This window comes from Apium graveolens, chromosome 5 (genome assembly GCF_009905375.1).
Source record: "Apium graveolens cultivar Ventura chromosome 5, ASM990537v1, whole genome shotgun sequence".
NCBI classification, from domain to species: Eukaryota; Viridiplantae; Streptophyta; class Magnoliopsida; order Apiales; family Apiaceae; genus Apium; species Apium graveolens.
Window position 1 is genome coordinate 6185700 of NC_133651.1, and position 72089 is coordinate 6257788.

General features: G+C 35.4%; 2 protein-coding genes across 2 annotated transcripts; both read right to left on the reverse strand.

Annotated features, from left to right (window-relative positions):
- Positions 1-17951: 17951 nt before the first annotated feature.
- On the reverse strand, positions 17952-20795 carry LOC141662107 (subtilisin-like protease SBT1.7). The gene has a single exon (XM_074469155.1). It carries the CDS (start codon positions 20454-20456, stop codon positions 18153-18155), a length of 2304 nt encoding a protein of 767 aa, XP_074325256.1. The 5' UTR covers positions 20457-20795; the 3' UTR covers positions 17952-18152.
- A 13655-nt stretch (positions 20796-34450) lies between these two features.
- On the reverse strand, positions 34451-38536 carry LOC141662108 (protein CONSERVED IN THE GREEN LINEAGE AND DIATOMS 27, chloroplastic). The gene is made up of 7 exons (XM_074469156.1): positions 38186-38536; positions 37916-38068; positions 36865-36942; positions 36499-36594; positions 35225-35260; positions 34802-34974; positions 34451-34711 (listed from the first exon to the last, which is right to left on the reverse strand). The coding sequence occupies exons 1-7, from the start codon at positions 38405-38407 to the stop codon at positions 34549-34551; spliced, it is 921 nt and encodes a 306-aa protein (XP_074325257.1). The 5' UTR covers positions 38408-38536; the 3' UTR covers positions 34451-34548.
- Positions 38537-72089: the final 33553 nt, after the last annotated feature.

Here is a 72089-nt window from a genome sequence, read left to right on the forward strand (position 1 = left end):
AGGGGAGCTTTTTTGGAAAGAGAAAATATGATCATCCTTGAGACTGATAACCATGAGTCCATCAAAGAGTGGGAGGAATGGAAATGGTACACCATACCTGAAAGTAAGGGCTTGATTCAACAGTTTGAGCATAGGAAAGAAGACCCAAATCTGGTGTTGAAGGTCAATGTTTGCTCTGCTAGTGAGAACCAACTAACCTGTTATTTGGCTCATAATGGGGCTGAAATTAGGACTAGGTTGGTCCTCTTCATGAGGATGTTTGGTCGTGTAAGGTATTTTTGGATGTTGGATATAGGGCTTGGCCCATGCCATGGTGTCTTTGGTGCACTCACAGAGGACGAATACGATGACCTAATGATGGAGGCTAAAAAGGAGGATGACAATGAAGTTGTTGAAATTTCTGATGATGATGACTCTGGAGACGATGGGAAAGAAGGGTTGGAGGAAGCTGGGAATGACGTCCCCAAAGGGTGTTGTATGGTGCAAACTTCCCTGAAATGGGGGAAATGAAAGTCTGAGCAGTTTGACTTAGGGTTTCTGGTGGAGCAACAATTACTTTTCATATTAAGTTTTAGTTATTTTGTTGGGTGCTTCTCTGTTCATGTTTAATGTTCCAACATTGTTGATGTCCTATGTTTATCTATATTTGTTTTAGATATTTTTAAGTATGTTGGGTTTAGGCCTTGTAGTTGGGGTCAATGTGATATCCCGAATTTTTGGAAATATTATTATTATTATTATTATTATTATTATTATTATTATTATTATTTGAATGATTTATGTGATTATTTCAATTTGAAAGGAATAGAATTATGGATATCTTATTCCCTTTTCATGAGTTTGTATCTTTAAATGATTAATGTGCTAATTGGTAATTGTGTCGATCTTTGTCGGTGCGGTGAAAGTATGTAATTACTTTTACTATGTTTAAAACTTGTTTGAAAGCCGACCGTTTTATCGATATCGCTAAATTGATTCATTTTAAAATTTTGGGATTGAGCGGATATTTTATCCGCCTCAAATATTTTATTTGGTATTTTATCCGGGGTCACCCTAATATCGGATGAATTGTGAAAATACTCAAAATTAGCATTTCACGACTATTTTGTTACTTGTTAACTGAATAGTTATGTGTTTATTATTATTTAAAATATTGTTGGCCATGAATTAGCATGCAGTAAATTTATGTGTGGTCTCGTAAGGATTAGAGTATTTTTTTGATATTTGTTACGTGTTTAAAATACGTTTATATAAAATTATACGCAATTTGGACGCGTGTCATAGTGCGTTTATTATGTGATACCTGTTTTGTCTCGTTCTGCATGCATTTGCATATTTTATATGTGTTTTCGGGGTTTACTGTTAATTTAGAAAATATTTTGGTTTATTAAAAGTGATTGGACCGGGACTCAATCGGGATATCAAAGCCCACAAAATTTACAATATTATTTGTTAGATATGAATACAACACAGAGGTGGGGGGTGAATGTGTTTTGGCTTAAATGTTTACTTTTTGATCGACTTTAGGTTTAGCAGTTGGTTGTTATCAATGATTTTGTAGAACAGATGTTAAACATAAATAACAATGCAAATATGTAAAACAAAGATCTTCAAAACTCACTTAATTTTATATTAAAAATCAAGCAGTATTTTGCTACAAAATTTCTAAGTTCTTGGTTTAGAACTTAGCTTCTTTCTTGAGAGAGAATACAATTTCTAATCTTAATTCTTACTACTGACTAAGGACCAGTGTTAACTTTATAACTCAGTTAATTGCTGGTTTACACAGTGTGTAATAAGACATGCTATTAGCTTTTCTAAACTGTCACTTGTCATTTCTATTTATAGAAAAATAGATCTTCCATTTCTGGCTTAGCATATCTTTAGCATCTCGTGTTCACTTTAATCTTCCTGTTAACAAGACTAACCCCAAGTTTAACTGATTACTGAAGATAACTGTTCATTAATCTTCTACTCAGATCATATGTCCATCTGATTTGCTCCATACTATGATCAGAGATGCTAATGACATTGTTAGCTCCAGTAATCTTTGACATCATCTATTATATATTACAATCTCCCCCAACTTGTTCATTAAGAAATTATGCACAAGTTCTGATTGATGATGTCAAAACTTTAACTACATGCAGAAACCAATCTTCCCATCTGGTATTCTTTTAACGAGTTGCATTTAGATTTATTCAACATCCATTAGCTGTTTTGGCATTTAGATATATCTTCTCGCCCTTTTTGACATTATCTCTAGGAAGAAGGGTCCAGCTAGATGCACATTGTTCAAGTTGATGTCATTGTCCATTTGGAACACTGTCTGCAGCTTCAAGCTTCAGTGAGATTTATGGTGTTGAGTTTATCAAATTGAATAGAAATTTTATTTAGATCTGCAGAAAAAGTCTGTCAGTGATAAAAGTCCTAAGTTCTCTGTTCTTTTGAATAAGTAGTCTCACTACTTCTCACTGCACTAGTCTCATGACTTTTGAGAGTCAGAGTTCCCTCACAAGGATTACTAAATCCATACACTCATCTACCTCTCCTTTTTCCAGGAAGGATCATGCCTCTCTTATTCTCTGTTTTTCTCTCAATCTTTTCTCTTATTCTCACATGAAAGGCTCAAATGATGTTTGACCTACAGAAATAAGAGGTGGCTGAGAAGAGTTAACCTGTGATCATATGATTAGAGGAAGGCCATATAGGGTTAATCATACTCATTTCACCAGAAAAATGAGTGCATAAGCATCTATGACTGGGGTCATAGTTTGACTAACAGATTGCTCTATGGTTATGACAGTGTGTTGTCCTCCACTTGTAGTGGGAACCTCCAATTGAATTGGAGGGGATTTGACTGGGTTACTGCCATGTGCACCAGCCTCAAACCGTTGTGTGTCTTGCAACACACTGGCACTTGAATGTGCTAAGATTGCCCTTCTTATGACATTGTCATAGGCAATTGTTCTTCTAGCTTTGACTGGTAAGACAGCTTCTGCTAGAGTTATGAGGGGAGTTGTTCCTTCTTGAGGAACCTCCAATTGAATTGGAGAGGATTTAGATAGCTCCCCCTCAGGAGTACTACCCACAAACCTTTCAGTCTATGAAGATTGTTTTGCACATGAAGGTGCATTAGTGATATTCATGAAAAGCTGATAAATTTCCATGTTTGTGATACCAGATCCTTTTTCTCAAACAATCAGAGCAACTGAAGTACATTTTGGGGATTTTGTCCTTTTGTAAAACAGGTTCCTTTTGAGAGTTACCTGAGTGGGATTGTGTTTGAGTTTGTGTTTGTGTTGATGTGCCTGGGTAAACCGCAGTTTGGTTTTGAAATGTTTTAGCTGCAGTTTAACACACATAACTGTTGATTGAAACTTGAATCTCCTGTTATTGTCTAAGTGGATTGTGTTGAACCTGTAATGCATTGAACATATTTATCTGTTTTGATTAGGCATAACCATTGAGACATACAGTTGCAAGCATTATGACAGGAAAACTAATAATCAATTAATTTGTAAACACAAGGTAATCATGACATAAACAATCAAGCAACAAAAACAAATTGATAAAGAAGAAGATAATTTTATTAATATGAAACACATAGTACATTAAGATTCAGATACATCAAGTAAATCCTAATCCTAACTACTCTAATTTAGACTTCTTCTTCTCGGCCTCCAACCTCCTTGCCCTGCGCTGGTAAGCTCTGGACAAGGAGTGTGCAAGAGAGATGATTCTCTCCTGCAACTCTAAAGCAGCAAGGCATTGCTGCTCAGCCATCCTTGCACGTCTGTCCATCTCCAGAGAGACTTCCCCTTTCAAAGAAAAGAATGCTGATTTGATCATTCCACGAGAGTTCGTCAAAGACCTCAAGTGGAATATCAAAGGGGCTGCAAACAACCCCCTTGAGACGAACACGAAGTCCGATAGGATCAAAATAAACTAGGTCATCATCCAAATGATGGACCGGTTGGTAAACTCCATTTAAAATTCTGTAAAAGACTGGGGCATCCATTTGAGAAAGAGAGAGATGAACAAGAGGTGAGTTTGAAAGTGGATGTTTGTTGAGAATAAGAGTAGCGATAAATGATAAAGAGTAAAGCGTTTTAATTTATAGAGGGAGTAAAGATAGAAACCAAGAGACTCTTGAGTTGCCTGGATAATAAGAGTACTAATCACATAAGCATACTTGACAATTAGAAATGACTAGTTACTATTCCCCATGCAAGTACTCAAGAATATTAATTTACTTTAAAGAGTGACTATTCCCCATGCAAATAAGCACGTACTCCCTACACAAAAAGTAACTCATCCTATCAGCATTTAGTCAAATAAATTAACCACTATCAGCATACTCAAAATAACACAAATAATGTACTAGTCTACTAACATTGGACTAACCTATTTTCACGTAAACAAGAAATCATATAAGCATGTAAATGTGTCAATAAGTCAGAGAAATTAGAGACAAAGTATGTCAAAAGTATTTTTATGAACAGAATTTATGAATTAAATTTGTTCAGTTTTTCACTTTTTTTTGATCTGTTATTTATTAAGTTCATATACTGAAGATATGAAGTAATAAATATTCAGTTTACTTAGAATTTTGAAAAATTCCAAGTTCAAATTAATCGAGAAGTCTGGGTATTCATAGAAAAGTAAAATACTTATCGAGAAGTCAAATAAACGGTTGATAGTAAACTTATCGAGAAGTAATTTTGAATTTGAAAAAGGTACATTCGATAAGTCATTTTATTAATTCTTTTCGAGAACTAAGAAGTGATTTATCGAGAACTCTGATAAATGCCCAGTTTGTCCGAAAATGGACTAAAAATTATTCTAATTTATTTGAATTGAATCAAATTAAAATCAGAATAAATTTTCCAAAAGTATTTGTCTAAAATAATTCATTGAATTAAACTATTTTAGTTCTGAGTTATTGATAAGTCTCAAAATATCCTTGTCGAGAACTCTGTGAATTAACACTATTAGAGAACTCTACATGTTCTTATCGATAAGTCATAATAGAGCTTATCGAGAAGTCGTTCGAGAAGTCTGTAAATAGACTTATCGAGGACTCACTCCAGAACTCTAAAATGACTTGTCGATAAGTCATTTTGACTTATCTAGAACTCAGTTCTCTATACCTTTGTGTACTGTTATTCTGCCTTGTGTTAATTTTACACATTTAAGATATAAATTAACAACTAAGCAGTTTACTTAGAATTTGAAATATTCTAAGTTAATTTTTTTGAGTTTTTTAAAAAAAAAACTAAATATACAGAGATTCTGAAATATTTATAATTCATATTTCAGTTAATTTCCAATTAAATCAAACTAGGTTGATTTATTGGAAACTAATCTGCTGCAACACATTAGCTGAGTTCTTGCCTTAGGATGAAGAATTGAGCATTCCAATTTCACTCACAAGTCTAGTGAAGGTTGCTTCATCTAAAGGTTTAGTAAAAATGTCAGCCAATTGTTTCTCTGTTGGAACAGAAATGAGCTCAATGGTACCATCTGTATCATGTTCCCTGATAAAATGGTACTTAACATCAATGTGCTTTGTTCTAGAATGATTAACTGGATTAACTACTATAGATATGGCACTAGTATTGTCACACATAATAGGAATTTTGTGTAACACTAGACCATAGTCCATTAGTAATCCAAAGCACCTGAGCACAACAACTTCCAGCAGCTATATATTCAGCATCAGCTGTGGAAGTTGACACAAATTTTTGTTTCTTACTATACCAGGATACAAGTCTTTGACCAAGAAATTGACAGCTTCCACTAGTACTTTTCCTATCAACCCTGCATCCAGCAAAATCTACATCTGTGAATCCAACAGCTTCAAAACCAGTTCCCTTAGGATACCATAATCCCAAGTTTGGAGTTCCCTTTAAGTATCTGAAAATCCTTTTTACAGCCATCAAATGTGATTTCTTTGGATTGGCTTGAAATCTAGCACATAGACAATTAGCAAACATGATGTCTGGTCCACTAGCAGTCAAATAAAGCAATGATCCAATCATCCCTCTGTAGCTTGAAATATCTACACTTTTGCCTTTCTTGTCTTTATCCAACTTGGTTGCAGTAGACATTGGTGTAGATGCAGGTGAGCTATCCACCATACCAAATTTCTTCAATAAGTCATTCACATATTTGGTTTGGCTGATGAAAATACCATCACTTCTTTGACTAACTTGAAGTCCAAGAAAGTAACTCAATTCTCCCATCATGCTCATTTCATACTCACTCTGTATTAGCCTAGAGAATCTTTGACAAAGCTTTTCATTTGTAGATCCAAAGATGATATCATCCACATAGATTTGAACTAGGATCATATCTTCACCATGCTTCTTGTAGAAGAGAGTCTTATCAATAGTACCTCTGGTAAAACCATGTTTGAGTAGAAATTCTAACAGTGTGTCATACCAGGCTCTAGGTGCCTGTTTCAATCCATATAGAGCCTTTAGTAATTTGTAAACAAAGTTAGGAAATTCTAGATCTTCAAAGCCAGGTGGCTGTTGCACATAAACTTCTTCTTCTAGTTCATCATTAAGAAAAGCACTCTTGACATCCATTTGATACACCTTGAAATTTGAGTGTGCAGCAAATGCCAGAAAAATTCTTATTGCTTCTAGTCTTGCAACAGGAGCAAAAGTCTCATCATAGTCAATTCCCTCTTCTTGTGAGTAGCCTTTAGCAATCAGCCTTGCTTTGTTTCTAGTAACAATTCCATTTTCATCCATTTTATTCCTGTACACCCACTTGGTTCCAATTATGCTTCTGTTCTTTGGTGCAGGGACTAATTTCCAAACTTTGTTTCTCTCAAACTGATTCAGCTCCTCCTGCATAGCACATATCCAATCAGGATCCAATAGGGCTTCTTCAGTTTTCTAGGGCTCTACTTGAGATAGAAAACATGCATGTAGGCATTCATTAGCAGTTGCACTTCTAGTTCTCACACCAGCTGAGGGATCACCAATAATAGCTTCTACTGTATGACTCCTATCCCACTTTCTAGTGTGTGTCTGTTGACTAGTGCCTTCATCATTTTCTTCAGTATTACCTTGACTGTCATTTTCATTCTCTCCTTCTCCCCCTGAGTTTGTGCCACCAAATTCAGGTGTCTGAAGAGAGCTTTCATTCCCATGATTTTGTTCAGAGGTCTCTTCATTTATCATTTGTTGTGCCACAACTTCATCTTCCTCATCAGAATCACTATCAATGGTTAGATTCTCAAATGTAAGGGCTTCAGGATCATTTACATCAAGGCATTCCAAGCCTGGACACTTGTCATCATCAAAAGTCACATTTGTGCTTTCCATAATTTTCTTTTGATCAATCACATAAACTTTGTAGGCTGTTCTTTCCAATGAATATCCCAGAAAAATTGCTTCAAAAACTTTAGAGTCAAATTTTCTCACATATTCAGAGTTGTCTTTTAGAATATAACACTTGCTTCCAAACACATGTAGATGCTTCACTGTAGGCTTCCTATTAGACATGATTGAGTAAGGTGATTTTCCATGAGCTTTGTTGATGAGATATATGTTTTGAGTGTAGCATGCAGTATTAACAGCCTCTTCCCAAAAACTAGTTGGCAACTGAGCATCTTTTAGCAAGGTTCTAGCAGCTTCAACCAATGTTCTATTTTTTCTCTCAACTACTCCATTCTGTTGAGGTGTTCTAGCTGCTGAAAATTCTTGAACAATGCCTTTGCTTTTGCAGAATTCACGTAATGTTGAGTTTCTGAATTCTGTTCCATTATCACTCCTCAATCTTTTCACACTAACTTTTCCTTCAGCTTGCTTCTCAATTTTCTTGATGTGCTCAATTATAATGTTTGGAGTTTCATCTTTAGAGTACATGAACTCAACCCAAGTGTATCTTGAAAAATCATCAACCATGACAAGGGCATATTTGTTCCTTGAAATGGACAAGACATTTACTGGCCCAAACAAGTCCATGTGAATAAGTTGCAGATGTGCATTTATAGAATTCACAGATTTTGACTTGTGACTTGATCTTTTCATTTTTCCTTTATGAAAAGCTTCACAAACTTCCAGTTGAGCAAATTCTAGACTATGCATGTCTCTCACAAGCTCCTTCTTGACTAAGGTGTTGATTGCTTTGAAATTCAAGTGAGATAGCTTCTTATGCCACAATTTGCTTTGCTCTTCTGATGCCTTGGTGTAGAAACAACACAGTCCATCCTTATTTGTTGAGTCTAAGTCTGCAACAAATAAGCTTCCCTTTCTTACTCCTTTAAGAGCAATTTCACCAGTCTTTTTGCTAATAAAAGCACAATCTTTTTTATTGAAAATAACTTGAAAACCTCTGTCTACAAATTGACTAACACTTAGAAGATTTACTTCTAATCCAGCAACTAGTGCTACATCTTCAATGACAACATTTCCAGAAATAATCTTGCCATATCCCATTGTGAATCCTTTACTGTTGTCTCCAAAGGTCACCAAAGGGCCAGCCATCTCCTCAAATTATGATAGCAGGGCCTTATCACCTGTCATATGCCTGGAACATCCACTATCAATGATCCATATGACCTTCTTCCCTTTGCCCTGCACACAATGATGATTAAGTGTGTTTAGCTACCCAAGCTGTGTTGGGCACTTTCTTCTTGTTAACTGATTTTACAGAAGTAGGATGAGAATTTTCAGATAAAATGGAATTCATAGACTGTTGAGTATTTTCCCTTTCAGATATGAAACCAATTTTTGATTCTATGAGATCAATTCTCAATTTGTGGCAACTCTTCATCACTTTCATGTTGCAGGGAATGCAGTCAAACTTGTCACAGAATGAATAAGGATCATTAGCCTTAGCTTCATTGTACTTACAGACTCCTTCAGGTGGATTGCTAACAATCTTTTTACAAAGGTGAGTTAGGTGATTCATTGATCCACAATTCTCACACCTCTTTCTAGGAGCATCTGCACCATAAGCAAAATTATTGCTTTTGTTTATCCCAATCTTTCCTTTTCTATTCTTCTTTTTCTTTTTGACTTCTTCAACTTTAATCTCCTTCACAGGCTCCTTAGTTTCTTGATTGGCTTTTACTGTTTCAACAGAGATGGAAGACTGAGTTGTCTCATCATTTTTCTTTTCCTTGTCCTCATCAGCTATCTCCTGTTTGATGATCAACTCTTCTTCACTTAAGTTCACCTCACATGCCTTGAACAAAGGTGATTCAACTTTTTTTAAAATAATTGGAACATTCTCAGTTTCAGTTGATTTTCCTTTGTCACTGACAGACTTTTTTTTGTTGTTCAGACCCTCATAATCAAGACCAATGGCAATGTTTACACATGGCTTGTTCTTTTTATGATATTGGCCAATCAACTCAGAAGCATTTTTGAAAGATTTCAGCTTCACTTCATTCTTCTCCAGCCTTTCTCTCAATACTGCTTTAATTTCACTTGCACACTTTAATTTGTTCTTTAAGTATGCATTTTCTTGCTTAGCAGCATCAAGCTCAACCAGCAACAAATCAGTCTCTTGTTTTTCACTCTCAAGTTTTTCATTGATCTTTTTCAATCTGCTAACTTCCTCATTTGCAACAACCATGCTTGTATGAATGTGGAACATTTATGTGCTCATCTTTTCAACAGTTTCCTTATATTGACTCACATTTAAATCAATTGTGGTAAGAGTTGGTACCTGTGATTTAGATGATGAAGAATCTCCTTGCTCCAAGGCCATGAGTGCATAGTTTCCAACTTCTTCATCTTCATCATTATCTGAATCATCCCAGCTTTTGCCCTCAGCAATATAAGCTTTCACTTGTTGCTTCTTTAGAAGAGCATCATACTTTGCTTCCGATTCAAGATAGGCTCTGTCTTTCTTTGCCTTCTTGGGTTTCCTACATTCTGTAGCAAAATGGCTCAACTCATCACAGTTAAAGTACCTTATGTTTGATCTGTCAACAGATCCAGTTTTGTAGTCAGTTTTGCTATCAGGAGTGTACTTCCCTTTTCCTTTCCAGCTGTTGTCTTTGTTGAAGGACTGTCCTTTGCTCTTGAAAAATCTTGGTTTCTTCACTCTAATGTTAGAGAATTTTCTAGCCAAGTAAGCCATTGAATTGTCTAGCTCATCGAGCTCATCAAGAGTGTAGAACTCATCTTCTTCATCCACTTCCAGCATGACTTGCTCTTTAGTGTCATTGACTCTTTTCTCACTTGTAGAAATTTCTGGAGTTTGGGATCTTTGCTCATCATTAGAGGTCTGGCCATCATTCACAATCAGTGCACTTGAGCCATCCATTACATATCCTTGACCATCCCTTAATGATTTCTTTTAAATCATTTCAAGTTCATAAGTTTTCAGAACCCCATAGAGCACTTCCAGTGTGATTCTACTCAAATCCTTTCCTTCTCTGATTGCAGAGATCTTTTGTTCCAAATGATCAGGGAGAGTAAGCAAGAACTTCAAATTCACTTCTTCAACATCATAAAATTTATCATGAAGCTGCAAGTCATTTATCAGCTTATTAAACCTTTCAAACACATCAGTAATACCTTCCTTTGGTTTAGCCATAAAACTCTCATACTGAGAAATCAATATACTTCTTTGATTTGACCTAACCTCCTTAGTTCCTTCACAGAGTATCTCAATCTTTTCCCAGATCTGTTTAGCAGTGTCACAGTTGACAATGTTATTATACATTACATTGTCAAGTGACTTAATTAATATCAGTTGCAAAGCACTGTCTAGGGAAACTTTCTCTCTTTCAAAATCAGTATACTCAGAGGCATCTTTGGGAGCAAAATGAGCTGGAATAACCATGTCTCCATCTGTGGTTTCCTCAACTCTAACCATAGGAGTGAAGGGCCCATTCTTGAGGATCTGAATGTAAAGGTGATTGGCCATTCTTATAAATAGCAACATTTTCTTTTTCCATAAAGTGTAGTTGGCCTTATTAAAGGGAGGAATCTTGATACTACTGATTTTATGTGTATTCATTTTTCCAAGATCTAATCTGTTTACTTTCAGATTTTGCTCTGATACCACTTGTTAGATATGAATACAACACAGAGGGGGGGTGAATGTGTTTTGGCTTAAATGTTTACTTTTTGATCGACTTTGGGTTTAGCAGTTGGTTGTTATCAATGATTTTGTAGAACATATGTTAAACATAAATAACAATGTAAATATGTAAAACAAAGATCTTCAAAACTCACTTAATTTTATATTAAAAATCAAGCAGTGTTTTGCTACAAAATTTCTAAGTTCTTGGTTTAGAACTTAGCTTCTTTCTTGAGAGAGAATACAATTTCTAATCTTAATTCTTACTACTGACTAAGAACCAGTGTTAACTTTATAACTCAGTTAACTGCTGGTTTACACAGTGTGTAATAAGACATGCTATTAGTTTTTCTAAACTGTCACTTGTCATTTCTATTTATAGAAAAACAGATCTTCCATTTCTGGCTTAGCATATCTTTAGCATCCCGTGTTCACTTTAATCTTCCTTTGTCAGTTAATCTTTACCATTAATCTTGCACATCTCTCAAGCTGCTTTTTGTAGACTTGTCAATTCAGCTGTGTGAATTGTTTGTTGTGCAACCTTGGATATTGAACTGTTCTGCAATTCTGTACTTAGAGTAATTTCTTCACTTTGAGATCTCCAATTAAGCTGTAGAGAACTCGACATCTCGATAGGCATCTTGGCTTGTCGATATCTCTGAAACTTCATTGTTGACTTGACTTATCGACAACCCTGAGTTCTCTAGTGAATTTTGGTTTATCGATAACTCAGAGTTCTCTAATGGACTTTGGCTTATCGATAACTCAGAGTTCTCTAATGAATGTATAATTGTCGATATCTCTGAGTTCTCGAATGGGTATCTGACTTATCGATATCTCCAATAGCATTTCCTGAGTTCTCGATAGACAATTCCTGAGTTCTCGATAGGTCTTTCTGAGTTCTCGAATGACTTCTCTATAACACTAATTCTGTGACTTGTAGAGATCTTGACTTAGAATGTTTTTCACCAAACAGAATTATTCAACTCCAAGCTTCTTCATAATTCTTCTGAGGCATGACCTTCTTGATCTTCTTCTAGATAGAATTTTTAGGCTTGACACTGTTTAGGGAAAAATACTCCAGTCTGCTCCATTTACATTTTACAGACATTAAGTGTTACAAATATAAATTACAGATTAAGGTTACAATACAACTAATCTTAGGGTTATCAATATGACTTAGTCTTGTTATGATACAGGCATGTCTTGCACAACATTATTTTTGTAAAATCAAAGATCTTTCGAATATTCATTATTTTCACATTTTTGGAATATTCGTAATTTTTGGGGAATTTTGATATAAATATTGTATTTATATAAAAATAATATTTTAAAATTATTCCCCGTAAATTATTGTTTTCGGGCTAGTTGTTTTAATTACGAGGTCCAAACATCGATTTTGATTTAGCGGATATTATTCCCTATTAGTATAAATAGCCTAATTCTGATTTTCTATTTTTATAAAAATTGTAATTTTTTCAAATAATATAAAAAAGAATCAAATAATGTTTTATGTTGATGAATCCATTCTTGAACTTCATCTTGTGATTCCCGGAGAATTACTTGTTGTGCAAAAAATGCATGTACTATAACAAGACTAAGTCAATCTGACAACCCTAAGATTCAGTTGTATTGGTAATTAAATTTGTATTCTGTATTATATTACTTGAGTCTGTAAAATGGTTAAAAGATTAGACTGGAGTATTTTCTTGTATACAGTTCAAGCCTAAGGAATAAACTCTGTAAGAAGATCAAGATAGATCATGCCTCAGAGAAACGATACAGAAGCTTGAAGTTGAATAAATCTGTTTTATGGAAAATATTCTAAGTCAAGATATCGACAAGTCACATATCAAGTCATATAGAGAAGTCATTCGAGAACTCCAGAATGACTTATCGAGAAGTCCAAATTGGCCTATAGAGAAGTCCCAGAGATATCGACAAGTCAAAGGAAGATACGAAGATTGAAGATATCGACAAGTCATCTTGCATATAGAGAACTCAGAGATATCGACAAGTCAAACTTAAGATATGAAGATTGGAGATATCGACAAGTCGATTTTCTCACTAGAGATCTCAGAGATATTGACAAGTCAAAATACTTATAGAGATCTCAGAGATATTGACAAGTCAATTCTACATGCAGAGTTTTGGAGAACTCGACAAGCCAAATTCACTTATAGAGAACTCAGAGACCTCGACAAGTCAAAAACACTTATAGAGAACTAAGATATCTCGATAAGCCATTATACTTATCGAGATGTCAGTTCTCTATACACCAAACTGGAGATCTCGACATGCTTTTCAAAGTACAGGATAGTAAATGTTTTACATATAGAGAACTAAGATATTTCGATAAGCCATTATACCTATTCTACTTTCAGGATAGTAAATGTTTTACATATCAAAATGATTGATTCTGATTATGCAAGTATTCCTCCATTATTCTAGTTTCAGAATAGTTAAATATTTTATTTATTAAAATGGTTACCTCTGATCGATATTGTGGTAATTAAAATATACTGTTATTTTGATACAACATATCATTGTGATACCGGTTGAGAAATTCTTCTAGTAATTATTCTGCTAAAATCCATTACTGTTTTTAAATAGTGATTCCTTGGTTGTTTGTTGGACAGTGAGATACAATGTTTGATTATTAAAGTTGATTTTGTGGCTATTCCTGGTAAATATGAATAGTAGTTTATTGTTGTATAAGAATTCCATTTATACAAAAAAATTATATTCTATACCGGATGGTTGCGTAGGAGGTCGTGGCGCCGGTCCATGTGAATATACTACGATATAACGTAATATATAAGATTATTATTATAGGCCAATGTGTTGCCTTTTTGGGTACCCCTATTTTTTTGGATATACTTCGGCATTCCGGTGTTGCTTCGCGACTGATCACCGGAGGCAGCACAACGTCTTGAGGATTTCAATCTAATTTATTGATAATCTGATCCGAAAGGATTTTTTTTTTCATCAACAAATTTATAGTATGAGTGGAGGATTTATCGTAAATTGTTGTTACGTGGTTTACATCAAAAACTGATATTGATATTTAATTTTTTGTTAATATCAAAATTGGATGTTGTGAGCAACAAAAATTAGTATTGATATCTAATTTGACGTTGACTTCAAAATTAGTATTGATATCAGGGTGGAAGTTTTGAATGAAGTTGATATAAGGTTATGATTCAGTCAAATAATCACTATTTGATATGGTTGTTTACGATATCCCCGTAAACCTTGTTTTACAAATTCTGATTTTTAATGAGATTCAACTATTGGTGAAGCATTTTTGCTCAAATATATCAAAATGGTGTTAAATACAGTTGAGTAAACAAATATTGATTTCCTTAACAAAATTTTCCGATTTAACAATTATTGTTATAAATGTTTTGCTCCATTACAAGTGTTGTTTCATATCAAAATATTATAAATATCTTATACTGATCCTGCTGAGCATTTTTTTCGCTCATACTTGCCTGTTTTAAATCTAACCTTCAAGTGAGGAATAACTGACGCTGTCTAATCGCGTAATTCGAGAAGACAGAGAAATATGCAATTGTGAAAATGACTGGTCCAAGATTTGCAGAACTAGTGTAAGTTCTATTATGTAAAGTTGTTTATATGTATATTATATTTGTGTCATCGTATAATTGTTTCTAGTATACTTTTTTTCGAAGTTATACTAGTGAGTTAATTATTGAGTTTGAAATTTGTTGAAAAGAGTTTTAAAATAGAAGAAAAGAAAATTTTATTTATATAATTTGAAAATTCTTGTTTCTAGAACTGTAATCTAAAAAGATCTTGCAGTAATTTGGGGTCGGAAAACATAAATTTTATTTGCTAAGCAGTTGTTGGCATTTATTTATTGATTAAACAAGTGATTTTACATCGAAGTTTCATTGTAACGACCAAATCCTGTGACTCCGGATTTGGGGGCGTGCAGTCAATGTTATGATTGATTGTGTGGATTGGTCCCTTCAAAAGTTGTAAGAGCTTATTAATATATTTTCTATTTACCAAAAAAAATATCATGTTCTAACAGAAGCTAATTATGTTTTAGTGTTTCACTTGACCTTTTTATATTTTCAAATGTCCAACAAAAATCAGAACTCATAACCAAACTTTGGAAACAAAACAAGCCCAAGCCTAACTAGAAGTAGAACCCCTAACAAACATGTTTGATATCATAGAAATGTCCCGACTAACAACAGTCATTCAATTTTAGGGGCCCAATTCACACATCGTCCAATTATTAATTATACGATCATTCTCTGTTCTTTGTTCTTATGCGCACGTGGGAAACTTTTTGTACGCTATTCACAACAGAATTAACGAGCACCGACTGTAAGAGCATTAGAGCAAGGCAGCAAGCTGTGTCAAGCTGTGTCTACTGGCAATATTAGTTTATCAGGTTGAATTTTCTATATTCTTTTACATTTTTTTAAATTGTAGGAACCCAGCTGACGCTCGGGTGCGCACCGGATGAATCCACGCAAACTTATTTGAAGATATTTGGCGAGAATAGTAGAGAAAATAGAATAACTTTGCTATATACTATTTTTTAAATGTCTGCCCCACATCGAGTACTTTTTCATCATCTGTTGTCTTTTTAAGTCACTTAAAACTAATACTAATTGGCTGGGCTCAGTAACGTGGGCTTGTAACTCAAGTGGGAGTCCTAAGATGGTTGGTAGATTGAGCCGTATTTTTCTGGGACTGTCTTTGTCCATCTTATTGATGGAGTGTGCCCTTAGAAGACAAAGAGTTGTAATTCTCTTTCTGAGATGGATAGCAGGGGGAGTGCATGGGGGATCTGGCCCAATTCGACCACCATCTTTTAAGTTTTGGGCTACCTTCAAATTTAATGCAGCTTGTCCCTACCAGTTTTAAGTTTGGATTACCTTCAAAATTACTGCAACTTGCCTCTACCCGTGACTGGTTCCTTAATATGTTTTGTCAATTTTTCGGAATCAAGCATATATAATCTGTTATCACATGGTTAAGGGTTTTAATGCGACTGGTTTCTTAACATGCTTTGTCAATTTTTTAGAATCAAGCATATATAATATGTTGTCACATGGGTAAGTTAAGTGTCCGGACTAGTCGATTTTTCGGAATCAGCATAATCTGTTGTCACATGGGTGAGTTAGGAGTGCGGGACTAGTCGATTTTTCGGAATCATGCATATATAATCTGCCGTCACCTGTGCGAGTTAGGATTTAGGACTAGTCGATTTTTCGGAATCAAGCTTAGATAATCTGCTGTCACCTATATTGGATTGGTTGAACTTTAACCATGGGGGATCTGGCCCAATTCGACCACCATCTTTTAAGTTTTGGGCTACCTTCAAATTTAATGCAGCTTGCCCCTACCAGTTTTAAGTTTGGATTACCTTCAAAATTACTGCAACTTGCCTCTACCCGTGACTGGTTCCTTAATATGTTTTGTCAATTTTTCGGAATCAAGCATATATAATCTGTTATCACATGGTTAAGGGTTTTAATGCGACTGGTTTCTTAACATGCTTTGTCAATTTTTTAGAATCAAGCATATATAATATGTTGTCACATGGGTAAGTTAAGTGTCCGGACTAGTCGATTTTTCGGAATCAGCATAATCTGTTGTCACATGGGTGAGTTAGGAGTGCGGGACTAGTCGATTTTTCGGAATCATGCATATATAATCTGCCGTCACCTGTGCGAGTTAGGATTTAGGACTAGTCGATTTTTCGGAATCAAGCTTAGATAATCTGCTGTCACCTATATTGGATTGGTTGAACTTTAACCAACGAACTTTAATATATCATTTTCGAAAATAACTATGCATAGCAAATGTAAGAACTAAAAGGAAAATTTAGCTTTGGCAAGTATCTCACTTGTGCCCCCTGAATTGATTTTACTACCTACTTTGAAAAGCATAGTGAAACTTTAGCAACTCTAGATACAATAAAACTCGGTGTTATGAATCTTTCTTATCATCCGAGGCAGGACATAACTCACGGATGATTTAGATATTAATCTATTGTTAAAAGTCCTTGTTAATTTGATATGCTTATTGCACCAAACAGGAGATGGCTCTAATCATAATTGAAGGTAATTAGAATTTATGAGAAGGAGCAGCATCTTGAGATAGGTAGCCTGGTAATCTTCATTCATTATTGGATCTTTATGTCGGGCTTTGCTGAGCAAGCCTAAACTCCACATTAGTATTATATTGTCCGTTTTGGGCCGATCCCGCACGGATTTGTTTTTGGACACATCCCAAAAGACCTCATTTATCTGACCGCTTAAATTTTAGCAAACCGCCCCTCCCACGAACGATGTGGGACAACTCCTGACACTTTCTTCATGAATCGATATCTTGATGAATGTTGCTTATGCCCGAAATGTACTAGTGCAATACATCAAACTTTTTTCTGATTTTTAATTGGCACGACATAATACTGTAACTTTCATAACAAATTCAGTTATCTGATCTGGAAAACCAATTTGAATCACTGATTGTTTTCTTTGTTGCAGCTTGTTGTGTCCCTGGACTCTATGCATGCACCTTATTCGTCGCTGATGAAAAATTTGTAAGTGGAAATTTGGATATCTGAAGAAAATTTTTTGAGCTTTTTTTACTTGTTCTTTCATTTTCGAGGAACCTCTTTAGAGGACTAGGAGATAGTATTTCCTTAGTTTGTGCTTTTCCCTAGATCACGAGTTCACTAAATAGTTTTGATAGCACATCCGAATAGGTTATTTTTCTGGCTTCAGTCTCATCCTCCGAGTTTTTTAAGTGCTGAGGGGTTTTTGTGCAAATATAATCATACAGTCGGTGAGTACTCAAGTTTGCATAACTTACGGATTTTTCTTTCCTAAGTCGTCTGATAGACTTGAAAGTAAGTAACAATTTACACTGAGCAAGAAGGCAGTTCCACGTTCGGGTTCTGTTTGAGGTAAAAGGGGTTACACATAACAAAATACAAATTAGCTTAGATTTTTCGCTGGTAGCTGAAATCACTTTAATATAATTGTAACTTTAAAGTAAGAACTACACTGACTCTATGGATTGAGCTACAACCAAATGTCTTATATCCAGCTAAATGCAATCGGACTAGCCACAATATGCTTTCCATCTGACCATTCAATCCGTCCAAAATTATTTGTATTTGAAGGCATTGAACTGCCCATGAAAGTCACTGTATATGATTTCTTCTGGTTAACCTCTGTAAAGCTCAAACTTGTTGGCTCAACTAATATCTTCACTGATTTGCTTGGAGGGCCTATTGATACTTTGTATGTAGCCGGAGAATCCACATTAGTAAGTGTTCGAGTGTATTTAACTACAGTGGTCCCATCATCATTAGCAACATTGTTACCTGTTTGTGCTGTGTCGAAAATAACAGAAAAGGAAGGATAATTAAGATTAGTGATACTGTATTTTTTACTCAGATCACAGGTAAAGTTCCTTCTTGCAAGTAGCTGAATTTGTGATTCTGTGTAATCCAGGGCACAGAGAAAGCTCAAATAATCATCGGTGGTCAGATCGTATACCAACCCTGGGTTTAAAGCTGATACAGGGTCGACATGCCCAGCGCCATGATCAAATGGTGTAGAGGACTTTCCTGTGGCAAGATCTTGAAGTTTCTTTCCATCTCTGTATTCAGTGTAGGCTGTGGTCATGAGTGCTGAGCGTACGGCGGCTGGACTCCATTCAGGGTGAGCGGCCATGAGCAAAGCAGCAAGGCCGCTCACGTGTGGGCACGACATCGATGTGCCTGAGATGATATTGAAGTCAACATGCCTTTTGTCTTCAGCCAATCCTGTTGGTCCAACTAGCCCTGCCCATCCGGCTAAAATATTAACTCCTGGCGCAATTATATCAGGCTTCAATATTTCTGATGTGATTGAGTTTGGCCCTCTAGAACTAAATGCAGCCACCACCGGTGAAGGCTGTATACCAACCTTTGTTCCCTCAAAGAGAATTGTGACTGTAGGTTTAGGATCATCTAACAAGTAGCTTTTTATTGCATCTCCTGCTTTTTGAGTAACAGCTGTTGCTGGTAGCAGATGGGCATCAGCCACCAACTCGTCTCCGTTTGCATCAGTATTTGCCAACACCATTCCCAGTCCTCCAGCTTCTTTTACCACAGAACCCTTTTGCACTCTGGCATTCACTCCACGGTCACACAATACAATTTTTCCCTTTACTCTTTTTGGTATCAAAGTGTCTTTCATGCAAAGATTACCGTTCGCTGCATCACTAGCATTCCCAGCATAAACAAAAGGTAGATTACCTGGCAGTTGGTGACCGCTGTAGAGTGACACTCCTGAGTAGTTTAGTCCGTTACCAAGACTAGCATAGGCCGGGAAGTCCCGGTCTAATGTACCAGCCCCCACAGTCGTAATCCAAGGTGCCACATTAGACAGACTATAAGAACTCGGTCCAGCATTACCAGCTGAGCATGAAACTAGTATGCCTCTCTCCATGGCTGCAAAAGCTCCGATTGCAACACTATCGCGATAGTAGTTTGACATTCCACCGCCTAGGGATAAAGACATGATATTTACATTGTCCTCGACTGCACTGTCCATTGCTTTTAAAATGTCTGAACTAAAGCAGCCTCCCAGCCAGCAAACTTTGTAGACTGCAACTCTGGCTCGTGCAGCCATCCCTCGTGCTGTTCCATATGCGTAGCCAAACAGATTAGCATCTGGAACGATTGACCCGGCTGCTGTACTGGCAGTATGAGTTCCATGGCCATCATCATCTCGCGGAGAACTTGACTCTTTTAATTCGTCAATTGGACCTAAAGCTGCCACATAGCCTTTGGAGAACGACCTAGCGCCAACAAGTTTCCTGTTACAATTAGCTGAGCTGAAGTTGGTACCGAATTCACACTCGCCCTTCCATGATCTCGGAACAGGTCCGAGTCCAGTATCGTCAAAACTCTTGCTCTCTGGCCAGACACCGGTATCAAACACGCCTATGACAACATCACTCACCGAATCAGATTCAGGGTAAAAAGCCTGGTCCTGATCAAGTCCAAGAAACTTAGGCGTCCTAGTTGTATGAAGTTCGTATTTCATCTCTGGCAAGACAGAGAGAATCCCTGGTTTAGTCTCTAGCAACTGAGCTTCAGCATCCGTCAATCTGGTGGCAAATCCATGGACCACGTTGTCGTAAATATAGAGCATTTCAGATGAGCCTGATATTGACTTGAGGGAGGAGTCATACCAGTGAATATGGTCATCGAAACTTTTTGGCATTTGAGATTTGGCCATGTGAACGATATATGTTTTTCTCTCTTCATTATTTGATTTGTCAGATGATGCGGCTAACGCACAGCAAAGACACATAAGCAGAAGTGCATATATATCTGATCTAAACATCGTTATCGATATTGGAAGGAAACTGATGAAGGGAGAATTTAGAAAGAGAAGCCGAGGTAGGACAACACTAATTCACAGAGTGATGCTTGCTCAATTCATCATATACAGCTGGATAACCAGGCAAATATTGAAGAAATAGCAATGTTTAGTATGTCGTGGGGACGGAACTGATGGTATAGTTATCTGAATGATCACGCATACAGAAGAGATGGGAAGATTGTGTAGGGAAGTAGAAGAAGATGCTTTGTATAAATATCCACTAGTTTACTAATACTATTGCTAGCATTACACTATTTCTCACGTGTGTCGCTCGGGCTTTTATAGTATAGCTAGCTGTTATGCGCTTTACATCTATCTCTTGGTGTGCTCAAGTCTACCTTCGTCTGCTATTATACTGTACTCATATTATTTTTCATCCCTTCATATGGGGAAGGTTTCGTATTTGCAGTATTGAAATGTACATTGATAATTTTGTTTAGGGTTTGTATAATTTGAAGTCTTGATCATTCTACCACACGTTCTACTCTTTTCGGATCCTACTTTCGAGGGAGACATATTGTAACATGAGATTCAGTTTGGTTAGTTGAAGTCGGTCTAAAGTTCAAAGCACTGAACTGCACTAGCTTGTTCAATTCTTGCCTTCTTATTCTGCGTCTGAGCAAAGACTCATCCTTTAACTTTGTTATAAATAATCGGGGTTATTCTTAAATTGCAGATGAGTTAGATGCTAGATCATTGCCACTATAAGCAATTTAGCTGACTTGTTTGTGAACTTATAAACTTAGGGAGAAGAAACTCTTCCAACAAAGTGTTGGTGCAGTGGTTGAGCTCTTGTAACCTTCCTGCTGAAGGTCAGGATTGTGCGTGTGCAATCAATTAGCAAAAAAAAAAGTTGGCGAGATATTTCTCCAGCGTTCACGACTCATGGCCACTCATGTATGTACGTCACTCATTTTTTCTCCCCTTTTTTGTGTTTTAGCTGTCTCTGTTTCAATGTGCTCGTTCTATTGTCCTTTTTCTCTTGTTAATAATTGAAGTCAGACATATTTTTGCCTCTCAAGCCGTTCAAAATCCCACAACCACTTGCAGTTGCTGGCACCATTTCTAATGCTTTTTGAATCCCCAACTACTTGCTATTTAACTTGGTTTTTGGATGCATATTTGTCGTTACAATTTTTTTCCAATATTAAAATTTTAAACTAGTGTAAAGCATGATTCCAGATTTCGTAAATCGAAACTATTCGGTTGAGATACCGATTTATTAAAATTATAAACTAGTGTAAAACATGATTCCAGATTTCGGAAATCGAAACTATTCGGTTGAGATATCGATTTTTGATTTATCGGGTAATTTTTAAAAAATCAGACGATTTATCAGAAATTTATCGAAAATCGGTCAAATCAAACATATATTTTTGACCAATTTATCAGCTATTTTTGAGAAACCGACGGATTTCTATAACAATGGTCTCAAGTAATAAGACAGTGAGAAGCATTCACATATGCAGCTGGATTCCAACTTGCTTTGATGTCTTGTACTAAAGTTAAAAATTTACAGCAAAATCTGTAATCAGTGTTCATTCTCTTAGTCCCTGATGGCTGATATATGTTGGACGATTTTCCCAGTCCGGCTACTGTGATATTTCGGCCGTTAACTTATTCGGAAGAAACATGGTTGATTAGAGACTAAAATGTCCGAACATTCACACATGACATGTCCAACTTTCTGTATAATTGATAATTGATTTCAGCAGCCCACAGCAAGGAATTAGGACCAAAAACGGCCTCAAGCTTCAACTTTAATTTTTGAAGTGTATAAGAGCGTCGTAAATCAAATTTGACTAGAATTTCGTAAATTTCCAACCGTTAAGTTATTAACCGGCCCTGAATCTAACATTGTTGTCGTGTTTACGTATCGTAAAATCATAGTCCGATATACTATTTCATGAAAAAATTACAAACTGGTGTAATTCTGGCATTGTCTTGTAAAAGCATAGGTTTAGGTTAGTTGTTTTTCACTCCGTTCACTGTTGTTTACTTTGATAAAACTTAGGTCTCCGGTCAAAATTTGTTCATTTTGGAAAAAGTGCGTGCCAATGAATCACGTGTAATTTTAGCTGCACGGTTTCATCTACTTAATTTACTTACCGGTGAAAAGCATGTACATAGACTACTAGGTTCCCACGAAAGTTTTCTTATTCGACTCTGCCCAATAGATGGACAAGATATTTAATATTTACTCTTTTTTTTTATAATTATAAAATGACGTGAAATAATACTATAAGCTAATTATGGACCCAAGGTGATCTAGCAGTCAGCAATGACTGAATGACCTGTCGTCAAATTATGTCAGGCTTATTTCACAACAATATACTCCCCCAGTCTCGTTGATTTAGTGTATTTCGAGACTTTTATAAAGTATAATCTCATAATATTTTTTTTAATTTTTTTTGAATAAAAGTTTAAACATAAAAATTTTATTAAGAAAAAAAAATTGAAAAAATATTATGAAATTATATTTTAAAGAAGTATTTAAAAGTGTGCGTATAGAATTTAATGGCACATGAGAAGTATTTTATTTTGTAATGTACTTTAATTCAAACATTAATTTGTTTTGAAACAAATGTTTGAATTTTTAATCTAAAATATTACCAAAATTAGTTGTCTCATTTGACTTTTGCACGTAATTTAAGGTGTTGATATCTCCGTTAATTAATTTTTTTTTGTGAATAAAGTTTAAAATTTAAATTTTTATTTTTAAAGAAAAAGAAAATTTAAAAAATAATCAAAGGAGTTATACGGTCAAGTCACCTTACAATACGCGTAAAAGTCAAATGTGATAAGTAATTTGAGATGAAAGGAGTATCATATTAATATATGAACGGTTTTTATAGTGTGTGGGCACTCGCTGAGAATCCATACTTTACATAGCACATACTAATTACTAACAATTCGTTTAATTGTCAAAATTTTATTGATAAAGATTTTTGTACGACAGCGCATCATTATTAATAAATTTATCAATAAAATTCTAATAACTAATTCAAATACAAATTCTTTAACACGTGCATGTGGCCACACACTGCAAAATTCATTATACAAAACGTAAACTAACGTAAACTAGTTGTCATGAAAAAATTTATACGTCACTTAAGTAAAGGAAAGTATATCTTTTTGACTGCATGTTTTTAATCCGCAACCTAACCTAAATAGTCATGCATTTGTGAGCAGCATAACTTATTAACAAATAACAATAACTTTATTTAGAACACACGCCACGATTCTTGTTAATTGTTATACACATATAATAGTTTACTACTCAAAATTAATTAGTTATATAGTTTGATAAACTATCTTCGTATTTATAGTTTGAGAGAAACAAATAAAGTTAAACCTTGAGGCCGTTTTTAGTCCTTGTTGTGGACTGCTGGAATCAATAATCGAAAATTAAGCTACAATAATTAAGTTAAATTCCACATTCATCAACTAACTTCTGCCCCCACATCAAATCTTAGCACTAATCAGCTTATTAATTTGTTTCCATATGGAGGTGCAAACGTTCACTTTATCTCCTTTACTAGTGTTAATAGTTCACGGTAGTGGGTGGTGTTTTATTAGTGCGCTTGGATTATAATATGAAGATTAGGCATATATTAATTGACAAGGATTAGTGAAGAGTATACTAATATCACATGGAGGATGACACTCATTCTCTAACAAGTTGATGTTTGAGGGTGATAGGGTGACTATAAGAGTTCAAGATGGCAGAATTGATGTTCGACTCCCTTGTTCGACCCTGGCACCTCCAATTTCTCATAAATTCATTACTAATTCATAATCTTTGTAAAGTACGGGCATTACTAATTCATAATCTTTGTAAAGTACGGGCCTGAAATTAACAATAATATGAAGTTATTATTTGTATAAAATCGGACCTTATAATCCATGTGAAATACATATCGAAATATAATAAATAAATGTTGATAAATTATATAATTAAAAGATATCGAAATCAAATGTAATTATGAAATTCCACCTTATAGTTATTTATTTTTGAACAGCTAGTTATTTTACTTGTTAAATTAAAATCTAACATATTATCTTTTATTAATACGGTTATTTAAAAGTAAATTGACGTTTGGATGGATAATAACAAATAGAAATTTTAAGTGAAAACAAAGTCTATAGAGAGATAGTAAAAGTAAATTCTATTTATTGAGATTTAATTATATATAAAATTTTAAAAATAGTTATATAATTTTCCAAGTGAGTACCAAGATTTGGTACTTTTATGTTTTATTAGAACACGGTTTCGCTTATTAGTATTGGTAATTGATAACCTGTATGAATTAGATTAAAAATATCAAATTAGTATTTGTAGTGCGAAACACGGATCAAAACTAATTATTATATTTATATTAAATATTAAATTGGTGTATAGATAATTGATAACCCATGCGAATCAGATTAAAAATATCGAATTAGTATTTATAGTGCAAAACACGATATGAAATATTAAATAGATACTTGTATTGAATAATTATGTAGTTAAAAGAAAGCGAATCAGATATGAAATTGCCAAGTATAATTCTAATCTTGCATTGCTTTATTTGTTATAGAAATCTAACAAATTAGTTTTATTTTTGTGAAACGAATTATATAATTGTCTTATGAACTAAAATTTGTTATTATAAATAATTTAATATTAATTAATATTATTTGATAATTATCATATAATTAGTTTTTTCAATATAGTTTATTTAATGTTAATTGATTATTGATAAGAAATATTTTTCAAATTAAAAGTTTATAAACGCTTGGATGAACACTAAATAATAGAAAATAAAGATTAGGGAAAATAGAAGTCAATCTATGTTAGGTGAGTATCATAATTTGATATTTTGATACTTTTATGTATCAATAAAATATGATTTTTTTATTAATAAAGAGTATAGATTTGACCGATAAATAAAATATTGAGTGATAGAAAAGTATTAGAATACTGGTATAACATCTTCGAGGGAGGATATTACTCTACCAAAATGAGATTTAGAATTAACCGTTCCATGACATTCCCTGGTTAGACTTAGATGTAGCTAGTGATACAGATACTAAAGTGAATTTTGATTTTAAACCGTTGAAATGAACCCCTAAAATGAAATTGAGTTCTGTATTATCTGGATGCGAGACCAAAAACAAAATTATAAATTGGAGTTTTTGGTACAATATTGAATGTACCCGATTTGGTCCACCTGCAACCGTAGGTGCTATAAATTCCAAAGGTTTCGACCGTTGAGCATTGGACTACATATTGCAGGATCTAAAATTGTTTGTAGTGGATGGATGTGTTATGCGTGCAACATGCATGGTCAAAGAGGTCAGCGTAAATATGATGCTTGGTGTTGACCGAGAACATATGTGTTTTGTATGTGTATAGCGTGAGTAGGATTTACGATAGGAAATTTAAGTGATCAAGATCTATGAATGGAGAAGTCGACGTGCTAAAGCCATGGTTTGTAGCTTAGTCTTTCTTATTCTTCTTATTATTATAACTGAATTTTTTTTGGAAGATAGTTTTTGTTCTCTATCTTTTTCGTATTAGATGTCTCTCGTGTTGGCATTGAAAATTTGACAATCAGGTAACCTTAATATGATAAATCAGATGATATCACGAACACATGCTTAAAGTATAAGGGCGCGTTTGGTTGATGGTTAATATGTCCGGTTAATGAGAATCGTAATTTTAAATCCAAGTAATAGTGTTCGAATTCACAATTTAGTGGTTGAATGAGCATCTCATTCTATCTTGGTGTAAATCAAATCATCATAGCCCTTAATTTTTCATTTCATTCTCATTCTCATTCTCATTAACCCTCAATCTTTATACCCTCCATTCTCATTTTCAATTTTCATTCCTACAATGCATCCAAACGCCCCCTAAGGGTCTTTGTTTCGTGGTTAATGAGACTGGTTAACGAGAATCGAAACGTCTGTCTCATGTTCAGTGTTTGGATTGACAAGTTGATGGCCGAGAATGGAAATTTCATTCTCATTAGATGATTATATCATACCTTTTTTACTCTGTAAAATATCATTTCATACTCATACCCATTTCCAGTAACTCCATTCGAATATCCCTCATTTCCATTACCATCACTGATCCCAACACCTCATATGTTTCAGTGAAATTTAAAACTTTCAGGTAAAATTTCAATTGTTCATGTCATATATTTTATACAATTATACTTCTTTTCACATTTTCCTAAAAATATAGTAAACGCTTCAACGCTAACCTATTAGGAATCTTATCAAATCACTACAATATACGCTAGGTGTAACACCCCAGTCCCACATCGAGGAGATTTGGGATTTCTGTTCAGTTTATAAGGTAAAGTACTACTACTATGTGCACCAACAAATCATGATTTTTTGGGGGCCTGTGGTGAGCTTGTTTTTTTTACCAAGTTGGTTGCATTCAGGACAGTAGGCTTCGGCTTATTTCGGACTTGGAATCGGGACTTGACCCGATTTTTGAAAAGGGCTCGGGATTTGACCCGGGTTGTCACATATGGTATCAGAGCCGACTCGCGAAAGCTTGATGCGTCAAGTTGCCAGAGGTGGGGACACGAAGACTAGTGGTATTATCCCACAATGGCAAGGGGTCCGGAGGTGGGGACACGAAACCAGCCGATATTATCCCACAATGGCTAGAGAGGTACGATTTTAGTCATATGGGCTGTCTGTTCGGGCCTGACGAGGATTTCATGAGTTTAAGTGAGGGAGTTTGTAACACTCCAGTCCCACATTGAGAAGATTTGAGACTTCTGTTCAGTTTATAAAGCAAAGTACTACTACTATGTGCACCAACAAATCATGATCTTTTGGGGGCCTGTGGTGGGCTTGTTGTTTACCCAAGTTGGCTGCATTCGGGACAATAGGCTTCAGCTTATTTCGGAATTGGAATCGGGACTTGACCCGGTTTTCGAAAAAGACTCGGGATTTGACCCGGATTGTCACACTAGGCATCCACTATTAAATTTTTATTAAATGAATATGGTAGTAAATCAGGCCAAGTCATTAACTACCAGAAGTCGGGAATATTTTTTAGTGCAAATGTAAGACGTGATAAACAGCAAGTGCTCAAAAATATTCTGGAAGTTAGTAATGCTCTGACTAACACTAAATATCTTTGTGTTCCCTCGCTAACTGGATGTAATATCCCGTAATTTTTTAAAATTATATTAATAATAGAATAATAGAAAAAAGTATTAAAATTAGATAAAGACTAGGATTTAAAATTTAATAAGAGTAATGGGCCTAAAATTTGGATCAGATTCTAATATGGATAACTTATAGGTTAAGACATAGGGTTTTGTATCGTTATAAATACACCCCTTTCGTCTTCCTCATTTTTATTCATTAAAATTCGTAGGGGCTTTTTCTCTCAAAAATCAGCAATCTCGTAAAATTCGTAGTAAATTCATCGTACGTCAGAATTTAGTGATCCTTGACTTTTTGGAAAGATCTTTTCATTCTCTACAACTTTCATGTTTCGTATATTTCAAGAAAACGTTGTTTAGAAGGTCAAAAAGACTAAATTCAAATCTGGTCAGAATTGAAGGTAAGTTTTCGATCGATCTTACTAGTGTTTTCAAAATTGTGTGTTATGCGTTTATATTTGATTATCAAAACATGTGACAATGCATGATATATTTGAAAGTATTATGTGTTAGAGTATATATATCGTTGTGCATGCGTGGTGTGTCTCGATGATAATTTAAGATCTTTGATTTGTGTCATGGTTTGTGAAAATATCGAACAAGAACTTAGGACCGCAGTCACCGGATTGTAGTGACAGTTTTATGAAAATTTAGGACCGTTATCACCGGCTTGTAGTGGTCGTGGCATGAGTTATTGATTTTGAATTATTGTTATTTATGTGGTATGTGTATTGTGTGTATCGAATAAGAATAAGAATATGTATCGAAAGTGTTTGTTTCGTATGTCGTATATCGTATCGTATAGAATAACGTATTTTGTTATATGTGTTCATGTTACATGGCCAACTAGTTGAATCGATTGTTTTCTTGTTGGGCTGTATAGCTCATTACTTACAATTTTAGGTTTCGTCTAAGAGTTCGAGTTGGATAGCATTGAAGTTCGAGGACTTACTTTTGGAGTAGATTGATTTTGGACTTCCGTTAGCTGCGCTTTTGTAATAGTCACCTTTGTAATAGAATTTTTGATCAATAATTGTATTTGTTTTGTATTAGTTTTGATTTAAAATTAATAGTCCGGAAGTGCGGGCTGTTTCAGTTGGTATCAAGAGCAGACTGTCTTTCGGAGTGTATTAGGTATGGGACTAGTATATTCCCTAGGATTCGATCTTGTGGACCATAATTTGACCATTGATAGATCAAGGGGTAGACGTGTCACAAATTTTAGGATTATTGTGAATTTGGGGACCAAATTCTTTTTAAGGAGGGTAGTATGTAATATCCCGTAATTTTTTAAAATTAGATTAATAATAGAATAATAGGAAAAAAATATTAAAATTAGATAAGGACTAGGATTTAAAATTTAATTAGACTAATGGGCCTAAAATTTGGATCAGATTCTAATATGGATAACTTGTAGGTTAAGACATAGGATTTTGTATCGTTATAAATACACCTCTTTCATCTTCCTCGTTTTTATTTATTAAAATTTGTAGGGGGTTTTTCTCTCAAAAATCAGCAATCTTGTAAAATTCGTAGTAAATTCATCGTAAGTCGGAATTTAGTGATCCTGGAGTTTTCAGAAAATCTTTTCATTCTCTACAACTTTTATGTTTCGTGTTTTTCAAGAAAACTTCGTTTAGAAGGTCAAAAAGACTAAATTCAAATCTGGTCAGAATTGGAGGTAAGTTTTCGATCGATCTTACTAGTGTTTTCAAAATTGTGTGTTATGCGTTTATATTTGATTATCAAAATATGTGCCAAGGGATGATATATTTGAAAGTATTATGTGTTAGAGTATATGTATTGTTGTGCATGCGTGATGTGTCTCGATGATAATTTAAGATCTTTGATTTGTGTCATGGTTTGTGAAAATATCGAATAAGAATTTAGGACCGCAGTCACCGGATTGTAGTGACAGTTTTATGAAAATTTAGGACCGTTATCACCGGCTTGTAGTGGTCGTGGAATGAGTTATTGATTTTGAATTATTGTTATTTATGTGGTATGCGTATTGTGTGTATCGAATAAGAATAAGAATATGTATTGAAAGTGTTTGTTTCGTATGTCGTATATCGTATCGTATAGATTATCGTATTTTGTTATATGTGTTCATGTTACTTGGCCAACTAGTTGGATCGATTGTTTTCTTGCCGGGCTGTATAGCTCATTACTTACAATTTCAGGTTTCGTCTAAGAGTTCGAGTTGGATAGCATTGAAGTTCGAGGACTTAGTTTTGGAGTAGATTGATTTTGGACTTCCGTTAGCTGCGCTTTTGTAATAGTCACCTTTGTAATAGACTTTTTGATCAAGAATTGTATTTGTTTTGTATTAGTTTTGATTTAGAATTAATAGTCCGGAAGTGCGGGCTGTTTCACTGGAAGATCTAGAAAAACAGTTTTCAACTTTGTTTAAGAGCGTGTTTGGAGAAAGATTCAGGATTGGAACAATTTGCAGCTATCAAAGCGGGGAAAATGATCATGGTAAAAAATATGGCTTTGTCTATTCCTACTTACACCATGTCAAGCTTTTTATTACTGAAATCTCTTTGTGTTGAAATTGAGAGGTTGTTAAATGGGTATTGGTGGAAATCAAGTGGAAATAATAACAAAAAAGGAATTTGATGGCTTGTTTGGGAGAAAATGGCAACATCTAAGTGTACTGGTGGTATGGGTTTTTGAAACTTGCGAGGGTTTAATATTGCTCTCCTAGGGAAGCATATCTGGAAATTTTGTCATAATCCATCTGTTTTGGTGACCCGACTTTTCAAAGCCAGATATTTCTGGATAGTCACATTCTTCAAGTTCAAAAGAGGAATGAGTCGAGTTTCATCTGGACAGGGCTGTTGGAGGCAAAAGAAAGGCTCCGTAAAAAATTTAGGTGGGTTATTGGTGATGGTGAAGATATAAAAAATTTCAAAGATCCTTGGTTGGGAGGTAAAGCCAACTTTTGTGTGGAAGACGGTCATTTAAATAATACATGCTAAAAAATGTAGTAATAGGGGTGAGCGCGGTGCGGGCGGTGCGGTTTTTTCCTCAAACCGCAAAACAAACCACACATGCGGTTTGCTCAAATTTCCAAATCGCAACCGCACCGCGTACCCTCGAAAATCGCATAAACCGCACCACGAAAATGCGGTGGGGTGCGGTTCACTGCGGTTTATACTTTACAAGTTCAAAAAAAATAAATTAATACAAAACTTATATTTAATCAAATTTCCAAAAATAGTTTTAGTCAATTAGAATGCAACATCTTAGTTCACTAGTATAAATACTTGGATTTTGGTTTTACTAGTGAAGAAATACAAACAAGAGATTGTGTAGTCCTTTTTTTATTTGTCAGAAGATCGTGTGGTACATTTGAATTCCTTAATGAATTTAATATATAATTCTAACTCAATAATGATGCTAAATTCAGTTTAACTAAGAACATAAAATGGTTCTTTATGTTACCCGATAGAAATATAAGTGTGTATATATATATATATATATATATTTATAATATATTAAATATTGCGGTGCGGTGCGGTTTGAACCACATTTCAGAAATTTAAAACCACAACCTGCACCGCACCGCGCGGTTTATTAAAAATTCAAACCGCAACCGCACCACGAAAATTAAAAACCGCGTTTTACGGTGTGGTTTGGTGCGGTGTGGGCGGTTTTTGCGGTTTGTGCGGTTTTATGCTCAGCCCTATGCAGCAAGCCCACCTTCAGATCATAAACCTTCAGATCATAAGGATGTCCATTGGAAACCTCCCGCGGATGGAAGCTTAAAAGTGAATGTCGACGCCTCGATTTTCAGTGAAGATAATTCATTTTCACTGGGTATGCTGATTCGAGATGACTAAGATAAGTTTGTTCTAGTAAAAACTATGAGAATTGATGGTATGGTATCAGTGTTGGAAGCAAAAACCATATATGTAGAGGAAGCTTGCAAATGGGCGAAAGAATTACGAACGCATAATGTGATGTTTGAGTGTAATTCTGAGTTTGTGGTTAATATTGTTTATGGGAATAAAGTATTTTTATTAGAGGTTGGTCCTGTAATTGATGATTCCAGGGAGAAAATTAGATTGCGTATCATCTTCATTTGTCACATCAAAAGGCAAGCAAATATGGCTGCTCATGTGTTAGCTAGATTCCCAATTTTGGAAAGAAAAATCTAGAGAGAAATAAATTCATTTTGTAAGGATACTCGAATATGGAAGATACCGTGGTTGCCTTGTCAAGAGAATGGTTTTATCACTAGTGAGGGTCAGCAGGAACTGAATAACACGACAGTCAATACATTGATGAAAGACAACTCTCGAAGCTGGGATGAAGATATTCTGCTAGATTTATTTAATGATCGAGATAGACAACTGATCTTACAGGTCCCTTTATCAAATCGAGTTACTAACGACTCTTGGTATTGGTCGTTGGATAATGATGGCATTTTTTCTGTTCCAAGCTGTTATCGTCAACTGAGGGGGGAGCGTGAGTATGCAGATAGATCTTTTTGGAAGAAGCTTTTTGGGGATTGAAATTACCTGGTAAGGTGTTGAATTTTTTATGGAGGGCATGTCGAAATGTGTTACCTACAGCGGAGGCTTTGGTAGTGAAACGTGTTAATGTGCAAGTTAATTGCTCATGGTGTCATATTCAGATAGAGAATACAATGCATACGTTGGTTGACTGCTGTTTTGCAAAAGAAGTGTGGCATAGTATGGGTATCCAGGGTTTATGTCAACAAATACCGACACATCGTTTCTGCAGATTATGAAACAAGTGTTTAATAGGAGTAATAGCGATCAGTGTGCACAAATAAGTTTGATGTGTTGGGGGCTGTGGGTGAGGCGTAACTCATGGGTCTGGGATAAGAAAAATATTTCGGTCTTTGGGGTTAGGAAAATGGTGGACAACCTGTTGCAGGAATGGAAGCGGGCTCAGAGGGAGACCAAGAGTAATACAACAAATATGTAGGTAAAGAAATGGTGCAGACCCCCGCAGGGGTGGATAAAAGTAAACGTGGATGCTGCTTACCAATCTAACAGCAGGATTGGAGGTGCGGGATGTGTCATTCGCGATGATCAGGGCATATTTCTTCGTGCAAAGGCTGGTAGACTTAGAGGATGCTTGTCAGCCAGAGAAGCTGAGGCATTGAGCTTCAAGGAGGCTTTAGCGTGGACAAAGGAATGGAGGGTGCGAAGGTGCATTTTTGAATTGGATGCAAAAGCTGTGGTTGATGCAGTTCATGGTCCTCGGAAAAACTCAAATTTTCATATGATTATTGAGGATTGTGTAGATTTACTTAAACACTTTGAGGAAGTGTTAGTGATTTTTGATCACAGATCTGCGAATAAAGTAGCCCACGTACTAGCACAGGCTGCTTATTCTATGCCAGATTTTATGGAGTGGTGTAATGTAGCTCCAGATTTTATTTGTAACCTTATTGCGGAAGATTTTTAATGCAAGTTCGACTTTTTCAAAAAAAAAAAAAATTCATTTTGAAATTTCTTTTTTTTTCTTTTTTCTTAAAATTTTGGGAACACGGTGAAAAAATGAATTATCACAAATTTTTCCCTTTCTCTCCGAAATTAAACTTAGCAAAACGGTGTAAATTTATAGAGTACCTTGCCCGATTTGTTCTCTCAGAGGTCCATTAACTACTGTAGCCCACCAGTCGATTTCAGTCTATATCCACAGTTTGGCCCAAGCCCGTGACAACACAAAGATGAAACCAATAAACCACTAACACGCGTCAATTAAACAATTTTTCTTCTCTCCTTGGACTCTGTATCTCACCCCTGGCCGATTGAATTTTCACTCTTATAGTCGTATGAGGTAACTTTAGTTATTTAGTTTGCATTTTGATCATTGCAGTTCTGATTATTTAAGTTAGATGTTTATGCAACAAAAAATTGTTATGATCGTTATGTTTTTATTAATTCCATTTCTGTAATTGTACAGCATTACGTTACACTTGTACTGAATTTTTGTGTTTTTTATTTTCCGATTAGTTTAACACATTCTTAATTGCATTTGCTTAAATTATCGTCTGGTAAGCCTGTTGTAGTATATGTGGATATCGACTTGTGCCATGTTTAGGAACATTTTATGTACCGTAACTGTTATTCCCTAAATACTCAGATTATCAGATTGATAGTGAACATCTCTGTAGGTTTTCGTTTTCATGTTAGGCCTGTGAACTCTGAACTCACTGTTTTCTTCGTTGCTTTGTGTTTTGCTTTAGGAGTCGTACTTTAGAGTTTTCTCCGTTGCTTTGTGCTTGCTTTAGGAGTCGCACTTTAGAAATCATAATGCGGTAGAGGAAAATACCACAGCCAACAAAGTGTTAGTATTGTGGTTGAGCTAGTGTCCCCTTACGGGAGGTCACGAGTTCGACTCCTGGTGCGAGCATGTGTGAATTAATTATAAGAAAAAAAAAGAAAATACACATTAATTTTGTAGTGTTAAATAAACCAGTTATGTGGTGCCTCCTCATAAGGAAAGGATTATTCAAATTAGATAATTTGAATACTTAAGGTTTACTTTCGGTAAATATAGATCTTCAATTAATTTAGCAAAAAAAAATATAGATCTTCTATGTAATTTTTGATAGATGAAGTAGCTGTTTCCCGCCAATAGAATATTCAATTTATTGGCTGTAAACAGATAGCTCATATATATTGCTGTAGTCAGTTTACCTTGTAATATGGAGACCATAGTCACTCATTTTGTAATTTCGGATAAGTGTCGCTTGTAGGTTGCCTTGCCTAATGGATAGTAAGAAAATCTAAAAAAAATGTGTCACTCGTTGAGAAGAGATTACAGGGATCATATAAATATGCAATGCAACATAAATATAATCTGCTATCTTCATTTCTCGTTCATTACTTAAGCAAGTCATCCCACTTGCAATATTGACCGCCAGCCAATGCACGATGATACCTGTCTCTACAGTAGACTGGTCTTCCGTCTGCAGCTTCTGCTGCAGCCGCTGCCAGATCATCATCTGTCCGCACTTCCGCTGGCAATCTTACTAGTTCCTCTTTTCTATAAAATTTCATCAAATTAATCACAGGAGGTAGAATTTTGAGATAGACCACAATTCTAGTTTAGAATCCATTTATTTTGCTAGTATACCTTATATTAAGTTTTGTGCTACTCTTCAAAGCTGATGTATTTTCTTTTTTAGAAAAACTGCTCTGAATGAAATCCTCCACCGGTGTGGCAAAGGTGAATAAGAAAGCTGCTGTAACAAGTAAAGCCCCCGTTCCTACTAGTGTCTGCTTTAGTAATTTGATGACTGGTTTGACCTGCATGCATATATGTCTATCAGATCCACTACTTCCTCTTGCTTTCTAATACAGATTTGCAGTTCCTTCAGTTTAATTTTTGAACCTTAATTTTAATACTGAAAACGAAATGATCAAAATTCATGCAGAATATTTTCATTTGAAAATTAAGATATTTGTGTGCACAGGAATGCCTCATAAAAAGTTTTTCTGTTCTTACTTTTGCTTAATTAGAAACATAATAATTTTATTCTTTTGTTATACTTCGTACCTTGTATGATCCCAATAATCTGTCTCGGGCAAGAATCTGCAAGGAAGAAGCCAGCCAAACTTAGCAATAGATAAGCTGAGTACTAGTATTAAGTATATATAGTAGTTATAAGTCTCATAGGCAGAGACTGAAATTCTGACATTCTGTTCTAGACTGTAGTCATATCATCAAATCATTGTCAATGATTATATAGCTTCTTGCAACACATTGGCTTAATTTACTCTTCTGATTACTCACGTGTGTTTATCAAGATTAATATTTAAATTCATATCAAAATCTGTCCTGCTGTAAATTTTATGGCTGACCCCTTGGTTCCTACTGGGATTTCGCATGCTTTGATAGTTGAAGAGCTTGTTGAACTTATTAAGGCTGAGTTCATTATCTCCGCTGTCTGGCAGTGCTCCTCATGTATCTTTCTCATTTTCTCTATGATCTGATAATTCATGCTATCTATCTGACTATTTGGTTTTGAAAAGATTAAAGTATAATGCAATGTTAGACACAGAGCCGCAGACTTTGCAAAGCTGTCCCCACAATATTGGTAAGCTTTTTCTAGACATATGAGACCTGCCCACCTGAAGACAAAAATGGAGGCACTCATTTGATTTTGCATTGTCCTGCCGCTTGGGGAATGGGGTTTGTGGAACTTTGTTTCTGTAGTACAGTAGTACTACGTTAGGGGACAATCTTCTGGTTCAATAGACAATAAACTGCTTGAGACTTTAAGTTCTGAGCTTCTGGATGAGAAAATCCTTTTTTAGATTTAAGAAATTAGGAATGGGTTAAATGCTAAGGTTTCCTGGCTAGATTTTTTCTTGCTTGGGTCTTTTTTATTGATGCATTTTGGAGCAATCCTGCGATTTTATACGGTGTAAGGACCGGGAAGTGGGAACCTGTCCACTTTATTGGACAGTTGCTTCTTATTCTCTAATTGTTCCAGAGGGCGTCAACTTTCTTATACCAGAACTTCATGATCTCTGTAGACATATTACAAGTATACGCTGGAAAATGGAAATATGATGCTTCCCAGTTCTATCTTATAGAAGCTTATCAACTATTAAGTTTATCATGTCCAAGGTTTAATCTTGTTAGTCTACCTTGAGTCCGGGGTTTCCAAGTACGAATTCTTTTAGACATTTATTTTGGATTTAAGCCTCAATCAGGTTATACCCGATTTTTGTTGGGAAAACATGAAATTTTTGAATAAGTCAATTAGTGGGTTAAGGGCTTGCTTTTATCATTCTACAAATTCAAATGAGAAATTAGGATCTGACCTCAGGTGGCTTTACCCACATTTGTCCATCATACCATCCGCTCTCTTCATAAGGTATCACCGCTGATAAAAGTCTATCACCAACATAACTCCATCCCTACAATATGAAAAGTCACTTTTTTAGTAACACTGAGGCTAGTGGCAACTATTACATTACCAAGAGATCATGGAATTAACTGCAATAACACAGGGAAGAAAAAGACAACTTTTATGATTCAAAGGACTGTTTTTTTAATGCATGAAATGAGTGCTTGCACCGACTGTAGTTACACTAGATGCTTCATTGATGCAATGCTATGTTGTAGTCACTTGTATATTGTGAAGATGTTGGTTTGTAACATATGATGTTAGTCTTAAGTTCATGTACCAGGTAAATTCTCAGGACAATCAAGGAAACAAGAAATAGAGTTCCTGTTCCAGCTGCCAGGGCAAATCTTAATGGTTCCTGCAGAAACAGGTGGATGTTAGTGAATAATAAAAAAAAACAAAAGTCTGCACTGCTAGCAAGTATAAGTTTCAGCTTGCTTTATACCACTTCAAAGGTTTACAATCGGTCCGGTGAACTACACTTTCAAATATACAACTTCAAGGATGAAAGTTAATTATTTGACTAGGTCAATTGTGATTTAAAGTTCTCATATGATGAAATTAGAAATCAAAATGAATAGATTAAAAATCGGCACAGATCGGGACGGGTAAGCAATTGAATCTTGGTTGACAAAAGCTAGCGGCAAAAGCTGTTAGGACTTGGGAAGCAAATTGCTTGTAGAGTTCAATCTAGCCTAACAGAGTTCTTGTTAGTCATTTGCTTGTAGTTTATGGTTAAGGATGTCTGTTCCTTTCCATTCTTCTTCAAGTGGTATACCCCTTTATTGGTTGCCTGATTTCTTGTCTCGATATAAAAATTGTACTTAATTTTTTTTTTTTGGCAGCTAGTTGGGAACTTGAGGGAAGTTTTTTTATGCAGTTATGGCTGTGTTTGAGTACAAATGGGATTCAGGGTAGTGTGTTTTTTATCTTGATGATTATCAAGGTTGTAAAAATCAGGAATAGGTCTCTGATTTTGTTATTGAAATCCGAGTACCCAACCACTCGTTTGAACATCCGAGTACTTGTCCGAGTGCTCGGTTCAGTTGGTATCTAGGTACTCATCCGAGTTGACCGATTTTTACAGCACTGATGATTGCAGAAAATTTGATATTGCAACCTTATCCTATTTTGACCTTTGCATTTCTTTCATCTATAAATCTAATTATCTGTAGTTTAATTTTCTTTGCCTCTTTCTAGTTCCGTTTTTATCACCAGAGGACAATTTAAAAACCCATGTTGGTACAAAATCTTAAAAATTTCATTGAGATACTATCAATTATTAAGTTACCAAAATCTTGATGCGTTTTATAAGATATGCTCATACTTACTCTTCCAGGATTAAAGCTTGCAGCTGCAATTGGCGCTCCTAGGACTGTGAATGTTGCTAGCCACAAGCCCCCAAGGCGTATGAAAAAGGACCCTGGAGTCAGCTCACCCCAGGAGTATAAAGGTCCATCTTTAAGTGATGAGTATTCATTAACCTGTTATAGAAAAATATGAACTTCAGCACAACACAAGAAATTGATGATTAAATTTAGTAGTTCTAAATTTCAAAATTGAACTCATAATAACAAGTACTGACATGTAGCTAAACCTACCGGCCTTTGTTCAAAAGGGACTTCAATTTCCAACCCGGGATCCCAGCTCCGGCCAGGTAATCTGCTCATGCCTCCATCCATTCCATCTTTTACGGCCTTAACTGTAATCCTCTGAAGTCTGTTAGTCCTGTCATAGCCGGTTATCCGTGAACCATCGTTAATATGAATGTTGGCTTCTCTTGGATTCGGAACTAAAGAACAGTAGACATTTAACTTGAGCATTTATACTCTCACTTCGAATTCAGTTCATTCAAAGGTTCAGAGTTTTCGAAATGAGGTAAACTGGAAAACAGAGAGCTGAAATGAATGGATGCAAATTCTGGGCGGGACCATGCAATGCATGCATATGTGGAGGAAATATATGGCCACGGAGTCAATTTATTTTTGTGAAGAAAATGATGTTTACAGAATTTAGCTAAATGATGTGATGGCCCAGTAAATTGCAGTTGTATTTTTGTGGTTGTATAATTAACAAGCTAGATTATCCGAGTGGGGATGATGTTTTGGTTTGTGGTTTAGACTTTAGAGAAGCTTGGGGGACTTGAAATAGCTCCATCAACGTGGATAGTTATTTCTTCCACGCAACATAGTGTGCACTTCTCATGTATTCACGAGCTGACCAGCCCGCCGTTTGGTGTGTTTCCTTTCTTTGAATCCTAATTTTGCATTTCTCAGATTACGCTTCACTCTGACTGTTTCATCTATGTAGTCAAATTTACAGAAATATTAGCTGTCATAACTCACAAGTAAAATTTAGTTTCATTTTTACGTAATCGCGAGAATATTTCTTGCATTGGAGAGCATTTTTGATGCAAGAAAATGTGTAGCTAGAAGTATAAGCGGCATACCATAAATATAAATAACAGAGATTTTGTAAAGAAAAATGTTTGGTGTGCTGAATTGTGGACAAAATTTTATACATAATTACATGTGGTGGGTTTTAATTTGAATGAGCCCCTATATTCACATCAACAAACGCAATTAAAACACCTCACATCAATTGTTATGTCATTCTGTACAATTAATGGTGAGCATAGGGCGGTTTGGAGGGTCCAAACCGAACCAAACCGAAATTAGCGGTTTCCCTAAAATCCAATCCGAAATCAAGCCGTTATGTGAAAAAATCAAACCAAACCAATTCGTTTAAAACGGTTCGGTTCGGTTTCGGTTTAAACCGTTTTTCCAGTAAAACAAAATTAGAAATAAAATTAAACTTGAATTTGTAAATAAGAATCGAAATTTTGTATCATATTATAGAATTATATTTTCTATTATAATCATATTCAAAAAGAATATATAAAAATAATGACTTTGAAAAATAAAAAAAGGCAAGAAGACGTAAAAGATGCGATCAATTCTTATATTTTTATTGAATAAAAATAAAAATAGTGCAAACATAACACATACATAAATATTTATATCTTAGAATAAAATATATTATGATTAGTTTTTTTATATATTTTAGTTTATATATATGTTTTACATTGTAATTTTATTATTAATTGCATTTTACTAATATATGTATATTAATATTTTAATTTAAATATTCGGTGCGGTTATATCGGTCGGTTTGGAGGTAGAAATCGAAACCAAACCGAAAAAATTCGGTTTTTAAAATGCCAATTTGTAATCGAACCAAACCGTTAGTAAACCGTAAAATTCGATTTTGGTCGGTTTGAATTGGGCGGTTTCGGTCGATTTGACTAATTTATGCTTATCCCAACCTAGCCCTACTCTTTTGTAAAAGAGTAGGCACTCCCGTGAAACATTCTCCTTAGCTAAAAAATGTACCTCTCAAACCTATAACCAAATGTCATATCATGTATTACCATATATGATAAAATATTTTATTTATAACAATCTCAAATAATGATAACATACTTTTTGGCCAAAGTTAGACCTTGTATGGTCCTTCCAAGTTAGCTCTAAGCACTCCATACTTATATCGGTCGGTTTGGAGGTAAAAATCTAAACCAAATCGAAAAAATTCGGTTCTTAAAATGTCAATTCGTAATCGAACCAAACCGTTAGTAAACCATAAAATTCGGTTTTGGTCGATTTGGCTAATTTATGCTCATCTGTACCTAGTGTTGACGTAGGAATTTGGGAGCAACAAAGTCTGAGGTTCGTAGCCGGAAATAAGACCTGTGATGACGGTCCTTCGTCGGAAACGTGAACAGTAATCAGTGGATCCGATGAACAGTATTCGTCGGAAAAGGTGAACAGTGTTTGGTAGTGGTGATTATTGGGGGCTGAGATTGCTTAGGGTTAGTGGTGGCTCATTTGCGCTCTCGCTTCTGACCCCTTACAATTTGCCTACGTACCCCTATTTATAGGGGATCAAGCCCACGTAGTTCTTGGGGAACAAGAAACCTAATGGGCTTAGATTTCTTATCCTGAGGCCCAGTAGGAAACCCACTAGAAACCGTCTTCTACTAGCTTTAGGAATGTCCGCCGATGAGGCCCAACCACAAAGGCCCAAGGCTTGTCCGCGACTTCGAGACTTCACGGATAAGGCATCTCTCTGACCAAGGATAACCCTCTGCTACCAGCTGTTTCTCTAGTCCGCGGACGCAGGTTTAGCCGTGGTTCACCCCAAATGTTGGACGCATCCTTGTCCCCCGATAAGGAGCCCCTGCCAGATTGCAGGACAAACGATCCCAAGCTTTTGGGTGCAAAGTGCAGGATACTCCAAAGTCTCCCAACGAGGACACCCATTGACTACAGAGACAGAACTCCCAAGGCACACACCAGATTTCACCCCACATCCCCAATGAGGACACTCATTGACTACAGGAGGAGCCCTTCAGTCCAGACATACCCCTGGAGGTCTCTGACCACGGACACCGCCTTTCCTGTAGATGTGCTACAGGAAGGAGTTCTTCAATAGAGTACCTGCACCAAACAAGTTAGTAATAATAATCTCCATCTTCCTTGAATCTTCCACAGGTCCCATGCAAGTAATCCTGTTGAAGTCCCATCCAAGCCATCTCTCTCACTTAGGGCGCGCCCTAAGGCTCACCATAGGAAGGAATTCCTCACCCTTTCTTTAACAATTGGGCGCGCCTCCTCACTATGCTTGAGGGCGCGCCTTTAATGCATGGTCAACCACTACTGTCAATCAACCATTCAGTCCACGGGGCACGTCCTGATTACGCAAAGGGCACGCCGTCTTTCCTTTTATGGAAATAAAATCTTAACTGTTCCTCAATTTTAGGCGTTTCTTCTTCGATTTTGCCTATTTTATCAATCTTAATCTGAATATTGTTTATACCAATTTTTGGGCATAACACCTAGCACTACTCTTTTGTAAAAGAGTAGGAGTAGGCACTCGCGTGAAACATTCTCCTTAGCTAAAAAATGTACCTCTCAAACCTATAACCAAATGTCATATATCATGTATTACCATATACTAGTTGGTAACCCGTGCGAGGCACGGACCCGAAATTAAAAATAATTGTATCAAATTATTATTTGCATAAAACTGAAACTTATAATCTGTACAAAATAAGATCTAAATATAATATATAAAATGTTGTTTAAATATGTAGTTAAAAAAATTGATGTTAAGTGTAATTCTAAAATTTCACCGTATAGTTCTAGTTATCCATGCACCTCATTATTTACTTATATAAATCTGACATGTTAACTTACTAATACGATTATTTTAAAGTAAATCGACATTTGAATGTTCAGCAACAAATAAAAATTGAAGGGAAAAAAATTTGGAGAGAGTAGAAGTTAATTTTTGTCAGTTGAGATTTTATTACATAAAATTTTAAAAATAGTTGTATAATTTTCTAGTGAGTACCAAGATTTATGACCTAAAAATGGTTTACTTATAACATAAAGGTCTGAAAGGCATATGTCATAGCCTATTTGTTTATTCGAGGATTTAACTCAACTCAAATAAGAATGTAATAAGTAAATAGTGGATCTATCGTCAGAGAGATCTCACAAAGTAACATCTGTCAAAGGGTTAAGAAACATTATTCATCTACAGACTTGAAGACTTAATTCACTGGAAGAAGCTCAAGAAATTGATCAAGCCTCAGTGATATAAATCAAGATTGTGGATTTAATCAAGTGACAGAGATCTCGTCAGGGTATCAATTAATTACAAGGATTTAGTCTGAAGAAAATCAAGAGTATCAAGGTCAAGGCTTGAAGAAACGTCACGGAAGTTAGTCACTCATGAACCAGACAGTACATCGAGTGTCAACATTGAAGTGGTGGAATTGATTCATAATTGACAGTAATTTTCAGAAGATTTTCAGAAGAATGGTTGCTGCTCAAGATTAGTATTAATTCTCTATTAATTAATTAAGTCAAATAATTTAATTAAGAAAATAAATTATATCTGCAAAGATTAATTTATTGATTAATTGAATTAATTGATTAATTAATTCAGAATTAATATTAAGGATTTTCAGAATTGTTATTAGATTAAAATCTATTAATAATTCAGTAAGACAATATGATTTGAACTACTATGACAATCGGTATGACAATTGATAGTCATACCGAAAGTCTTGCTAGTTCATTCTGATTGTCTTGCTAGCTATTGGGATTGTCTTGCTAGTTCAAAAGGATAGTCTCACCGAAAGTCCTACCAGTTCAAATGGATTGTCATGCCAGTTCATTTGATTGTCTTGTCGAAAGTCTTGCTGATTCAACTGGATTATTTTGTTTACTTAAACAACAGAAAGCAGAAGACATTATTCATTCAATCAAACAGAATACACAAGTCAAGAACACAGCAGAAAACAAAAGCAAAACATTTCATTTTTCATCTGCTTTATTCAAGATCAAAATTCTAGATTGTAAAGTTAAATCCAAACCACTAGAATTATTTTACTTGTTCTTGTGTAACAATCTAGCGGATTAAAATCCCTAGAACTTAATCTCAAACCGCATTTACCATTTGATCTTTTCATTGCAAAAATAGAAAAAGTTCATGTCGAATTTATTCTAGATTTGTAATAATTGATTTGAGATTAATCCCTTGTAACAGATACCGTTGTTGTAACACCTTTCAAGTTTAATAAAAGTTTTATTTAACTTGAATTTTGTTTCACCTTTTTATTCCGCATTTTTTTTATTAAACTTGAATTTTGTTTCACCTTTTTATTCCGCATTTTATTCGATTAAACGGTATTGTTTGCATTCAACCCCCCTTCTACAAACAAATTGGGACCTAACAATTGGTATCAGAGCCTTCTGATTAACGTACAAATCAAGATCCTAGACTTTTGTGTTTCTTTCACTCCTTGAATTTTTTATTCACTCAAAAAATTCATAATGACTACACAAAAATTTGGAACCGTTAAAATTCTACTATACGATAAAGAAAATTATGTTATGTGGAAGAAGAAGATGCTATTGTTTTTACAAGTTGCTAATCCCAAATATCTGGTAGTATTAAAGAAGGGTCCAAAAATTCCTATGGTTATTGAACCAGAGGTAATAGAAAATGATGTGGTGATCACCAAAGCTAGAACTTATGTGAAAGATCCTGAGGATTTCTCTCCTGCTGAAATAGAAGAAGCCTCCCTGGATGCTAGCCTTCAATTAATTTTAGTAGATTCCCTTGATCCCTTGATGAATAGACATGTGATGAATTGTAAAGATTCCAAGCATATCTGGGAAACTATTGAGGTTATTAATGAAGGCACAGAGGAAGTTAGGGAGAACATGTTAGAAATCCTAACCTCTGAGTATGAATACTTTAAATCCAATCCAGGAGAAGGAATCACTGAAGTGTTTGAGAGGTACAATGCATTGATCAACAACCTGAACATTAATGGTAAATACTATTCCATTAGGGAGGTCAACAAAAAGTTCCTTTTAACACTGCCAACTCATCTCAAACATAGAATCACTGCCATAAGAGAATCAAGAGATCTGAGTGAGATTTCTTTGGAAAGGCTCTATGGTGTGTTAAAGACTTATGAGTTGGAGCAGATTCAGTAGAAGGAAGTTTACGGGAAAGGAAGAGTGGTCAGCACGTCTACTGCTCTAGTAGCTGATGAACAACAACAACAACCACAATATCAACAACAATCTCAACAGTCAGAAAGAATGGTACAGTCTTCCAAGGTTGAAGAAAATGTGATAGTAGCAGAATTTGATCCTCCTACTACAAATCAATCAAGAGATGATTTTTATTCCTTGGAAGAACTGGAGCAATTGGAGGATAAGTCAATGGCCCTGATTGTCAAGAGATTCTCAAATGTCAGATTCAAAAGGAATCCCAAGTTCAAGTACAAGTCCAACTACAACAGATTCCAGAAAGGTGGATCTTCATCCTCTAACACCAGCAGTGGTGGGTATAAAACAGGGATGGTTGATCGAAGCACCATTCGATGCTTCAACTGCAATGAGTTGGGACACTTTGCCACAGAATGCAGGAAGCCGAAATAAGTTAGGAAGAACTCTTACGATTCTAATCAGAAGAGTAAATTTGAAAGGGCTTACCTGGCAAAGGGAAGAAGCTGGGATGATACTGACAGTGAAGATGAAGAAGTTGGGAATCTTGCTCTCATGGCTAGTGATGCAAACACCTCATCGTCAAGAAAAGAGGTAAAATTTACTGATGCTGAATTAGTTTATCATCTAGGAGGTTCCTTAGATTGTGCTCGTCGTGATAATGAATTGTTAAATCAACAAATCAAAGACCTTGAGAAAGAGGTCAATGAATTAAGACTTGTGCACATTAATCAAGATAAATTAAAAGAACAAGTATCTTTTCTAGAGAATAGAGTTGACTGTTATAGACAACTTGAAACTATTCTCAAAGACAAGATCACCGGTCTTGAGGCTAAGGTTAAAGATTACTTTAATTCTTGTTCGAAGTCCAAAGAGTTTTACAATAAGCAAGCTGTTAATCAAACATCTGGAATAGGTTATGATTACAATGCTGCTATTGGAAAATTAGGCATAAACTCCCCTCCTCATGTCTGTGCTAAAGGCAGGGAAGTACCACATGTGCTTAAGGGTGTTGATGAACCCCTCTATAAAGAATCAATTGCTGAACCATTTGATGAGACCTCATTTATTATTCAGGAAGAAATCCGTGCTGAAGATAATGCTAATGAGAAAGCTGTCTCCAAGTCAAGTGTGTCAAAAGTTCCAGTCAAGGTTGTGAAAGCAACTGAGACTAACTCAGACACACATGAGTTGGATAACACAAATGCCATGTCTACCATGCATAAGTTGCCTATTGTTAATCCCTCTCATAAAGCATGTGGTGTTCCTGATTGTATGTCTTGTGCTTTTAATCTGATGTATGCTTATTTTAATGGTAAGCATGTTTCTAATGATAAGACTACTCCTCGTCAGCATGTGAATAATAGAAAGCATGATAGGTCTAAGACTGCTAGTCCTCCTAAAGCTAGAAAGGAGACATTTGTGCCTAAGCCTAAACAGAAATTTGTCAAGGCTGTTCACAAGGTCAAATGTCCAGTCATTGAGAAAGTTGAGAATATTAAAATTAAGAATGTTGTTTTGCCCGATAAAGGCCAATTTTATAAATATGCCGGACCCAGCCAAGCTTGGGTTCTGAAGAAGGTCTAATCCATTTGTATTGCAGGGCATTAAACAGGTACAACCGGTAGTGTGGATTCTTGACAGCGGATCGTCAAGACATATGACCGGAGATAGAGCCCTGCTATCAAATGTGGTTGAGAAAGCTGGCCCAGTGGTTACCTTTGGAGATAACAGCAAAGGTTTAACGGAGGGATATGGCTGTTTGCTAGCTGGAAATGTTATCATTGAAAATGTGTATGTTGTGCAAGGACTTGAACACAATCTTCTTAGCATTAGTCAGTTCTGTGACAACGGCTACAATGTTTTATTCGACAAGCTGAAGTGTCAGATTCTGCACAAGAAAAGTGAAAAACCCTCCTTGATGGGAATCCGGAAAGGAAATCTGTTCGTAGCTGACATGAACTCTGGAAGCAATCCTGAAGTCAATTGTTTCTATGCAAAGGCATCGTCAGATGAGAGTTGGCTATGACACAAGAGACTTTCTCATCTCAATTTCAAAACAATGAATTCTCTTGTAAAAAGAGAATTGGTAAGAGGTCTGCCTCAGCTGGAATTCTCCCCAGAAGGACTATGTGAGGCTTTCCAGAAAGGAAAGTCAAAGAAAGCAAGTCACAGAAGCACTGACACATCTTCCATAACTGGTGTTCTGCAATTATTGCACATGGATTTATTTGGACCAGTTAATGTTCTTTCGATGTCAAAGAAGTGTTACTATCTTGTGATAGTTGATGACTATTCCAAGTATACATGGGTTTTATTTCTTCACTCTAAGGATGAAACACCACAAGTTGTGATTGATCATATCAAGATGATTGAGTTAGATTCTAATGTCCCTGTTAGAGCAATAAGGTCAGATAATGGAACTGAATTCAAGAATTCACTTCTCAATGGATTCTGTACAGACAAAGGGATTACCAGATAATTTTCAGCTCCTAGAACCCCTCAGCAAAATGGAGTGGTAGAAAGGAAGAATCGTACATTGATTGAAGCTGCAAGAACGATGTTAAGTGAATCAGGTTTTCCAATGTACTTTTGGGCTGAAGCTGTCAATACTGCATGTTATACTCAGAATCGAACTCTAATCAACAAAGACTTCATGAAAACTCCTTATGAGATTTTGAATGAACAGAAACCTTCTATCAAATACTTTCATGTATTTGGTGCCAGATGCTTCGTGCTCAAGGATGGAGATGATCGTCATGGTAAATTCGAGGCAAAGGCATATGAGGGTATTTTTGTTGGATATGGAAGAAGATCATACAAAGTGTATATCATTGATCAACACAAAGTAACTGAAAGTGTCAATGTTACATTTGATGACACTAAACTCCCTAGTATCCAAACTGAAGATCCTTCTGAGAAACTGAAGTTTGATGATATGTCAGATTCAGAATCAGAACATGGTCAAGAACCTGAGGTTGTTGCTGGTGAAGAACCTGTTAATCATGATGATACTCAAGGTAATAGTGATGGAAACTTTGGCAACAATGGAGATACCACTGCTACTGACGGAGAATCTTCAAGTCAACATGACAACAACTCAGGGGGAGATGCTGAAGGATCATCTAGTAGGACACAACATCCCAATGAATTTCAAGGTGAATCATCAAGATCAAATCTTCCAAGACAGACTGTCTGGAATAAAGCTCATCCTTTTGAGTTGATTATTGGTGATCTAGATGTTGGAGTCAGAACTAGACGTGCTACTCAAAATGAGTGTCTGTTCTCAGGATTTCTTTCTGGGATGGAACCTAAGAAGATTGAAGAAGCACTAACTGATCCAGATTGGGTGATTGCTATGCAAGATGAGCTCAATCAGTTTGAAAGTCAACAAGTCTGGAAACTGGTACCTAGACCTACACACAAGAAAGCTGTTGGTACTAGGTGGGTATTCAGGAATAAACTAGATGAAGATGGTGTGGTTACAAGAAACAAAGCAAGACTGGTAGCAAAAGGGTATTCTCAAGCTGAAGGCATTGATTATGATGAAACCTATGCTCCAGTGGTTAGACTTGAGGCCATCAGGATATTTCTGGCATTCGCAGCATTCTCAAACTTAAAGTTTATCAAATGGATGTCAAGAGCGCCTTTCTGAATGGAAAGCTGGATGAAGAGGTATATGTAGAGCAACCTCCTGGTTTTGAAGATCCAGATCATTTTGATTTTGTCTTCTTTCTTTTCTAGGCTATCTATGGACTTAAACAGTCTCCGAGAAAATGGTATGACACTCTCTCTGAATTTCTTATTGAAAATAGCTTTATTAGAGGTGTCATAGACAAAACTCTCTTTTCTAAAAAACATAAGAATGATACTATATTAGTCCAAGTCTTTGTGGATGATATAATATTTGGGTCTACTAATGATAATCTCTGTAAGAGATTTGCTAAGTTAATGCACAACAAGTTTGAAATGAGCATGATGGGAGAGCTGAAGTTCTTTCTTGGATTACAAGTAAATCAAAGGTTAGATGGAACATTTATTTGTCAATCCAAGTATCTCAAGGAACTCCTCAAAAAGTACAATCTAGAGGATTTTGCATCAGCAAGGACTCCATCAACTACAGCTGTCAAGCTTGGATCATTTGAAAACTCCATTAAGGTAGATGTCACAAGCTACAGAGGTATGATTGGCTCGTTACTCTATCTTACTGCAAGTAGACCAGATATTATGTATGCTACATGCTTATGTGCAAGGTTCCAAGCGGATCCTAGAGATATTCATCTCGTTGCTGTTAAACGAATCTTAAGATATCTTAAGGGAACACCAAATCTAGGTATTTGGTACCCTAAAGAATCTGGTTTTAACCTTGTTGGATATACAGATTCAGATTATGCAGGAAGTGTTGTTGATAGGAAAAGCACCTCAGGGAGTTGTCAATTCCTAGGTAGCAGACTAGTCTCGTGGTACAGCAAGAAACAGCAAACAGTTTCCAACTCAACGGCCGAGGCTGAATATATTGCTGCTGGAAGCTGCTGTGCTCAGATCTTGTAGATTAGGAACCAGCTACGAGACTATGGCTCTGTATTGAACAAAATTCCTATTTTATTTGACAATACAAGTGCAATAGCCATCACCAACAACCCTGTGCAGCACTCGAGGACAAAGCACATTGACATCAGGTATCATTTTATTAGAGAGCATGTCATGAATGGTACTGTTGAACTATTTTTTGTTCCAACGGAAGAACAAATAGCAGATATTTTCACTAAACCACTTGATGAATCCACATTTACCAGATTAGTTGGTAAATTGGGTATGTTGAATAGTTTTAGTGATTAATCTAGTTAATATCTGAGATCTGTTCTTGAATGAATTTACAAATGAATTTTTCATAAATGAAAAATTCATTTGCAAATTTATTTTATCATTTTATCATATTTCTTGCTTAATTCTATGTAATTTATATTATCTTATCTGTTTTATTTACTCTACTTGTTAACTTCAAATATCTCAGAATATTTTATTTTCTCTAAAAACATTTTTCTATGAATTTTATTTGCTAAAATTCAATAGAAATCTATTTTTGGAATAAAAATAATTAATTCTGAAATATTGTCTTTGCTCTTATAAATATATTATGTAAGTATATAATTGTCTTTCTACTGGAATGACAATCGGCAAGACAATTAAAATTGTCTTGCTGAAAATCATTTCAGTACATATATATATAAATATGTACATACTATTTCTGTTTATAATTGTTTTATTTCCAGAATGACAATCGGCAAGACAATTGAAATTGTCTTGCTGAAAGTCATTTCAGTGTAAATTGGGTTTTATTTTGTTATCAGTATAGTTTTATACTAGCAAGACAATCGGTATGACTATCAATTGTCTTGTCAGTTATAAATCTTATATATAAATATTTTCCTTTTATTTTATACTGGTATGACAATCGGTATGACTATCAGATTGTCATACCAGTTATATATATTTAGTGTTTATTAATTTTATTTCAATTATTTTTCTGTCTTTAAGCTGGTGTGACAATCGGTATGACAATCGGTATGACAATTCTATTGTCATACCAGTTATACTACATAAGTTTTTTTTGTGTGTTTTAATTTTCATCAGTTCAGTTCTTTTGTTTTTGTTATAAATTTCAACAGTCTTTCAGTTTTTTTCTCTCTTCTCCCTCTCTCTCTCATATTTGAATCAAACTCAACTGCTTCCTTGTCTTCCTTGCTCGAGTTTTTACTCAGCATACAAAAATCATCACTCCTGTGATATATACATACAAGTATATACATACAGAAGTGTTGTTGAATTTTTGTTTTAAAAAAAATCAGTTTGTGTTTGTTGATTTTGGGTATTTTTAATTTTAATTTATGTTTTGTGTCTTTTGGCTTTTCAAATCTGCGTTTGTGAGTTAAGAATTTTAACGAGATACATTTCTGTCTAAATTTTTCGATAATAATTAATTTAATTCGAATTATTAAATTAATTTAATTAATTCGAATTTTCTTAATATTATTCTTAAAATTCTGAAAGTGTGTGTCTTATTATTATTTTAAATGGCTCTCAATTTCCAAATTGTCGCGCATAATCAGGTTGGTTATTTTAATCCAGAAAAATGTGATGTGGAAAAATTTAAGCCATGAATTAGATTTTTAAATGACCATTCGATTGTTAGCTCTGCTATTAAATCAAATGTGATTTTAAATGTCGATCTGCTTAGACTGATTTGCACAACCTCTACTGTGGCCGATGATTCAAAATCTTTTTCATTCACCGTGGCAAACACACAGTATGTAGTTGATGAAACAGTCATCAATCAAGCGTTAAATTTTCCATTGGACAATTTCTGTAATTTACCCTCTGAAAATGATATCACAAACTTTTTCCATGCTATTCACTATCAGGGGGTGATCAATTTAACCAAACTTTCAAAATCCAATTTGGTGTCTGAATGGGACATTTTCTTCGATACACTTTCTAAAGTGTTTGCCAACTGCACTAAATCCAACTTTCACAACATCACTTCCACTCTGCAGTATATTGGTCTTGCGGTTGTTTTCAATCAAAGGATCAATTTTGGCAAACTACTTCTTCCCATTCTCTTGAGACGTCTCACTACTGCTTTACGTGATCATTCTACAAATTGTAGGGTCTCGTGTTACTATGCTCATTTTCTCATGCTTATAGCAGATCATCTTCTCACACCTGAGCACAAAGCCCTTTTTGCTAACTCTGCAGTAACCGAACCCCCTCCTGTAAGCAAAAAGATTTACACCCGCCAAGACACAACCTTCAAATTCATGCAAGTTCCAGTACTTGTATCTGCTTTCATGGCCACTTATATTCCCTTACCTATTTTCAATCTTCTCGATCATGAACAACAAGCTCAACCTCCAGTGGTTCAAGCCACCCAGGCTCCTCCAACATCAGATGCTCTTTCATTACAGGTAGTAATTCCTCACTCTCACTCCATTCCTACTTCTGTTGAAAGACCCCCAGTGGTTGATAGGGCTGACCATGAAGTTGTAGAACCACAGCTTCAATTCCAGGTCATAGAGCCAAACACAGAGTCACAACCTATCTCAACCTCTCCCCCACTGTCTAAAATGTTACCCAAAAGATTAATAGGAAGTAGTGTATTGTTAAATGTGAGTGAACCCTCAACTCTGCCTCCTCCCAAGAAAAGAAGAACATATACTGAGGCATCTGAAAGCCCATCCTTGTCCTCCCAACAGGACATGGACTTTGAAATGGCCAATGAACAGTTACTAGAGACATTCTCTCAACAAGATGAATCTATTGAAATTCGCCATAAGGCCATGGCATCTTGTACTGAGTCAAGCACAATTCCATTACTCACAATGGAACCATACATACCCACAGATGATACTCAGGACACAGAGCAAGGAGTGCACATAGAGTCTGTTACAGTGCCTGCTATAGTTACGGCAGAAGAGCAGTCACATGCTTCTGAGGGAAAATCTGACTCTCAGCCACCCTTAATAGAGTCATTTTCTCCCCTCCCAGATCCAACACCTCTGGCTCCCTCACGGGATTCTCCACTCGCAGATTTATCTGGAGAAAGTGGAGGGCAACTCGGTCAATCTATCCCTGAAGCAATTCAGACATCTATTTCACATGAAATGATAGGTTTGACTGAGGATCGGGACTCGCGAATTCCCATTGCACCACCACTGACCTCTCTTGAAGAGGCTAGGGTGATTTTAACTGCAGGTACAGAAGAACAACAACAGGAAGACTCCTCACGAGCAATTATATTGAGAGAAACACAAGCACGTGAGGTGAGTGAACCAAACACGAGTGAAATTCAGGTGAGAGCACACACAGACACAGACACTGAAAACCTGTTAGCTCAAATTGCTGCTCTAAAAGAAGAACTTGCTAAAAGCCAAGCTGAGGCTCAAGCATTCAAAGCACAAGTGGTTAAACGGTCTTCTTCTTCCACCTCTGTCAACAATCAGCTGGCACTCATCAGGAATGATATCTCAGATCTCAAGACCACTGTCACACCAAAGCTCAATTCCATTCAGGAAACTCCAACTTTATCAGCTGATGACATTTCTAACTTCTGCTCTCTACATACAAGAATGACTTCTCTTGAAGACCTGGTTGAAATGAATCATGCACTGGACTCCTCCAGATTTCTAAAGATAGAAACGGGCATGGAATATCTTAATGAAGGAATGAAACACTTGTATTTCATGATCAAGAATTCTCACTGCCCTAATAAAGAACAAAGAACTTACTTTGAAGGGCCGTCTGGTGGAGGCTCAGGGTCTGGAGGTGATGGAGGTCATGGAGGTTCTAAAGGAAAGTCAGTAGAGGATCCCTCAACTAAGGGGGAGAAGAAAGGGAGTAGTGGAAAGGGAAAAGAAAAAGATACCTCTGCTGGAGACAAAGGAAAGGCTGATGAGGTCTACTACAGTGGAGAACAGGATGACTTTGATATTTTTGACATTCCCACTGAACCAGTCTTGGAAGATAAAGATGGTTTATTTGAAGCTGAAGAGGAAAGTGATTTTGGAGAATGGGAAGAGGAAGCTACAGTGGATCCTATCTTTGAGAAAGAGTTTCAGCAGCAGCAGTCAGAGATGAAAAGAAAAGAAGCTGAACTTAAAAAGGTCTCCCAGATCATTGACATGAGGAAAGACATACAAAGAACAGAAACTCTTCAAAAGCAACGTTTTCATGACATTAAGGCTCAAGAAAGGAGAAGAGATGTCAGACTGAAGATTGGTGAAAAATGGGATGAAGCTAGGAGAGTACTTGATATGCCTCAGCTGAGCACTAACAATGATAGGCAGTTCCTACATCTTCTTGACAAGCTGGAAATCTCAAATCCTAACAATGACATGTACATGAATGCTATCAAGACTGAAGTCTCAAGGATCACAACTGCTTTTGACAGATCCCTAAATGAGATGAGCATTTTTGTATACTGTCAGAGTGAAGGATCTTTCAAGGTGTCACTTCATCTATTTGAGAATCGTTCTTTGTCAGAGATTTGGGTTCTTCTCAACAAAGTAAAAAGAAGCTCAGAATTGATTGAAGTTCTTCGAGAAAGGCTTAAAGAGTTTGCCAGCAGGGCTAGTCCTCAAGTGGTCAACAATCCTCATCAGGTGAGATTCTTTAAGTCTGATTGTCTTCAAATCTGTCAGCTAGATGTACAATCTCTTAAAGACTACTCAGCTAAGCATCTGGTCTGGATGGAACATCATTTAAGAACTGCTGGATACTCATCCATGTTGAAGACTCAAGCTGCTGATTTGATTCAAGCTTATTGTGAAAAAAATATTAAAAGGTACAATCAGTTCAAGAATAAGCTGAAGTCAGTTGGAGTTCAACCAGTCAGACAAGCAAGCTTCACTTCAGAAAAGGATCGTGTCTTTGACAAGGAGTTGCTTCAAGATTTAGAAGAAGGTGAAGTCAAAAGAGAAGACATCTGAATTCAATTAGCTCAAAACTCAATGTAATATGATTAGAGCCTTTATGAATCAAGATAGACTAATGTAGTTATATGTTCAGGCTAGAGAAACATCTATCTTGTATTCACTTGTAAATTTCTTTTGGAATCTGGAAAATGTTAAATATAATCCAGAACATTTCTGCTATTTACTTTGCATTACTGTTTATATCTTTTTCTTATTTGTTAGTTGAGTTATCCTCTAGGTATTTGTTGTTATTGTCTAACAAGCAAATAGGGGGAGATTGAAAGGCATATGTCATAGCCTATTTGTTTATTCGAGGATTTAACTCAACTCAAATAAGAATGTAATAAGTAAATAGTGGATCTATCGTCAGAGAGATCTCACAAAGTAACATCTGTCAAAGGGTTAAGAAACATTATTCATCTACAGACTTGAAGACTTAATTCACTGGAAGAAGCTCAAGAAATTGATCAAGCCTCAGTGATATAAATCAAGATTGTGGATTTAATCAAGTGACAGAGATCTCGTCAGGGTATCAATTAATTACAAGGATTTAGTCTGAAGAAAATCAAGAGTATCAAGGTCAAGGCTTGAAGAATTGTCACGGAAGTTAGTCACTCATGAACCAGACAGTACATCGAGTGTCAACATTGAAGTGGTGGAATTGATTCATAATTGACAGTAATTTTCAGAAGATTTTCAGAAGAATGGTTGCTGCTCAAGATTAGTATTAATTCTCTATTAATTAATTAAGTCAAATAATTTAATTAAGAAAATAAATTATATCTGCAAAGATTAATTTATTGATTAATTGAATTAATTGATTAATTAATTCAGAATTAATATTAAGGATTTTCAGAATTGTTATTAGATTAAAATCTATTAATAATTCAGTAAGACAATATGATTTGAACTACTATGACAATCGGTATGACAATTGATAGTCATACTGAAAGTCTTGCTAGTTCATTCTGATTGTCTTGCTAGCTATTGGGATTGTCTTGCTAGTTCAAAATGATAGTCTCATCGAAAGTCATACCAGTTCAAATAGATTGTCATGCCAGTTCATTTGATTGTCTTGCCGACAGTCTTGCTGATTCAACTGGATTGTTTTGTTTACTTAAACAACAGAAAGCAGAAGACATTATTCATTCAATCAAACAGAATACACAAGTCAAGAACACAACAGAAAACAAAAGCAAAACATTTCATTTTTCATCTGCTTTATTCAAGATCAAAATTCTAGATTGTAAAGTTAAATCCAAACCACTAGAATTATTTATCTTGTTCTTGTGTAACAATCTAGCGGATTAAAATCCCTAGAACTTAATCTCAAACCGCATTTAACATTTGATCTTTTCATTGCAAAAATAGAAAAAGTTCATGTCGAATTTATTTTAGATTTGTAATAATTGATTTGAGATTAATTCCTTGTAACAGATAATGTTGTTGTAACACATTTCAAGTTTAATAAAAGTTTTATTTAACTTGAATTTTGTTTCACCTTTTTATTCCGCATTTTATTCGATTAAACGGTATTGTTTGCATTCAACCCCCCTTCTACAAACAAATTGGGACCTAACAAGGTCTTTTAAAAATGAAAGTCCCCGGTAAAAAAAACCACCACCGCCTCCCTCCTTTCCTCCCCTTTTTTAGGGTTTGTCCATTTTCAAGTAAATCGAGGGGCTTCCACTGGTTTTCTCCGGTGGAAAGCCCCAACCCTTTTATTCTCTTTTATTTTCGTTAATTTTGTTTCAATAAAACCCATTTTTTGGGTGTTTGTGTATCTCTCCTCTTGGAGTGCGTGTTTTGTCTCTCCTTTTGGAGTGTTTGTTATGTTTTTCTTTGTTCATGTTTGGGTTTATCTGGTGTTGGATCTTTTGAGGACGAATTTATTGATATTTTTGGTGATCTGCAAAGCCTGCATTGAATCTGGGACAATGGTGATTAGTGCAAGAGATCACCTTTTACAACCAAAGATTGTTCATCTTTCATGAGTTTACAATTTCGGCATGTTTATAGTTGTTATTCGACATGTAGATAGCTGGGGTGCCTTCGGCATGTCTATAGCTGGTGTCCGGCATGTAAATAGCTGGAGTGTCGATTCTTCAATCCCATTTTATGCGATTGGTGTTTCTGAACATTGGGCTGATCATAGATTTTATGTGATATGATCAATTGCGATGTTGCTATTTTCAGAGATGCTAGTGCAATTTGGATCACTTGGGATGTCTTTGATTTCGTTTTTACCTTCAAGAATTTTTAAATTCTATGTGTTAAAGGATCTAGAAACAAATCATTTAATTGTTTTTAGTATGTTATTTGTTTTACCTGCTGGTTGTATCGACAGTTGGGGGTTTGTCCCGACTGTACTATATTCAATTTAATAAAAACTTTCCGCATTTGTAAAAAAAAACATGGTTTCCTTATTAGTATAGATAGTTGATAATCCGTGGAACACACTGGTCCGAGACTAAAAATGTCGAATTAATATTTGTAGAGAATTATTCATAATTCGTGCAAAAAACAAAATAAAATTAATATATTAATATCAATCTTAAATTGATACTTGCAAAAAATAGTTATGTGGTTAAAAAGAATCGTATCAGTTATGAAATTTTTCCCTATAATTCTAGGTTTGCATTGTTTTACCTGATATAGAAATCTAACATATTAGTTTTATTTTTTTGAAACGAATTGTATCTCTATTTGATGAACCAAATATATGTTCTTTAGATAATTTAATATTAATTAATATAATTTGATAATTATCTTATAATTAGCCTTTTCAATATAGTTTATTTAATGTTACTTAATTATCGATACAAATTAATTTACAAATTAAAAGTAAATAGATGTTATTAAACTTAATTTAATATTACTTAATATAGTCTAAATACAACCCATAAATTTGTTACTGTTAAAATATGTTTTTAATTTAAAGTAAATAAACATTGTGATGGACAGTAACAAATACAATCGTTAAATCAATAATTTTCAGTTTAAAAGTTAATAAGGTTACTAAAGTCATTTGTTATTACTTAATTATTTTTAAAATAATACTATAAAAAATAAAGTTTACAGAGAATAGAAGTCCATTCGTGTTAAGTAGTTTTTCAAAATAAAAGTAAATATATGTTATTTTACTTAATTTAACGTAACTTAATAAATTTTTAATATAATTTATAAATAAAAAAAGTTTAGAGAGAATATAAGTCAATTCGTGTTAGTAATTACTTAGTAGTTTGTAGTTTTTCTAAAATTAAAAATAAATATAAGTTATTTTACTTAATTTAACGTAATTTAATAAATTTTTAATATAATTTACAAATCATTTAAAAAATATTTTTATTTTATAAAGTAAATAGACGATTGGATGAACACTAGCTAAAAAGAAAATAAAATTTATAAAGAATAGAAGTCGATTTGTGTTAAAAACAAAGTTTATTGAGAATAGAAGTAACTTATACAGGTAAAGTACCAAGGACCTATGAAGACTGAGAATAAGTTTCTTAGACTGTATCCGATCGTGCTCTTGTGCTAAATTATTTTTATAAATTATTTTTAGTGAGTTATAGATGTTGCCGATTGTTTCAACAAAGTTTTTTTTATCAATGACGGTCTCATGGTATACAGGGATATGCAGAGTGAAGTTTTGCAAATGATTTCTCTCCTGAATGTAATACTCCTCCGTCACATAATTTCTGTTTATTTTTTGAGTTTAGACCAAATTTTAACAATAAATTCACATATTATATTCCATTAGTCCTATTCATTTAGTTATATTGCGGAGAGAGTATTCGACATATATTTTTAGGTGCATTTTAATAATCTCTTCTTTTTTTCTATTTTTTCCCCAAATAAAAATTTAAACATTCAGTATGTATTTGAAAATTAAAATCATAAAAAATAAATTACAGAACTATATTATATATATATATAAGAATCTTAAAATATGTATCAGACACTCATTCTATAATGTAAAATAATGGGGTAGGATATTTAAAGATAGTTGTATAAAATTATACGTTTATAAAATATACGCATTATAATCTAAAATTTATAAAATCAGGGAATGGTGGGAGTAACAAATAATAACAATCATAATGTTTTGTATACTAGACATGCGTTTTTTAATTAAAATCATCGGTCCATTTTTTTATCATAAAGAGTCGTCAAATTTTTTTTGTTCTTTTTACGTTATGAGCTCAATGTCGATAAATTTTCTTAATGTTCTAAAAATTCGGTATTCGATTCGATTCGGTAAAGGTATGAAATAATGAGTATTCGGAGTATTCGGTTTAAAATTCGGATAAAATAATAAACTAATTTTTAATTTTAATCTTAATTTAACTTAAATCATTTTATAAATGATATACAAGATAATTAATTATGTTTCCGAGTATCTCGAAAGAGTACTTGTTATAAAACTCAAAATTTTTAAAAGATACGTAACTTTTAATTTGGCACGTATTTAACTTATAATATTTATAAATGTATGCAACATAATTAAATTTTTTCACTTTGGATAGCCTTTTACAATTTTTTTAACACTAAAAATACTTGAAAGTTGTATTTCTTTGTTGAAACTAGTTTTTGGGGGAAAACACACAAATATAGAACCAAACAAATAGTGGAAAACACACACACACACTATATATATATATATATATATATGACGCGGAAAAACTCACGTCCCAACTTGTATTATTAATACAAACAATTATTAATAATACAATCAATCTCACCAAACGGTATTCACTCAAGCGATACTTAAGTCAAACAATACCCAGACATACATCAAAATAATAACATGACTATGTATATATAGCCATCACAAACTTGACCACCAAGACTAATAACCTAATCCCATTATAATAATAATTGTCTACCCATACAATTATTACCGAACTTAATTATGATAATAATTGTCTACCCATACAATTATTACTAAATCCAATTATGTTTTCTATCACCAAACCCATACTACCTATTGAGTTTAACCCCAACAATATTCCCCTTCAACCCAATATGGTTTCATGCACAACCGTATTAACGGTCATCATTAGGCCATCGATGTCGATCCGCCAATACCCCCTCTCAAACATTAACCCCTCATTCTAGCACATAAAGATTTCTCTTATCTTTTCGACCTTTAAGTATCTCTAAATCCCCTTTAGTAACTTCCAACGTACTCCCTCCATCCCTTTTGATTGTTTACATTTTTGAGAGAGTGTCCGACACGTATTTTAAGGTGCATATAAAGTATAGTTATGTAATTTTTTTTTACAATTTTGTTTTTCTGAATAAAAATTAAAACATTCAACTTTTATTCAGAATAAGAAAATTATAAAAATAAGTTACATAACTATACTTTTTATGCACCTTAAAATACGTGTCAGACACTTTCTCAGAAATGTAAATAATTGGAAGGGACTGAGGGAGTACTATTTTTCATCATAATAGTATATCCCAAATCAACTAATTTACCCAATAAAATTAGATTTTGATTTAACTCCGGTATGTATATTACTTGAGTTGACTTCTGAACACGACCATGATGACGTTTCATTGTTACCTCAAAAATGCCAACAACCTTTACCCTTTTACCGTTCAGTAAAGTTACCATCTTTCCCTCACACTTTTTGTAGGACGAGAACCACTCCCTCCTAGCACATATGTGATGAGAACATCCCGAGTCAAGCACCCATTCTTCTTTTGATCCATTCTCTTCTTGAACCAAAAGAACATCATCATCAGTTTCTACAAGCAAAAACACTACCCCCTCCTCAGTAGAGACATTAGTAGTAGAACAACTTTGTCCTCATCCTTCAATTTTTCATCGAAATTATTTTGCTGGTTGATTAAGCCATTAAAATGATTCAGATGATCTGTTAAATCTCCGTCTTCTTCCATCTTGAGCCCGAACAAATCTTTCTTGAGAAACAGCTTGTTGGCCAAAGATCTTGAGTGATAAGTCTTCGTTAACTTCTCCCACAAATTCTTGGATTGTCCTATTCAAGAACATCATACTTGATTTCCGGTGCAAGGGCCAACTGGATCGTTGATGCTGCACGTAACTTCATGTCTCCCCACTTTATATCATCAACTTCACCGTTGATGATACAAGGTAAAATTATTTCTTCCATTAAAAAATTCAATCTCAAATACCTCAACCTTCTCCATCATGAACCTGGCTTTGATACCACTTGTTACGGGGGATACACACAAATATAGAATCAAACAAACAGTGTAAAACACATACACACACACACACACATAATATATGACGCTGAAAAACCCACGTCCTAACTTGTATTATTAATCCAACTAATAATTGTTGACGGAGGAATTTGGTAGCAACAAATTTCGAGGTTCGTAGCCGAAAATAAGATCTGTGACGGTGGTTCTTCGTCTGAAAACGTGAACAGTTATCGTCGGATTTTATGAACAGTTTTTGTCCCTATTTATAGGGAATCAAGCCAACGTAGTTCTTGGGGTACAAGAAACCTAATGGGCTTAGATCTCTGGTCTTGAGGCCCAGTAAGAAACCTACTGGAAACCATCTTCTACTAGCTTTAGGAATGTCCGCCGATGAGGCCTAACCACAAAGGCCCAAGGCTCGTCCGCTGTTTCGAGACTTCACGGATAAGGCATTTCTCTGGCCAAGGATAACCCTCCACTACCAGCTATTTCTCTAATCCGCGGACGCAGGTATAACCGTGGTTCACCCCAAATGTTGGACGCATCCTTGTCCCCCGGATAAGGAACCCCTACTAGATTGCAGGACAAGTGATCCCAAGCTTTTGGGTGCAAAGTGCAGGATACTCCGAAGTCTCTTAACGAGGACACCCATTGACTACAGAAACAGAGCTCCCAAAGCACACACCAGAATTTACCCCACATCCCCAATGAGGACACTCATTGACTAAAGGAGGAGGCCTTCCATCCAGGCATACCTCTGGAGGTCTCTGACCACGGACATCACCTTCCTGTGGTTGCATTATAGGAAGGAGTTCTTCAATAGAGTACTTGCAACAAATATATTAGTAATAATAATCTCCATCTTCCTTGGATCATCCAAAGAACCCGTCCAAGTAACCATGTTGAAATCCCTATGCAAGCTATTTCTCCTACTTAGGGCGCGCCCTAACTTCCACAAGTGAAGGATGTTAAGAGCAATTGATGATATCAAACAGAAACTATCAGAAACATCGACAGATGATAATACATCGACGGATGATAATGTATTGACGGATGATGACTGCATCGACGGATGATGATGACATCGACGGATGTTGATAATCGATGGATAATGATATCAACGGATGATGATGTCAACAGATGATGAAATCAGTATTTATCACATCAGTTGATATTTGTGGAGGAAAAGGAAACAGGAACTCAAGTCAGTAAAGGACTTTATCTCAGAAGCAATTATATAGGTTTTCTTGTTGTTAATAGAATATAATTCCTTATACATTGGTAGTTATGTTCTATATAAAGCACATATTAGGTTCATGCTAAATGTATTGCGACATTGTTATATCTTTCGCATAACCTAGCAGCTCTCAAGGATATTTGTTCATCCTTTCGAGAGAGTACGATTGTAATAAGTTTTTATCAGTTAATATAAAAACTGTTGATTTCGTTGAAGCTTTGTCGAATTGATTGAATTAACTGTATTCATCCCCCCTCTACAGTTGATTAAGGGCCTAACAATTGGTATCAGAGCTTGCTGTTAACGTACAAACAGTTTAAAATTTGAAGATCAATCAACCATGTCAGAAAAAGAAGAAGAAGAAGAAACATAGAATCCGAATCCGAAGCCACCAACCCCAGCCACATCACAGATAAGCAGCAACATGAGTAGATACGAAGCAATCAAGGTGCCCATCCTGAAAGTTCATGAATATCCAATATGAAAAGTCAGGATGTCCATGTGTTTAGAAGCCACAGATCCTGAATATCTGAACAGGATCTATGATGGTCCTCACAAACCAATGAAGGTAGCTGTTTCGCTTGCAGGAGAACCAGAGAAGATGATAGACAAAGACAGGAAGGACTACCCTCCTGAAGATATCTCTTCTAATATGAAAGATTCTAAGGTCAGACACATCCTGCACAACAGTCTTGATAGTGTTATGTCCAATAGAGTCATTGGATGTAAGACAACAAAAGAGATATGGGAGGCAGAAGTAAAGTGTCAAGGTATAACTGCTATCAAGAAGAACAGGAGGACAATACTTACTCAAGAATATGAGCACTTTGACTCAAGGGACAATGAGTCCTTAATTGAGATCTACGACATATTTCAGAAGTTGCTGAATGACTTATCCCTTGTCAACAAAGAATATGATTTGGAGGACTCAAACCTGAAGTTCCTATTTGCTCTCCCGGAAAAGTGGGACTATAAAGTCACATCAATAAGGGATAACTATGAACTTAATGACACACCTCTAGATGAGATCTATGGAATTCTGAAAACTCATGAACTAGAGATGAAGCAAAGAAGCAAGTAGAAATGATCAAAAGCTAGACTAGTGGCACTCAATGTTGAAGAGAAGCCAAAGGAGAAAGCTGGGAGAAAAAGCTACTCCAAAGGGAAATCCATGATTGTAAAGTCAGATTCTGAAGCATCAAATTCTGATGATGACTCAAATACTGATACTGAATCAGATACTGACATCGATCATAACAACAATGAAGATATGGAACAAATGGCTGCCCTACTAGTTAAAAGCTTCAAGAAGATGGTCTACAAGAACTTCAGGAAAGGGAGAAGATTTTCCAGAAAAGGTTCCAGTTCCTCAAGCTCTGATAAGAGGAACAACAGGATAAATATTGATGGGAAGGAATCAAGATCTGGAAAACTTGACAAGTCAAAAGAGAGATGTTACAACTGTGATGGAATTGGACACTTTGCAGCTGACTGCAGAAAACCCGGAGCTGAGAAGAAATAAGCCTTGATTTCAAGGAAGAGAAACTGGGATGATTCATCAGATTCAGATGATGGAGTTAATTATGCTCTCATGAAAAAAGTTAATGACGAGGATGACAAAGTTGAATTAAAGGTACCTCAGTCTAATCTTGCTTTTGATATTGATGATATCCATGAGTTAAGATTATTTTTTAAGTCTCTGCATGTTAGTTTTAGGGATCAAACCTTAGAGAATAATAGAATTAAGAGTGAAAACTCTGTGTTAAATAAAAGGAATGATTACCTAGAAAGTGAGTTACTTTCCATGCTAGCAATTCAAAAAGAAAGAGATAATGATGTTTATGTTAAAGAAAAATTGTTAGAAAAACATGCTTATCTAGAAAAGGAGCTAGAAAAAGAAAGAGAAGTCATTAAACTTTGGACTAACTCAGGAAAATCAACTCAGGAAATTCTAGAGAATGGTTGTTGGGGATCAGGATTAGGATATTCAGCAAAATCTAATTCTGATAAGAAAAGTGGAAAAAAACTGAGATAATAGATCCAATAAAAACTGATAGCAAGGTCAAATTGAACAAGGTTCAAAGAAAGACCATTAAGTTTAATCCTAGTGCTAATACTGTTAAGTCAATTCATGAGGAAGGTACTACTTCAGCACCTAGATCAAGCTTAATTACTGAAAAGAGTGAACAAGTTCACACAAATTCAGTAAATATTGGTTCAATGACTCATAAATAGCTTAAGCAAAAGCTGAAGGATTTACACATGAAAGACAAGAGGAAAAGGTCTAGGAAAAATAGGAATGGCAAGGTAGGTGTTAATAAGAATGAAAATTATGTGACTCTTCCTAATGCACCTAGAAAGACCTTTTCAAACTGGGGTAGCACTAATCATCTTGCTAACTCTTGCAAGAAGAATAAAAAGATAAATATTGTTCCTTCCAAATCAGAGTTTAGGAATAGAACAGTTAGATATAAACCACAGAGTCCTTGTTTTCATTGTGGAAGTGTTTGGCATTCTATCTATACATGTAAAGAGTATCACAGTGTGTATTATGATTATTATAAACTGAAACCCTCTTTAATTTAAGCAAAATTTGTTTCTGCATGTATAAATACTGATAGTAAGGATGTTAACATAAATTTTGAAAAAAAGTCTTCTGCTGCATATGTTAACAAACTTAAAAAGGCCAAAGAATCCAAGCAAGTCTGGGTCCTTAAAAACACTAACTGATTCAAATTACTGATTGCAAGGTGACAAGAGGAATGCTCTAGTCTTGGACAGTGGATGCACATGACATATGACTGGTTATAAATCCCTGCTGTCAGAATCTGAGAAGAAGGCTGGCCCAAGTGTTTCTTATGGAGATGGCAACTTAGGAAAAATCCTGGGATATAGCAAAATCAAAGTTGGAAATGTCATCATTGAAAATGTAGCTCTAGTTGCAGAACTCAAGCTTAATCTGATTAGTGTGAGTCAAATCTGTGACAGAGGTTACCATGTCAGCTTTTATAAGGAGCATTGTAAAATTGTCGGTAAGTCTGATGGCAAGAGCACATTGACTGGTGTGAGACATGGTAGTATATATGATACCAAGGTCTCCACAAGTTTTGATAATTCAAAAGTTTTTCTACTAAGTAGAGCATCTGTGGAAGACAACTGGAACTAACATAAAAAACTTTCTCACCTCAACTTCAACAATATCAATGAACTTGTGAAGAAAGATCTTGTAAGAGGATTTCCCAATGCAGTTTTTACTCCTGGTGGCTTATGTGACTCATGCCAGAAAGCCAAGCAAAGGAAAACTTCTTTAAAGAGTAAAATTAAATCCTCAATACTTGAACCATATTATCAACTTCATGTTGATCTCTTTGGTCCAGTGAATGTTATGTCAATTGCCTAGAAGAGGTACGCACTCGTAATAGTTGATGAATATACAAGATACACATGGGTGTATTTTCTGCACACCAAGGATGAATCTCCATCCATTCTTCTTGATCATGTGAGGGAGATGAAAAAAGGATCAACATACAAAGTGAAGATCATCAGAAGTGATAATGAAACTGAATTCAAGAATAGCTCTATGGAAGAGTTCTGCAAACTCAATAGGATAAAACAAAAGTTTTCTGCTCCTGGAACTCCATAACAAAATGGAGTTGTTGAAAGAAAGAATAGAACTCTGATAGAAGCTGCAAGAACCATGCTAGAGGAAGCAAGATTGCCTACCTACTTCTGGGTTGAGGCTGTGCAAACTACTTGCTTTATACAAAATGCAACATTGATCAACAAGCATGGAAAAACACCATTTGAGATGGTGAAAGGAAAGAAGCCAAATTGGAAGTTCTTTCATTTTTTTGGTTTTAAGTGTTTTGTTCTCAAAACTCATCCGGGGCAGCTGACCAAGTTTGATCTAAAAGCTGATGAAGGAATATTTGTGGGTTATCCGTTACCTACAAAAGCCTTCAGAGTTTACAATCTGAGAACAAGAACAGTCATGGAATTTATACTTGTATCTTTTGATGACAAAAAGATAATAGGTCTAGAAGATGCAGATGACCATGACAAGTTGAGATTTGAAAATAAAGTACCTTATGCTGAACTTTTAAATCCTGACTCTGATACAGTAAGTCCTGATATCACTCAAAGCTCTGAGATTCCACACGACAGTGGAAATTCTTCTGACACTGAAGCATATGTTGAGGGGGAGCAACATAACTCAAATACAGAGACTATAACAAGTGATTCATCTCAAGAGACATCAGTAGAAAGATCATCAGACTCATCTTCCTTAAATTCCGCTGAGTCAAATACTGATAACAATGGGAACACAGATTTAGGGGAAATATCAAGAAACAACAGTGGTACTAATCAAAGAAATAACAAAGAATTCATGGATCAAGGGGGAGGTTCGTCTTCAAGGAGACAAATTCCATCTGCAAGAAAATGGTCTAAGTCACACACACCTGACTTAATCATTGGAAATCCTGACAGTGGTGTAAAAATAAGAAAATCCACTTAGAATGAATGTCTCTACCATTCTTTTATATATCAAACTGAACCTAAAAAGGTTGAAGAAGCTCTACATGATGCTGACTGGTCACAACAATGCAAGAAGAGATTAATGAATTTGAAAGGAATCTAGTCTGGACTCTTGTACCAAGACCAAAGAAGAGATCTGTAGTTGGCACAAAGTGGGTGTTCAGAAACAAAACTGATAGTGAGGGCATTGTTATAAGGAATATATCAAGACTGGTTGCAAATGGTTACTCTCAACAAGAAGACATTGATTATGATGAAACATTTGTTCCAGTTGTAAGGTTAGAGGCAATAAAAATCCTTCTTGCCTATGCTGCTCACAAGAAGTTTAAGGTATTCCAAATGGATGTGAAGAGTGCATTCTTAAATGGATAACTTGAAGAGGAAGTTTATGTTGAACATCCACAAAGGTTCATTGATCCAAGGTATCCAGATCATGTCTACTTACTGGATAAAGCACTCTATGGACTGAAGCAAGCTCCAAGTGCCTGGTATGAAACACTTGCTCTATTTCTGCTAGAGAGTGGTTTCACAAGAGGTACACTCGATAAAAATCTCTTTTATAAATAACATGGTACATATAGTACATATATATGTTGATGATATCATTTTTAGATCTACTAATGATAAACTTTTTGAGAGATTTGCAAAGCTAATGCAGTCCAGGTATCAAATGAGTATGGTGGGAGAATTGAGTTATTTTATAGGGTTACAAGTTAAAAGACTGATGAAGGAATTTTCATAAATCAATCCAAATACACCAGGAATTTACTCAAAAGATTTGGAATGCAAGATTTCTCAACTACATCAACTCCTATGGCCACTGTAACCAAGTTAGATTTAAATACTTGTGTTAGATATATTTGATAATGTCATGGCTAATATGTTTTATGTTTAGCTTTCAGATCTTACGTGAACAGGATAAATCAGTACTTAACTGTTGATCAGTACTTATACTGGAAGTCAGGACTTAAGGATATCAGTACTTATATTATCAGGAGATAATCATCAGAAGATAGATATCAGAACTTAAGTGCTGAAGGACAATCAGATAAGGACAGTAGCTGATTAAAGGAAAGAAGATCGAGATAAACATAAGAAGAGATATGCATGAAGAAGGAATTCCGTGAAGAATGGAATACTTGGAAGAAAAGATATCTGATTGATATATTTTAGGAAGCAGAATTATATTCCATATCAATTAGCGATTATCTTGTAACTGTGTAGTATATAAACACAGGCATAGGGTTTACACTATAAGTGTTATCATTATCGAAGTTATTATTCTTTGTAACCCTAGCAGCTCTCGTGATATTTATTCATCACTGAGAGGTAACAGTTCCATACTGTAACAGAGTTTATTGTTTCAATAAAGTTTGTTTTCTGTTACTTAAGATCTTAAAGTTCGATTTGAGTGTACTATACACTGTATTCACCCCCTCTACAGTGTGTGTGTGACCTAACAATTGGTATCCGATCCTATTTGTTAACTTACATACAGTTAAAGATCCAAACACAATCATGTCGGACACAGAAACTCCAACTAAGCCTACCACAACTGAGGAACCACCAAAGACACTAATTCAGAGTCGGTATGAGACCATCAGAGTCCCCATACTGAGACCATCTGAATATCCCATATGGAAGGTAAGGATGACCATGTTCCTGGAAGCAACTGATCCAGAATACCTGGATAGAATCAAGGAAGGTCCTCACAAACCAACCAAACTCGCTGTTGCAGTTGCAGGTGAAGCAGCAATGACCGTACCAAAGGAGAAGAGTGATTATACTGCTGAAGACATAGCATCAATTGCTAAGGATGCTAAGGTACGACACTTACTGCATAGTGCCATTGATAATGTAATGTCAAACAGGGTAATCAACTGCAAGACTGCTAAGGAGATATGGGATGCTCTAGAAACAAGGTGTCAGGAAACTGACACAATTAAGAAGAACAGGAAGACAATACTCACTCAAGAGTATGAACACTTTGACTCAAAGACTAATGAGTCATTGAATGATTTATATGATAGATTTGTCAAACTTTTGAATGATTTGTCATTGGTTGATAAAGAGTATGATCTTGAAGATTCAAACCTTAAGTTCCTGTTAACTCTTCCTGAATGCTGGGATTTAAAGGCAACGACAATAAGAGACAACTACAATCTTGATGAAACAACTCTTGACGAAATCTATGGAATGCTCAAGACTCATGAGCTGGAGATGGAACAAAGAAGCAAGAGGAAAGGAGGAAAGTCAAGGACAGTCGCTCTTAAGGCTGAAGAAGAATTCCCCAAGGCAGCTTCCTCAAAGAAAGATAAGGGTAAAGCTCTTTTCATAAAGTCTGATACTGAGTCATCAAGTTTTGAGAGTGATGATGACTCAGATTCTGAAAGCTTGCCTGAGACCGATGCTGATGAGGAGATGATGAAGCTGTGTGCTCTTATGGTGAAAAGAATCACCAAGATTGCATACAGGAAGTTCAGGAAGGGAAAGAAGTTTTCCAGAAAAAGCATAAATTCTGATAAGAAGAATTTCAGAAGATCTGAAGGCAGAGGAGGAAAGTCTGACAGAGGAGATTACACCAATGCTAAATGCTATAACTGTGGTGAGAAAGGCCACATATCTCCTGACTGCAAGAAGGTAAAGGGTGACAGAGGCAAGGCTCTTGTCACAAAGCAGAAAAGTTGGACAGACACTTCAGACTCTGAAAGTGAGGAGAACTATGCATTGATGGCAAATGCTGATAAAGAAAGTGCTGAGAGCAGTTCTGAAGCTGCTGAAACAAAGGTACCTCAGACTACTTATGCTTTTCATACTGATGATATTAATGAGTTGAGAAGATATCTTAAAACCATGTTTGTTAGTTATAGAGATCAAACCTTAACATGTGAAAGATTAACTTCTGAAAATCTTGCTTTTAAGAAAAGAAATGATTTCTTAGAAAAAGAGTTAGTTATATTCCATCAAACTCAGAAGGATAGAGATGATGCTTTTTATGTTAGGGATGAAGTGCTAAAAATGAATGAATCTCTAAAAACTGAGTTAGAAAAGGAAAGAGAGATAATCAGGACTTGGACTAACTCTAGCAGAACAACTCAAAATTTGCTAAGTAGTGAAAATTGGAAAGAGGGCTTAGGTTATGGAGAGAATAAGAATGACAAAGGAACTGAAGAAATTAAGCCTGTTGTTAAGCAAAAGCCAAAATTAAAACCTGTTAAGTTTGTAATTGTAAAGTCTGATAATGAGAAATCAGAAGTTAAAGAGGAATTAACTTCTGACAAACTAAAACAGGAAAAGACAGCTGAAGTAAACATAGGCTTAATGACAAAGAAGCAGCTTAAGCATAAGCTGAAAGATGTCAAGAATGCAAACAAGGTAAAATCACCTAGGAAAAATAGGAATCGAAAGGAAGGTGTGAATAAAAGCAATGATTATAAACCTGTTCCTGATGCTCCTAGGAAAACATGTCATAACTGTGGAAGTTCTAACCATCTGGCTTCTTTTTGCAGGAAAAATAAGAATATTAACTCCTTACCTTCAAAATTAGGAGTTAAGAGTCAATCAGTTAGATACAAACCACAAAATCCTTGTTTTCATTGTGGTAGTTTATGGCATTCCATTTATACTTGTAAGGAATATCATAGTTTGTACTATGATTATTATCAAATAAAACCTTCTTTGAAGAAAGTTTCCATTGTTCCTTCTAGTGTAAATTCTGATTCAAAGTCTGATAATGTAAATTCTGATAAGAAAAATATTAACATAAACTATGATGCTAAATCCGCTGCAAATGTTAACAAACTTAATAAGGCCAAAGGATCCAAGCAAGTTTGGGTCCTTAAAACTAATAATTAGTGGTCTTTGTGATTGCAGGGCAACAGGAAAAATATTCTAGTTCTGGACAGTGGATGTTCAGGTCATATGACTGGAAATAAGGCCCTGCTATCAGACTTTGTGGAGAAAGCTGGCCCAAGTGTTTCTTATGGAGATGGCAACATTGGAAAAACATTGGGATATGGCAATATCAATCTTGGGAATGTCATCATTAAAGAAGTAGCTCTGGTCTCAGGACTTAAACACAACCTACTGAGTATAAGTCAAATCTGTGACAGAGGTTATCATGTTGATTTCTTTGAAGAACACTGTGAAGTTGTGAGTAAATCTAAAGGCAAAGTTGTTCTGAAAGGATACAGACGTGGTAACATTTATGAAGCTAAGCTTTCAACAAGTACTGATGGCTCTGCAATCTGTCTGTTAAGTAGAGCATCAATTGAAGAAAGCTGGAATTGGCATAAGAAACTCTCTCATTTAAATTTCAATAATATAAATGAACTGGTCAAGAAAGATCTTGTGAGAGGATTTCCAAACACAGTATTTGCTCCTGATGGTCTTTGTGATTCATGTCAGAAAGCCAAACAAAGAAAATCTTCATTCAAGAGCAAGACTGAATCATCAATTCTTGAGACTTATCATCTTATACATGTTGATCTATTTGGTCCAGTAAATGTCATGTCTATTGCAAAGAAGAAGTATGTGTTGGTCATAGTGGATGAGTTCACCAGATACACATGGGTGTATTTCTTGCACACAAAAAGTGAAACTGCATCTATCTTGATTGATCATGTCAAACAGCTGGATAAAATGGTCAAAGATTCTGTGAAAATTTTAAGGAGTGATAATGGCACTGAGTTCAAGAATTTGATAATGGAAGAGTTCTGCAAAAGCCATGGAATAAAGCAAAAATTTTCTGCTCCTGGAACTCCACAGCAAAATGGAGTTGTTGAAAGGAAGAATAGAACTCTCGTTGAAGCTGCACGTATAATGCTTGAAGAAGCAAAGCTTCCAACCTATTTCTGGGCTGAAGCTGTGCAGACTGCTTGTTTTACTCAAAATGCAACACTCATTAACAAGCATGGAAAACACCATATGAGATGGTGAAGAAAAAGAAGCCAAATCTGAAATATTTTCATATATTTGGATGCAAGTGTTTTGTTCTCAAGACTCATCCTGAACAGCTATCAAAGTTTGATCTAAAAGCTGATGAAGGAATCTTTGTTGGATATCCACTTTCCACAAAAGCCTTCAGAGTCTATAATTTGAGAACAAAAGTGGTCATGGAATCTATCAATGTCTCTTTTGATGACAAGAAGATCACTGGTCTTAAAGATTTCGTTGACCATGATCAGCTGAGATTTGAAAATGAAGACTCATATTCTGATACTGAAAATCTTGACAGTCTAAGTCCTGATACTGCAAACTCTGATGGATTAAACTCTGATGTTATTGAAACTGTGGTGACTACGTTAAATGAAGATGCCCCTATGCAGGGGGAGCATACTCAAAATCCTACCACATCTCAAGAAACATTCGAACATGCATCTAGCTCTTCAAGTTCTGATTCGTCAAGTTCTGATAAGCCAAGTTCTGATAGTACTGAAAATCTAAATACTGAAGAATCCAACTCAGAAAGCATAGTTTCAGGGGGAGCATCAGAAAATGAAAATGAAGATAGCATGGATCATGGGGGAGCATCCAGTTCTAGAAAAAACCTTCCATCTGCAAGGAAGTGGACAAAATCACATACACCTGATTTGATAATTGGAAATCCTGATGCAGGTGTCAGAACTAGAACAGGTACTTCAAATGAGTGTCTTTACAATTCTTTTCTCTCTCAGACTGAGCCAAAGAAAGTGGAAGAAGCTCTTCAAGATGCTGATTGGGTGCAAGCAATGCAGGAAGAGTTGAATGAATTTGAAAGAAACAAAGTCTGGACCCTAGTACCAAGACCAAAGAATAGATCTGTTGTTGGTACAAAGTGGGTATTCAGAAACAAAACTGACAGTGATGGCATAATTATAAGGAATAAGGCAAGGCTAATTGCAAAAGGATATTCTCAACAAGAGGGAATTGATTATGATGAAACATTTGCACCAGTTGCTAGGTTAGAAGCCATAAGGATATTTTTGGCTTATGCTGCTCACAAAAAGTTTACTGTCTTTCAAATGGATGTGAAAAGTGCTTTTCTCAATGGAGAATTGGAGGAAGAGGTATATGTTGAACAACCTCCAGGTTTTGTAGATACCAAACATCCAGATTATGTCTACAGACTTGACAAAGCACTTTATGGACTTAAGAAAGCTCCTAGAGCATGGTATGAGACTTTAGCTCAGTTTCTTCTGGAAAGTGGATTCAACATAGGGACAATAGACAAAACACTGTTCTACCTCAACCATGGAAAGGACTTACTTCTGGTCCAGATTTATGTTGATGATATCATTTTTGGATCTACAAATGACAAACTTTGCAAGAAGTTTGCCAAACTTATGGAGTCAAGATATCAGATGAGTATGATGGGGGAACTTAGCTATTTTTTGGGCCTTCAAGTCAAGCAGAATGAGGAAGGCACTTTTATTTGTCAAACCAAGTACACCAGAAACTTGCTAAAGAAATTTGGAATGCAAGATTGTTCAAG

Bases quoted from the DNA above. Each gene is read 5' to 3' on its own strand.
- LOC141662108 (XM_074469156.1), bottom strand. From the start codon at position 38,407: ATGCTCAAGTTAAATGTCTACTGTTCTTTAGTTCCGAATCCAAGAGAA. The intron at 36,595-36,864 runs GTACATGAACTT...TTCATATTGTAG, and splicing joins TTGTCCTGAGAATTTACCTG to GGATGGAGTTATGTTGGTGA. The intron at 34,712-34,801 runs GTATACTAGCAA...GAAATTTTATAG, and splicing joins AGCACAAAACTTAATATAAG to AAAAGAGGAACTAGTAAGAT.
- LOC141662107 (XM_074469155.1), bottom strand. From the start codon at position 20,456: ATGTTTAGATCAGATATATATGCACTTCTGCTTATGTGTCTTTGCTGT.